Below are 72,089 nucleotides of genomic sequence, written 5' to 3' on the forward strand. Positions count from 1 at the left end.
AGTGGATCCAATCCCAAAAAATACGACTAGACAACATTGCACTAAGATATAGTAGTGAATTTAGATGGGGATCCGATCCTGAAAAATTATTACTAGATAACATTGCACTATGCAGAACTAATTATGACATATTGAACCGTTCCAACGTACACTAGTAAACCAATACTACCGCTATGGTCTCATATAGTTATCATTCTGCGTAAGATAGAGTAGTGAATTGAGAAGGGGATCCGATCCCGGGAAAGTATTACTAGATAACATTGCCTTAAGATATAATAGTGAAGGCATCCGATTCCGAAAAATTATTATTAGATAACATTGCACTAAGAAGACCTAATTATGACACAATGAACCGTTCCAACGTACACTAGTAAACCAATACTACCGCTAGGGTCTCATATAGTTATCATTCCTAGTAAGATAGAGTCGAGAATTTCGAAGGGGATCCGATGCCGAAAAATACTACAAGATAACATTGTACTAAGATATAGTAGGGAATTTAGAAGGGGAATTGATCCTGAAAAATTATTTCTAGATAACATTGCTCTAAGCAGACCTAAATATGACATAATAAACCGTTCCAACGTACACTAATATACTAATACTACCGCTAGGGTCTCATATAGTTGTTATTCTGAGTAAGAAAGAGTAATGAATTTAGAAGGGGAACCGATACCGAAAAATACAACTAGATAAGATTGCACTAAGATATAGTAGTGAATTTAGAAGTTGAATTGATCCTGAAAAATTATTACTAGATAACATTGCTCTAAGCAGACCTAAATATGACATAATGAACTGTTCCAACGTACACTAATATACTAATACTACTGCTAGGGTCTCATACAGTTGTCATTCTGAGTAAGATAGAGTAGTGAATTTTGAAGGGGATCCAATTCCCGAAAAATATTACTAGATAACTTTGCACTAAGATATAGTAGCGAATTTAGAATGGCATCCGATCCCGAAATATTATGACTAGATAACATTGCACTAAGTAGACCTAATTATGACATAATGAACTTTTCCAACGTATATAAGTAAACCAATACTACCACTAGGGCCTCATATAGTTTTCATTATGAGTAAGATAGAGTTGTGAATTTAGAAGGGGATCCGATGCCGGAAAAATATTACTAGATAACATTGCCCTAAGATATAGTATTGAAGGCGTCCGATCCCGAAAAATTATTACTAGAAAACATTGCACTAAGTAGACCTAATTATGACATAATGAACCGTTCCAACGTACACTAGTAAACCAATACTACTACTAGGGTTTCATATAGTTGTCATTCTGAGTAAGATAGAGTGATGAATTTAGAAGGGGATCCGATCCTGAAAAATACTACTAGATAACATTGCACTATGATATAGTAGTGAATTTAGAAGGGGATCCGATCCTGAAAAATTATTACTAGAAAACATTGCACTAAGCAGACCTAATTATGACATAATGAACCGTTCCAACGTACACTAGTAAACCAAGACTACCGCTAGGGTCTCATATAGTTGTCATTCTGAGTAAGATAGAGTAATGAATTTAGAAGGGGCTCCAATCCCAAAAAATACTAGTAAATAACATTGCACTAAGATATAGTAGTGAATTCAGAAGGGGATCCGATCTGGAAAAATTATTACTAGATAACATTGCACTAAGCAGAACTAATTATGACATAATGAACCATTCCAACGTACACTGGTAAACCAATACTACCTTTAGGATCTCATTTTGTCATCATTCTGAGTAAGATAGAGTAGTGAATTTTGAAGGGGATCTGATTCTGTAAAATACTACTAGAAAATATTGCACTAAGATATAGTAGTGAATTTAGAACGGGATCCGATCCTAAAAAATTATTACTAGATAACATTGTACTAGGAAGAGTTAATTATGACATAATGAACACTTCCAATGTACACTAGTAAACCAATACTACCGCTAGGGTCTCATATAGTTGTCATTCTGAGTAAGATTGAGTAGTGAATTTAGAAGGGGATCCAATCCCAAAAAATATTACTAGATAACATTGCACTAAGATATAGTTGTGAATTTAGAAGGGGATCCGATCCTGAAAAATTATTACTAGACAACATTGCACTAAGCAGATAATATTATGACATAATGAACCGTTCCAACGTACACTAGTAAACCAATACTACCGCTAGGGTCTCATATAGTGGTCATTCTGACTAAGATAGAGTGGTGAATTTAGAAGGGGATCCAATCCCAAAAAATACTACTAGAAAACATTGCACTAAGATATAGTAGTGAATTTAGATGGGGATCCGATTATGAAAAATTATTACTAGATAACATTGCACTAAGCAGAACTAATTATGACATAATGAACCGTTCCAACGTACACTAGTAAACCAATACTACCGCTAGGGTCTCATATAGTTCTCATTCTGAGCAAGATAGAGTTGTGAATTTAGAAGTGGATCCAATCCCAAAAAATACGACTAGACAACATTGCACTAAGATATAGTAGTGAATTTAGATGGGGATCCGATCCTGAAAAATTATTACTAGATAACATTGCACTATGCAGAACTAATTATGACATATTGAACCGTTCCAACGTACACTAGTAAACCAATACTACCGCTATGGTCTCATATAGTTATCATTCTGCGTAAGATAGAGTAGTGAATTGAGAAGGGGATCCGATCCCGGGAAAGTATTACTAGATAACATTGCCCTAAGATATAATAGTGAAGGCATCCGATTCCGAAAAATTATTATTAGATAACATTGCACTAAGAAGACCTAATTATGACACAATGAACCGTTCCAACGTACACTAGTAAACCAATACTACCGCTAGGGTCTCATATAGTTATCATTCCTAGTAAGATAGAGTCGAGAATTTCGAAGGGGATCCGATGCCGAAAAATACTACAAGATAACATTGTACTAAGATATAGTAGGGAATTTAGAAGGGGAATTGATCCTGAAAAATTATTTCTAGATAACATTGCTCTAAGCAGACCTAAATATGACATAATAAACCGTTCCAACGTACACTAATATACTAATACTACCGCTAGGGTCTCATATAGTTGTTATTCTGAGTAAGATAGAGTAATGAATTTAGAAGGGGAACCGATACCGAAAAATACAACTAGATAAGATTGCACTAAGATATAGTAGTGAATTTAGAAGTTGAATTGATCCTGAAAAATTATTACTAGATAACATTGCTCTAAGCAGACCTAAATATGACATAATGAACTGTTCCAACGTACACTAATATACTAATACTACTGCTAGGGTCTCATACAGTTGTCATTCTGAGTAAGATAGAGTAGTGAATTTTGAAGGGGATCCAATTCCCGAAAAATATTACTAGATAACTTTGCACTAAGATATAGTAGCGAATTTAGAATGGCATCCGATCCCGAAATATTATGACTAGATAACATTGCACTAAGTAGACCTAATTATGACATAATGAACTTTTCCAACGTATATAAGTAAACCAATACTACCACTAGGGCCTCATATAGTTTTCATTATGAGTAAGATAGAGTTGTGAATTTAGAAGGGGATCCGATGCCGGAAAAATATTACTAGATAACATTGCCCTAAGATATAGTATTGAAGGCGTCCGATCCCGAAAAATTATTACTAGAAAACATTGCACTAAGTAGACCTAATTATGACATAATGAACCGTTCCAACGTACACTAGTAAACCAATACTACTACTAGGGTTTCATATAGTTGTCATTCTGAGTAAGATAGAGTGATGAATTTAGAAGGGGATCCGATCCTGAAAAATACTACTAGATAACATTGCACTATGATATAGTAGTGAATTTAGAAGGGGATCCGATCCTGAAAAATTATTACTAGAAAACATTGCACTAAGCAGACCTAATTATGACATAATGAACCGTTCCAACGTACACTAGTAAACCAAGACTACCGCTAGGGTCTCATATAGTTGTCATTCTGAGTAAGATAGAGTAATGAATTTAGAAGGGGCTCCAATCCCAAAAAATACTAGTAAATAACATTGCACTAAGATATAGTAGTGAATTCAGAAGGGGATCCGATCTTGAAAAATTATTACTAGATAACATTGCACTAAGCAGAACTAATTATGACATAATGAACCATTCCAACGTACACTGGTAAACCAATACTACCTTTAGGATCTCATTTTGTCATCATTCTGAGTAAGATAGAGTAGTGAATTTTGAAGGGGATCTGATTCTGTAAAATACTACTAGAAAGTATTGCACTAAGATATAGTAGTGAATTTAGAACGGGATCCGATCCTAAAAAATTATTACTAGATAACATTGTACTAGGAAGAGTTAATTATGACATAATGAACACTTCCAATGTACACTAGTAAACCAATATTACCGCTAGGGTCTCATATAGTTGTCATTCTGAGTAAGATAGAGTAGTGAATTTAGAAGGGGATCCAATCCCAAAAAATATTACTTGATAACATTGCACTAAGATATAGTAGTGAATTTAGAAGGGGATCCGATCCTGAAAAATTATTACTAGACAACATTGCACTAAGCAGAGCAAATTATGACATAATGAACCGTTCCAACGTACACTAGTAAACCAATACTACCGCTAGGTTCTCATATAGTGGTCATTCTGACTAAGATAGAGTGGTGAATTTAGAAGGGGATCCAATCCCAAAAAATAAGACTAGATAACATTGCACTAAGATATTGTAGTGAATTTAGATGGGGATCCGATTATGAAAAATTATTACTAGATAACATTGCACTAAGCAGAACTAATTATGACATAATGAACCGTTCCAACGTACACTAGTAAACCAATACTACCGCTAGGGTCTCATATAGTTCTCATTCTGTGCAAGATAGAGTTGTGAATTTAGAAGTGGATCCAATCCCAAAAAATACGACTAGACAACATTGCACTAAGATATAGTAGTGAATTTAGATTGCACTATGGTCTCATATAGTTATCATTCTGCGTAAGATAGAGTAGTGAATTGAGAAGGGGATCCGATCCCGGAAAAGTATTACTAGATAACATTGCCCTAAGATATAATAGTGAAGGCATCCGATTCCGAAAAATTATTATTAGAAAACATTGCACTAAGAAGACCTAATTTTGACACAATGAACCGTTCCAACGTACACTAGTAAACCAATACTACCGCTAGGGTCTCATATAGTTATCATTCCTAGTAAGATAGAGTCGAGAATTTCGAAGGGGATCCGATGCCGAAAAATACTACAAGATAACATTGTACTAAGATATAGTAGTGAATTTAGAAGGGGAATCGATCTTGAAAAATTATTTCTAGATATCATTGCTCTAAGCAGACCTAAATATGACATAATAAACCGTTCCAACGTACACTAATATACTAATACTACCGCTAGGGTCTCATATAGTTGTCATTCTGAGTAAGATAGAGTAGTGAATTTAGAAGGGGAACCGATACCGAAAAATACTACTAGATAAGATTGCACTAAGATATATTAGTGAATTTAGAAGTTGAATTGATCCTGAAAAATTCTTCTGGATAACATTGCTCTAAGTAGACCTAAATATGACATAATGAACTGTTCCAACGTACACTAATATACTGATACTACTGCTAGGGTCTCATATAGTTGTCATTTTGAGTAAGATAGAGTAGTGAATTTAGAAGGGGATCCGATTCCGAAAAATACCACTAGATAACATTGCACTAAGATATAGTAGTGAATTTAGAAGGGGAATTGATCCTGAAAAATTATTACTAGATAAAATTTCTCTAAGCAGACCTAAATATGACATAATGAACAGTTCCAACGTACTCTAATATTCTAATACTACCGCTAGGGTCTCAAATAGTTGTCATTCTGTGTAAGATAGAGTAGTGAATTTAGAAGGGGATCCGATCATGAAAAATACGACTAGATTACATTGCACTAAGATATAGTAGTGAATTTTGAAGGGGATCCGATCCTAAAAAATTATTACTATATAACATTGCACTAAGCAGACCTAATTATGACATAATGAACTGTTCCAATGGACACTAGTATACCAATACTATCGCTATGGTCTCATATAGTTGTCATTCTGAGTAAGATAGAGTAGTGAATTTTGAAGGGGATCCTATTCCCGAAAAATATTACTAGATAACTTTGCACTAAGATATAGTAGCGAATTTAGAATGGCATCCGATCCTGAAAAATTATGACTAGATAACATTGCACTAAGCAGACCTAATTATGACATAAGGAACTGTTCCAACGTATATAAGTAAACCAATACTACCACTAGGGCCTCTTATAGTTGTCATTATGAGTAAGATAGAGTTGGGAATTTAGAAGGTGATCCGATGCCGGAAAAATATTACTAGATAACATTGCCCTAAGATATAGTAGTGAAGGCGTCCGATCCCGAAAAATTATTACAAGAAAACAATGCACTAAGTAGACCTAATTATGACATAATGAACCGTTCCAACGTACACTAGTAAACCAATACTACTACTAGGGTTTCATATAGTTGTCATTCTGAGTAAGATAGAGTGATGAATTTAGAAGGGGATCCGATCCTGAAAAATACTACTAGATAACATTGCACTAAGATATAGTAGTGAATTTAGAAGGGGATCTGATCCTGAAAAATTATTACTAGAAAACATTGCACTAAGCGGACCTAATTATGACATAATGAACCGTTCCAACGTACACTAGTAAACCAATACTACCGCTAGGGTCTCATATAGTTGTCATTCAGAGTAAGATAGAGTAGTGAATTTAGAAGGGGGCTGCAATCCCAAAAAATACTAGTAAATAGCATTGCACTAAGATATAGTAGTGAATTTAGAAGGGGATCCGACCTTGAAAAATTATTACTAGATATCATTGCACTAAGCAGAACTAATTACGACTTAATGAACCATTCCAACGTACACTAGTAAACCAATACTACCTTTAGGATCTCATATTGTCATCATTCTGAGTAAGATAGAGTAGTTAATTTTGAAGGGGATCCGATTCTGAAAAATGCTACTAGAAAACATTGCACTAAGACATAGTAGTGAATTTAGAACGGGATCCAATCCTAAAAAATTATTACTAGACAACATTTCACTAAGAAGACCTAATTATGACATAATGAACTGTTGCAATGTACTCTAGTAAACCAATACTACCGCTAGGGTCTCAAATAGTTGTCATTCTGAGTAAGATAGAGTAGTGAATTTAGAAGGGCATCCAATCCCAAAATATACTACTAGATAACATTGCACTAAGATATAGTAGTGAATTTAGAAGGGGATCCGATCCTGAAATATTATTACTAGACAACATTGCACTAAGCAGAGCAAATTATGACATAATGATTTGTTCCAACGTACCCTAGTAAACCAATACTACCGCTAGGGTCTCATATAGTTGTCATTCTGAGTAAGATAGATTTGTGAATTTTGAAGGGGATCCAATCCCAAAAAATACGACTAGATAACATTGCACTATGATATAGTAGTGAATTTAGATGGGGATCTGATCATGAAAAATTATTACTAGATAACATTACACTAAGCAGAACTAATTATGACATAATGAACCGTTCGAACGTACACTAGTAAACCAAAACTTCCTCTAGGGTCTCAAATAGTTATCATTCTGAGTTAGATAGAGTAGAGAATTTATAAGGAGATCCGATTCTGAAATATACTAGTAGATAACATTGCACTAAGATATAGTAGTGAATTTAGAAGGGGATCCGATTATGAAAAATTATTACTAGATAACATTGCACTAAGCAGAACTAATTATGACATAATGAACCGTTCCAACGTACACTAGTAAACCAATACTACCGCTAGGGTCTCATATAGTTCTCATTCTGAGCAAGATAGAGTTGTGAATTTAGAAGTGGATCCAATCCCAAAAAATACGACTAGACAACATTGCACTAAGATATAGTAGTGAATTTAGATGGGGATCCGATCCTGAAAAATTATTACTAGATAACATTGCACTATGCAGAACTAATTATGACATATTGAACCGTTCCAACGTACACTAGTAAACCAATACTACCGCTATGGTCTCATATAGTTATCATTCTGCGTAAGATAGAGTAGTGAATTGAGAAGGGGATCCGATCCCGGGAAAGTATTACTAGATAACATTGCCTTAAGATATAATAGTGAAGGCATCCGATTCCGAAAAATTATTATTAGATAACATTGCACTAAGAAGACCTAATTATGACACAATGAACCGTTCCAACGTACACTAGTAAACCAATACTACCGCTAGGGTCTCATATAGTTATCATTCCTAGTAAGATAGAGTCGAGAATTTCGAAGGGGATCCGATGCCGAAAAATACTACAAGATAACATTGTACTAAGATATAGTAGGGAATTTAGAAGGGGAATTGATCCTGAAAAATTATTTCTAGATAACATTGCTCTAAGCAGACCTAAATATGACATAATAAACCGTTCCAACGTACACTAATATACTAATACTACCGCTAGGGTCTCATATAGTTGTTATTCTGAGTAAGAAAGAGTAATGAATTTAGAAGGGGAACCGATACCGAAAAATACAACTAGATAAGATTGCACTAAGATATAGTAGTGAATTTAGAAGTTGAATTGATCCTGAAAAATTATTACTAGATAACATTGCTCTAAGCAGACCTAAATATGACATAATGAACTGTTCCAACGTACACTAATATACTAATACTACTGCTAGGGTCTCATACAGTTGTCATTCTGAGTAAGATAGAGTAGTGAATTTTGAAGGGGATCCAATTCCCGAAAAATATTACTAGATAACTTTGCACTAAGATATAGTAGCGAATTTAGAATGGCATCCGATCCCGAAATATTATGACTAGATAACATTGCACTAAGTAGACCTAATTATGACATAATGAACTTTTCCAACGTATATAAGTAAACCAATACTACCACTAGGGCCTCATATAGTTTTCATTATGAGTAAGATAGAGTTGTGAATTTAGAAGGGGATCCGATGCCGGAAAAATATTACTAGATAACATTGCCCTAAGATATAGTATTGAAGGCGTCCGATCCCGAAAAATTATTACTAGAAAACATTGCACTAAGTAGACCTAATTATGACATAATGAACCGTTCCAACGTACACTAGTAAACCAATACTACTACTAGGGTTTCATATAGTTGTCATTCTGAGTAAGATAGAGTGATGAATTTAGAAGGGGATCCGATCCTGAAAAATACTACTAGATAACATTGCACTATGATATAGTAGTGAATTTAGAAGGGGATCCGATCCTGAAAAATTATTACTAGAAAACATTGCACTAAGCAGACCTAATTATGACATAATGAACCGTTCCAACGTACACTAGTAAACCAAGACTACCGCTAGGGTCTCATATAGTTGTCATTCTGAGTAAGATAGAGTAATGAATTTAGAAGGGGCTCCAATCCCAAAAAATACTAGTAAATAACATTGCACTAAGATATAGTAGTGAATTCAGAAGGGGATCCGATCTTGAAAAATTATTACTAGATAACATTGCACTAAGCAGAACTAATTATGACATAATGAACCATTCCAACGTACACTGGTAAACCAATACTACCTTTAGGATCTCATTTTGTCATCATTCTGAGTAAGATAGAGTAGTGAATTTTGAAGGGGATCTGATTCTGTAAAATACTACTAGAAAGTATTGCACTAAGATATAGTAGTGAATTTAGAACGGGATCCGATCCTAAAAAATTATTACTAGATAACATTGTACTAGGAAGAGTTAATTATGACATAATGAACACTTCCAATGTACACTAGTAAACCAATATTACCGCTAGGGTCTCATATAGTTGTCATTCTGAGTAAGATAGAGTAGTGAATTTAGAAGGGGATCCAATCCCAAAAAATATTACTTGATAACATTGCACTAAGATATAGTAGTGAATTTAGAAGGGGATCCGATCCTGAAAAATTATTACTAGACAACATTGCACTAAGCAGAGCAAATTATGACATAATGAACCGTTCCAACGTACACTAGTAAACCAATACTACCGCTAGGTTCTCATATAGTGGTCATTCTGACTAAGATAGAGTGGTGAATTTAGAAGGGGATCCAATCCCAAAAAATAAGACTAGATAACATTGCACTAAGATATTGTAGTGAATTTAGATGGGGATCCGATTATGAAAAATTATTACTAGATAACATTGCACTAAGCAGAACTAATTATGACATAATGAACCGTTCCAACGTACACTAGTAAACCAATACTACCGCTAGGGTCTCATATAGTTCTCATTCTGTGCAAGATAGAGTTGTGAATTTAGAAGTGGATCCAATCCCAAAAAATACGACTAGACAACATTGCACTAAGATATAGTAGTGAATTTAGATTGCACTATGGTCTCATATAGTTATCATTCTGCGTAAGATAGAGTAGTGAATTGAGAAGGGGATCCGATCCCGGAAAAGTATTACTAGATAACATTGCCCTAAGATATAATAGTGAAGGCATCCGATTCCGAAAAATTATTATTAGAAAACATTGCACTAAGAAGACCTAATTTTGACACAATGAACCGTTCCAACGTACACTAGTAAACCAATACTACCGCTAGGGTCTCATATAGTTATCATTCCTAGTAAGATAGAGTCGAGAATTTCGAAGGGGATCCGATGCCGAAAAATACTACAAGATAACATTGTACTAAGATATAGTAGTGAATTTAGAAGGGGAATCGATCTTGAAAAATTATTTCTAGATATCATTGCTCTAAGCAGACCTAAATATGACATAATAAACCGTTCCAACGTACACTAATATACTAATACTACCGCTAGGGTCTCATATAGTTGTCATTCTGAGTAAGATAGAGTAGTGAATTTAGAAGGGGAACCGATACCGAAAAATACTACTAGATAAGATTGCACTAAGATATATTAGTGAATTTAGAAGTTGAATTGATCCTGAAAAATTCTTCTGGATAACATTGCTCTAAGTAGACCTAAATATGACATAATGAACTGTTCCAACGTACACTAATATACTGATACTACTGCTAGGGTCTCATATAGTTGTCATTTTGAGTAAGATAGAGTAGTGAATTTAGAAGGGGATCCGATTCCGAAAAATACCACTAGATAACATTGCACTAAGATATAGTAGTGAATTTAGAAGGGGAATTGATCCTGAAAAATTATTACTAGATAAAATTTCTCTAAGCAGACCTAAATATGACATAATGAACAGTTCCAACGTACTCTAATATTCTAATACTACCGCTAGGGTCTCAAATAGTTGTCATTCTGTGTAAGATAGAGTAGTGAATTTAGAAGGGGATCCGATCATGAAAAATACGACTAGATTACATTGCACTAAGATATAGTAGTGAATTTTGAAGGGGATCCGATCCTAAAAAATTATTACTATATAACATTGCACTAAGCAGACCTAATTATGACATAATGAACTGTTCCAATGGACACTAGTATACCAATACTATCGCTATGGTCTCATATAGTTGTCATTCTGAGTAAGATAGAGTAGTGAATTTTGAAGGGGATCCTATTCCCGAAAAATATTACTAGATAACTTTGCACTAAGATATAGTAGCGAATTTAGAATGGCATCCGATCCTGAAAAATTATGACTAGATAACATTGCACTAAGCAGACCTAATTATGACATAAGGAACTGTTCCAACGTATATAAGTAAACCAATACTACCACTAGGGCCTCTTATAGTTGTCATTATGAGTAAGATAGAGTTGGGAATTTAGAAGGTGATCCGATGCCGGAAAAATATTACTAGATAACATTGCCCTAAGATATAGTAGTGAAGGCGTCCGATCCCGAAAAATTATTACAAGAAAACAATGCACTAAGTAGACCTAATTATGACATAATGAACCGTTCCAACGTACACTAGTAAACCAATACTACTACTAGGGTTTCATATAGTTGTCATTCTGAGTAAGATAGAGTGATGAATTTAGAAGGGGATCCGATCCTGAAAAATACTACTAGATAACATTGCACTAAGATATAGTAGTGAATTTAGAAGGGGATCTGATCCTGAAAAATTATTACTAGAAAACATTGCACTAAGCAGACCTAATTATGACATAATGAACCGTTCCAACGTACACTAGTAAACCAATACTACCGCTAGGGTCTCATATAGTTGTCATTCAGAGTAAGATAGAGTAGTGAATTTAGAAGGGGGCTGCAATCCCAAAAAATACTAGTAAATAGCATTGCACTAAGATATAGTAGTGAATTTAGAAGGGGATCCGATCTTGAAAAATTATTACTAGATATCATTGCACTAAGCAGAACTAATTATGACTTAATGAACCATTCCAACGTACACTAGTAAACCAATACTACCTTTAGGATCTCATATTGTCATCATTCTGAGTAAGATAGAGTAGTTAATTTTGAAGGGGATCCGATTCTGAAAAATGCTACTTGAAAACATTGCACTAAGATATAGTAGTGAATTTAGAACGGGATCCAATCCTAAAAAATTATTACTAGACAACATTTCACTAAGAAGACCTAATTATGACATAATGAACTGTTGCAATGTACTCTAGTAAACCAATACTACCGCTAGGGTCTCAAATAGTTGTCATTCTGAGTAAGATAGAGTAGTGAATTTAGAAGGGCATCCAATCCCAAAATATATTACTAGATAACATTGCACTAAGATATAGTAGTGAATTTAGAAGGGGATCCGATCCTGAAATATTATTACTAGACAACATTGCACTAAGCAGAGCAAATTATGACATAATGATTTGTTCCAACGTACCCTAGTAAACCAATACTACCGCTAGGGTCTCATATAGTTGTCATTCTGAGTAAGATAGATTTGTGAATTTTGAAGGGGATCCAATCCCAAAAAATACGACTAGATAACATTGCACTATGATATAGTAGTGAATTTAGATGGGGATCTGATCATGAAAAATTATTACTAGATAACATTACACTAAGCAGAACTAATTATGACATAATGAACCGTTCGAACGTACACTAGTAAACCAAAACTTCCTCTAGGGTCTCAAATAGTTATCATTCTGAGTTAGATAGAGTAGAGAATTTATAAGGAGATCCGATTCTGAAATATACTAGTAGATAACATTGCACTAAGATATAGTAGTGAATTTAGAAGGGGATCCGATCCTGAAAAATTATTACTATATAACATTGCACTAAGCAGAACTAATTATGACATATTGAACCGTTCCAACGTACACTAGTAAACCAATACTACCTCTAGGGTCTCATATAGTTATCATTCTGAGTAATATAGAGTAGTGAATTTAGAAGGGGATCCGATCCCGGAAAAATATTACTTGATAACATTGTACTAAGATATAGTAGTGATTTTACAATGGCATCCGATCCCGAAATATTATGACTAGATAACATTGCACTAAGCAGACTTAATTATGACATAATGAACCATTCCAACGTACACTTGTAAACCAATACTACCACTATGGTCTCATATAGTTGTCATTCTGAGTAAGATAGAGTAGTGAATTTAGAATGGGTTCCGATTCTGAAAAATACTACTAGATAACATTGAACTAAGATATAGTAGTGTATTTAGAAGGCGATCCGATCGTTAAAAATTATTACTAGATAACATTGCACTAAGAAGACCTAATTATGATATAATGAACTGTTCCAATGTACACTAGTAAACCAATACTACCGCTAAGGTCTCTTATAGTTGTCATTCTGAGTAAGATAGAGTAGTGAATTTAGAAGGGGATCCAATCCCAAAATATATTACTAGATAACATTGCACTAAGATATAGTAGTGAATTTATAGGGGGATCCTATCCTGAAAAATTGTTACTAGACAACATTGCACTAAGCAGAACAAATTATGACATAATGAACCGTTCCAACGTACACTAGTAAACAAATACTACCGCTAGGGTCTCGTATAGTTGTCATTCTGAGTAAGATAGAATAGTGAATTTAGAAGGGGATCCAATCCCAAAAAATATGATTAGATAACATTGCTCTAAGATATAGTAGTGAATTTAAATGGGGATCCGATCCTGTAAAATTATTACTAGATAACATTGCACTAAGCAGAACTAATTATGACATAATGAACCGTTCCAACGTACTCTATGTTATCCAAAAAATTAGCATTGATGACATGGCAAGTTGTCCCTGGACACGTGGCTGACACCTGGGAAAGTTCTGCTAGAGTATCGACCAGAAGACGCGTTCGGAGCAGTAAGCAGCCTAGTCTTACCTGCGACCAGTCTGGTCGATAGTTCCGCGTACAACGCAACATTAATGAGAAGATCTTTGTAAATCCCGAATTTAGCTCACACAATCTCTTGAGTATCCGATTATTCCGGGGAGAATATCTGTATCGATGTTATGTAATCCCCCTTGAGCCTATAAATAGCAAAAGATAGCTCAAGGAAGGGACTTTTGGCTTTTGAATCATTAGAGATTATAGTAATTCTCCTAGTAATATTGTATTGTTCTTGAGAGGTTGGTGAAACTCATTGAACCCTCGTTCTTTGATCACTCCTTTGGTTCTCATATCAATAACAGTCTAAGTGGACGTAGGTTTTTACCAGATCCTGGGGCCGAACCACTATAAAAATATTGTGTTGCTATTGCTTTTTGTCATTACATTCTTCTTTTCATATTCATTCATATCAAGCATATTCTGACTCCGTGTCAGTTGGCCAAATCTTGGGTCAACATTTTGGTGCTTTCATTGAGAGCTTGATTAATCCCCGCTGAGAAAACTAATGGTGAAAGCTGGAAGGAAAGATGGACAGGCGGCCGTTGCTGCACCGTCAAATCCACCTCCTCCTCCCCCTGCAAGCGTGGTGTAGGATGAGCCACATCTGGACTTTGAGGAAGAAGAAATGGATGATGCAACCCTGAAGAGTACCCTAGGCGCGTTGCAGGAAGAGCTGGCTAATCTGAGAGCCAGTCAGGAGACTGCTGCCGGAGTTGTGGCACGGCAGCAGCATAAGATTGAACGGCAGCGCACGGAACTAAGCGAAAGGCAGGCGGAGATGGACCGCCGCCAGAGCGAAGCCATGGCAGCCTTCGAGGCGGCTTTGCAGCTGGCAAGAAATCAGGCCGCACCTGTTTCGCAACCTGACCAACCTGGCAATGGGCCACCCCAGAGGGGTCCTAATCCAAGCCCACCGATCCAGCCTTCAAGTCCACAGAGGCCCGAGCAGCCTCAAGCGCCCCATGACGACGTCCCGCTGGACCCTGAGGCGCGGCCACCATCCCAGGCTGGTCGCGGCAATCCCCCGCAACAAAGGCAGAATAGGGCCGAGCATCAGCCTCGCAGTCCTAGACGCTGTAGGGGTGATGAGAAAAACCTATCGAACAGAGGTCAATATCCCCCTGGTAACAGGAGGGACTCAGAGTTAGGCTCTGCGGTCCGAGGTCCCCCACGGCACGATGATGCACGGGGATACCACGACCAGCGCAGGCCACCCTCTAACGCTCGGGACGTTTCAGCCAGGAATGGAAATCGAGGGAACAGTCGATCCCACCATAGCCAGTCGAGGTTCAGAGATGGCCATGGATACAATGAGGCTGACTCAGGCAAGGGGAACGCTGGCCGAAGGAATGAAGAAAGAGGTAAAGTTAGGAGCCAGGTACCTCAAGATGACCAACCCAATAGATGGGATGCCAGGGGGCAGCCCAAACAAAATAATGTCTTCAACAGGCTCGGGGGAAGCGAGCAGCGGAGAAGAGATGAAGATTTCCGTGACGTACTCAACGATCGCCGCGAGCGGCATGGCGAGAACATCCCCCCGGCAACAGAGGCCACAGCGATTCCTGCCGCTGTACAGGCCCAGATAGACGCCCTCAACTAGGCAGTGCAACAGCTGGTCGGGGGAAGGACGTCTTACATCGACCACGATAGGAGGAAAGGCACTCATTTCGTACAGAGGATAGCTAATGCCGAAACTCCAAGCAAGTTCATAATGCCTACACTCCCAAACTTTGATGGGTATGGAGACCCAGTGTCCCATGTCAATAAGTTTGAAATTCAAATGGACATTCAGAAAGTGTCCGAAGACGCTCGGTGCAGGATCTTCCCTGCAACACTTTCTGAAGCTGCGCAGGAATGGTTTTTTAAGTTCCCTCCTGCAAGCATAGTTTCCTGGGAAATGTTCGTAAGGGAGTTTTATGGACAGTTCTATGCTGGTCGTGTGCATCCAACCGAAGCAAACCAGCTGGTCGAAATTCGCCAGCAGGATGGGGAGTCAGTAAAGGACTACATCCAACGCTTTATGCGAGCGGTGACTGGAGCAAAAACGGTGGGGGACGAAGGCAAAATGATGGCCATTACCGCAGGGGTAAAACGTCGTTCTCCCCTCTGGAAAAGTCTCCGAAAGGAAGGAGTGAGAACTACCCAAGAATTTTTAGACCGAGCTGATCGCTACATCAAGCTCGAAGAAGCCATAGCTGATGATGGAAAGCCCTCAAGCAAGGATAAGAAGGCTTCCGAACCCACCAAAGCCGCCAATGGTTCCAAACCTAATGGCAACGACAAAAGCAACGGGAACGGCAATGGTAATGGCAAGAATGGTGGGAAACGGCCGTATAACGAGCCTTCCACCTCCGACAACAAACGACCCAAGGGTAATCGTTCTGAGCCTCGGTTTACTAACTACACTGCCCTCGTTGAGTCTCGGGGAGAGGTTTATCAGGCCACAAGTTCTAGTGTGCCTTACAAAAAACCTGGCCCCATTCGGAAGAACATTTCGAAGAGAGACACTACCAAGTTCTGTCGTTATCACAACGACTACGGACATGACACCAATGAATGCAACCAGTTGAAAGACGAAATCGATTTCCTTATTAGACAAGGACACTTGAGAAGATACATACGGGCCTCGGGAAATTCCCAACGAGAAGCTCCGGGTGGCAACGAGGAAGCGTCCACGTGCCAACGCTCGCCACCCTTACAGCCTACCCCGTGACTGGAACACTCTTAACCATCTGTGGCGGCCCGCACCTCGCGGGAAATAGCGGGAAGGCCAGGGAACGATATGCTCGGACTCTACGCCACGACCAGGACATCGAGATGATGACTGTGGAGGACCGTGCACCAAAAAAGGCTCAATCAGAGGAAGGTGAGATAACCTTCTCTGATGTCGATGCCCAACATGTCAAGTTCCCACATTCCGATCCGCTGGTCGTGGACATCCAGATGGCCAACATGATGGTGAAAAGAGTACTGGTCGATATAGGAAGTTCAGTGAATATCCTGTATAAATCAACACTGGAACGCATGAAATTGTCCGTTAAGGACTTGGAGCCCTGCAACCAAACGATATACGACTTCTCTGGAGAAGGACTCGCCCCCGCCGGATTGATCAAGCTCCCAGTAACGACGGGTACAGCGCCTGCAACAAGGACATTACTCGCCACTTTTGTAGTGGTCGATTGTCCCTCGGCGTACAATGCCGTTATTGGAAGGCCCATAATGGTTGATTTGCGGGCCGTCATCTCTATGTGGCACTTGGCCATGAAGTTCCCAACAGACGCGGGGGTAGGACGCGTGTTGGGAAACCAGAGGGAAGCCAGGGAGTGCTACAACGCCTCAATCACAAAGGCGAAGAGTGGAACATCGAAGAGCGCTACCTCAGATAGGTTGTAGATGGCAGTTGATACACAAGCCCAATCCGGTGATGGAGTCACCAAATAGGGTGTTGCCCAAAGTGAGGACAGAGATTTGGATCCTCGCTTTGGGGATTTTGAAGAGAATGTTGGACCCGTCGAGGACCTGGAGGAGGTCCAACTCGACAAAGAAGACCCGACCAGAGTCGTAAAGGTTGGGAAAAACTTAGAGCCTACCACGAAGAATGCACTGGTGGAATTTTTGCGAAAGAACCAGGAGGTTTTCGCCTGGTCACATAAAGACATGGCTGGGATAGATCCCGCAATTATCAGCCATGTCCTGAATATAGACAAGACCTTTCCACCCGTGCAACAAAAGAGAAGGCTACTCGATAAAGATAGATCAAGAGCCTTAAAAGAAGAAGTCGAGAGACTAAAGGAGAATGGGTTCATCAGGGTGGCATTTTATCCATCGTGGGTCTCAAATCCAGTGCTGGTTCCCAAGCCTAATGGAAAATGGCGGACCTGCGTGGATTTTACAGACCTCAATAAAGCCTGCCCAAAAGACTGCTTCCCACTCCCAAGAATCGACCAGCTGGTCGATGCAACTGCAGGGCACGAGATCCTCTCATTCATGGATGCATATTCAGGCTACAACTAGATTAGCATGCATCCCCCTGACGAGGATCACACCAGCTTTCGGACCGATACGGGCTTGTACTGTTACAAAGTAATGCCCTTCGGACTGAAAAACGTAGGTGCGACTTACCAACGGCTAGTCAAACACATGTTTAAGGAGCAAATCGGTGTAAACATGGAAGTATATGTGGATGACATGTTGGTAAAGTCTAAGAAAGCAGAAGGGCATGTGAGGGATTTACAAGAGTGCTTTAGTGTGTTGAACAAGTACCAAATGAGGTTAAATCCCCTCAAATGTTCCTTCGGAGTTGGATCAGGGAAGTTTTTGGGGTTTATAGTGAATTCAAGAGGAATTGAGGCCAACCCCGACAAGATAAAAGCCCTGATCGACATGAAGTCGCCAGAAAGGATCAAAGATGTACAAAGTTTAACTGGAAGAATCGCAGCCCTAAGTAGATTCATTTCAAAATCCACAGACAAGTGTGTCCCTTTTTTCAATCTACTTAGGGGAAATAAGAAGTTTGAATGGACAGGAGACTGCGAGCAAGCATTTCAGGCCTTAAAAGCCCACATGGCATAGCCTCCCATCTTATCAAAGCCAATTGAAGGAGAAACTTTGTTTATTTACCTGGTGATTACTGAAGTTGCTGCTAGCGCGGTACTAGTGCGAGAGGAGGAAGGTATACAAAAAGCAGTTTACTATGTCAGCAAGAGACTGATCGGGGCAGAATTGAGATATCCACCAATTGAGAGGTTAGCATACTGCTTGATCCTGACCTCTAGGAAGCTACGCCCCTATTTTCAAGCCCATCCTATCATAGTTCTAACTGACCAGCCCCTTCGGCAAGTCCTCCAAAAACCAGAAGCGGCAGAACGATTATTAAAATGGGCGGTCGAACTGGGGCAGTTCGATATAACTTATTCACCGCGAGCAGCAGTTAAGGGACAATTCTTGGCCGACCTTATTGCAGAGTTCACCGAACTCCCAGACAGCGAGCAGTGCAAACAGCCTGAAGCGCCCGAGCCTCAAGACAAAGCTCCTTCGTGGAAGTTATTCACGGATGGTTCATCCAACGATTCCCACGTTGGAGCGGGAGTGATATTGATAACACCGGAAGGGCATCGATTTCACTACACCATCAGGTTCGACTTTATTGCGTCAAATAATGAAGGGAAATATGAAGCACTCCTCGCTGGTTTGAGAATGGCAAAGGACATGAGCATAAAGACGCTTGATATCTACAGTGATTCACAGCTGGTGGTGAATCAGATCCTGGGAGAATATCAAGTGCGAGGCTTGAAAATGATGGCCTACTTAGATAAAACAAAAGACCTGCTAGCCCAGTTCACAAAGTACACCCTCCAATAAATCCCGCGAGATCAGAATTCGAACGCAGATGCCTTAGCCAAACTCGCGAGCGCGAAGGATGCTGACACTTTGAACATCGTGCCAGTAGAGAGACTAAGTGAGCCAATCATTCAAACAATCGAATCTAATATGGAGATACAGATGGAAGATACATGGATGGCACCTTACTCAGAGTATCTGACAAATGGTACGCTACCAACAGATAGGAATAAAGCCAGAACTCTACAAAGGCGAGCCGCTAGGTACATACTGGTCGATGGTGTTATGTACCGAAGAGGATATTCAATGCCACTACTCAGGTGCGTTACACCAGAAAAAGCTAAGGAACTCATGAAAGAGGTGCATGAAGGCTTCTGCGGGGATCACGCTGGGGGGCAGAGTTTGGCAAAAAAGATCCTAAGGCAAGGCTACTTCTGGCCAACTATGAACGAGGATTCGATGGAGTTTGTATGAAGATGTGATAAATGTCAAAGATTCTCCAAGATTCCACGAGCAGCCCCAAACGAATTGAAACAGATGCAAAGTCCGTGGCCTTTTGCAGTATGGGGAATAGATTTGATTGGATCCCTACCTACAGGGAAAGGCGGAGTAAAGTACGCAGTAGTAGCAGTCGATTACTTCACCAAATGGGCTGAAGCTGAACCGCTCGCTACCATCACGACCAAGAAAGTCCTTGACTTTGTTATCAAAAACATTGTCTGTCGGTATGGTTTGCCTAGAAAGATAGTTTCAGACAACGGGACTCAATTCGATAGTGACTTATTCACCGATTTCTGCGAAAGACATGGAGTCATTAAAAGCTTTTCTTCAGTTGCACACCCCCAGGTGAATGGGCAGGTCGAAGCCGTGAATAAAACTCTTAAAGACACCCTGAAGAAGAGGCTCGAAGAAGCTAAGGGAGCGTGGCCAGAGAAATTGCCTGAAGTCCTCTGGTCGTATAGAACGTCTCACCAAACAGCGACAGGACATACCCCATTTTCCTTGGCCTACGGATATGAGGCGATGTTGCCTGTCGAATTAGATCCCCCCTCACATCGACGTCTAACATACGATCAGGATCAGAACAGCCAACTGATGATGGAATCCCTAGACTCAATTGACGAAATACAGGAGAAGGCCCAACTCCGAGTTGTTGCATACCAACAAAAAGTCGCCCGGTACTTTAACTCCAAAGTGAAAGAAAGAAAATTCAACGTCGGAGACTTGGTGTTACGACGAGTTTTCTTAAATACCCGCGACCCTACTGCTGGAGTGCTCGGACCTAATTGGGAAGGGCCTTACCAAGTTGAAGAAGTCCTTCATCCGGGCACCTACAAACTTGCACGCTTAAACGGAGATCTCGTACCACGCTATTGGAATGGAGAACACCTGCGCAAGTATTATCAGTAAATAGTCCTTTTTAAAGGACTGGCTTGTATTAATTTTTCTTTTTACAAGTTTAGCAAAGAGGGTTAACCACGCTATATGGCTAATCGTTCGTATATGTAAGATTCTATTTCAGAATCACTCGTAAAGACATGTTTAGTCCATTTTTTAATACGAGATTATAAGGGACTGTGCGCAGCCAGTCATTCTTGCCAACCTTTGTGAATTTATATTTACAAGTATTTGTTCATTACGTGTGTTGTTTTGCTGTATTACAAGCATTATTTTATGCACGAACAGGAATGTTCGAACAGGTCATGGTCAAGGCAAGTGACCAAGGACCTAAAGCTCCTCGATCACTTGGGGGGCATATAAGGCACATCGATAGCAAAGCATACCATGAGGTATGTAAACACATGAACAAAATAAGTGAAAGCATGCTAAGGTACTTAGAGTAGTTTTCAAATTTTATATTTTGTTAAATCAAGCCAAAGTACTATGCTAAGTTCGGTCATACGGACAAATGTTATAATAAATGAAAATATTATAGCATCATGCAACCTTTCAAGTAAAAGAAAAAGATTTACTGCCCGTGCAGCAAAGTTTAAAATAAAAATATTGTCTTTACATCACGACCCGTGGGTCGTGTAATCAAAAAGAAAGAAAAAATAATGGAAAAGCTCAAGAGGCATTTGGGGTCGGAGGGTCATTGGCGGCATTCTGATTGACATCATCCTCAACAGCCCCTCCTTCTTCTTCAGCACCAGCCAAACTTGGGGAAGCAGGGATCCTCGCTCTTGCCTCTTCTTCAGCCAGTTGGGCAGCGCAGCGAGCCAGCTCGGCAGCCCTTATATCCTCTGAAAGATAGCTGAAGTCGGCTCCCTGATTGTGTTTCCAAAAGTTGTAGAAACATCGGAGCGTCGTCCTCTTGTACCTTTCCAGATTTTTGGAGTTGTCGAGCTCCAATTGCTTTACTTTGCCCTCGAGAGTGGCGATTGCCTCGCCCTTGGGCTTGAGCACCTCTTTCAACCTTCTGATTTTGCGAAGGTGAGTGCGGCTGGCATCTTGATAATCCTGCCTCTACTTTATCGCAGCTTCCTTCACAGCTTCAGCCTCCGACAACTTTGTCACCGCAGCGTCCCTCTGTTGGACCATCGCCTCCAACTCCTTGGCGTGCCTGGCCTCCGCAGCCGAAAGCTCCTCGGCTGCCTTCACTTGGTACCCCTCAATGGCCTTTGCCCTAGCCTGCGCGATGGTGGCCTGGGTACGGGTACGAGCAGTGGTGGCAGACAGCAAAGCCTGAAGACAAAGGATAAAAGTTAGAACCTGTGGCAAAGACTAAAAGACTAAGGCCAAAAGGATTAAAGAAGTACTTACGCTGGCTATCTCGTTCAGGGTCCTGTTCAGGATCAGGTCGACCGTCATGTTTTCTGCCTCAACCATGGCATCCTTGACACGGTCATTTTTCCCGATGTACGCGATGCGGTCTTTTGCTACTCGTACAGCACGGCTCGAGAGTTTGGCCCCAAGGGTCTCTTCCCGCCTATCTTGTTCCCTGCTGGGTGCAGCTGGAGGAGGGTTCTTTGGAGCCGGGGGAGGGATCTTTGGAGCGGGAGGAGTCTCTTTCTCGGCAGGAGCCGAAGGATGAATAGCAGTTTGCCCAGCTGGCACGTCCCTGGGAGGGTCCTTTGTTCGACCTTTCTTGGCCGGTCTCTGGCTTGTTTCGCCAGTTTGTCTCCGCGACGACTTCCTTCGGAGCTGAGGAACTTCTTCTTCCTCCTCAGCGTTGTATAGATCGAAGACGTTGGGAGTGGCCATATCTGCACACAAGAAAAAACATGCAAAGGGTAAAGATAAAAGCAGACAGAGACTGTCGATCAAAACGAAGAAGAAGGTCACAAAGTTAATACCCGAGCTACAACTACTGGTCGGTATACTATTGACTCTATTAGTCATACACTCATTATCTGGCATGAAGAACTCTGGCCCTAAATTTGGAGTATATGTAAAGTTGCTCTCCCCGTCAAACAAATGACAGGGAATTGGCAAGCTACTTAAAAGCAAAATAACTTTACCATTTTCATCAGAGGATTCCCCCAGGTCCACAACTGGCTCTTTAGCCTTTTGTTTCCCCTTGCCTTGGGGAGCAGAAGGCCTTTCTGCGGAAGGATTGCCCGTGGGCTCCCTGATTGTAACCCCCGTTGGCCTCCTTCGGGGAGGGGACGCGAGAGGTTGCTGCTCGGGAACCCCCTCGGCAGTGGCATCGTCTACCACGAACCCTCTTGTTTCATGGCGAGGAGCCGAAGGCCAGACAGCCTCAAGTTTTCATCGGTGACCAGGGACTTGACGCTCTTTTCCGCGTCTGTCATCCTGGCCAGTCTGTTGGACCTCAACACCATGTCTGGTGTTGGGGTCGGACGTAACCATGGGCCTGAAAGACAAAGTGCAATTTGAGAAAAATGAAAGGAAACTCTTTGATCAAAGGTATCGACCAGTCAAAGACAAGAAATTACCTCCTCGAGCGAAGGCCAGGTTGTTGCTGGTTATGTCCGGTGTAAGGAAGTACTCCTTACTGTACTGCCCCACGTTCGATATATGCGTGGTGTCGCTCAGGAACGTCCGGTTGGTCTCCTGGTGACAGAAGTGGAAGAAACCCATTCCATATTGTTGCGGGTTGGATTTAAGGTCAAAAAGATAGTTGACCTCGTGAGGGGTAGGTTCTGGCCATTTCTTGAGTTTGTACAGGATATAGAGTGCGGCCAGCATTCTATATCCGTTTGGAGTAATTTGGAAGGGGGCGACACCGAAATAATTGGCCACCCCCTCGTAAAAAGGATGTAAAGGGAGATAAGCCCCCGCCTCTGAGTGATACCGAGACCAGGCGCTGTTTATGCCCCCAGGGAGGTTAGCCCTTTGGTCTGCGGCAGGAATTATAATGGAAACCCCTGTAAGAGGGTATTTCCTGAAGTAGTTAGCAACCATCCGCACAGTCACTGAGCTAGTCGGAGAAGTATACCACTCGACATCAGGCAGATTCTGATGGCGAAGGCGGGCCCTGGTTTGGATATTAGGGTCAGGAATAGGATTTTCTCGACCACTGGTCGAGGGAGCCCTAGCCTGCGAATCAGGCTGGGGAGGAAGGTTTGGACTGTTTTCAGACTCAGGTCTTTTCTTGCCTACGGATTTGGAACGGGCCATTTGAGGAGGAGAAGGACGTGGTCTAGTAGAAGATCGTGAGAAGGGAATCTCGTGAACTCGGTCGGCCGGTTGTTCTTCGCCCTCAAGCAGCTGGGTGAGAAGGTCGTCGTCGATGGGCCGTTCACCTCCCCACAAAGTTGGCATCAATGTTTGCAAACAGAAGAATGGGGAGGTGAGGATAGAGAATTTTTAAAAGCTTTTTAGAATAACGCTGGTCGAGTGTAAAAGCCAAGCTTTTATACAACAGCATTCTAACAAAAAGCTAAGTGTTCCATACGAATAGTTTGTAAGATGGATCAAAGGGTGAAAGTAAGAAGTTTTTTGAAAAAGCTTTTTCAACTCCCCTTAGGGCGGGAAAAACCTATTTTCCAACTAGCTTAAAGATCGAATTTTTACTTCGATCTTACGTCCTAAAAGTATGATCCTGACTATAAAACTAACTCGTAACCCTTTTTTGCCTACAAAACATTCTACTCACAAGCATCTCGAACCAGAAACAGATAAACTCATACAGTCAACATACAGAAGCATGCACCACGAAAATTTGAAGCATAAGAATTCGAAAACTTACCAAGAAAATGATCGTGGAGATGGAAAAAGAGCCTTCGGAGATCAAGGAACTCTCGGTCCAAGCCTTGGAAGTACAGAAGAAACGGTCTCCGGTGACGATTAAAGCTCTGGCTTTTAGGGTTTCTTGTAAAGACAATGGCGTGCGTAAAAAGAAAAGGAAGATTTCGAAGGTATTATATAAGTTTGTCTGTGGCATTAAAAAGGTGTAATCATCGATTTCCCTTTTTCGAAATATGGGGAAGCGGGATGGCCGCCGAATTATCTCTGGGGAGTCGAAAAGACGTGATTAGACAGAAGTAGGTTACTTTTTCCAAGAACGCACGAAGGGTTCTGACACGTAAGGCGGGGTTATCGAAGAGTCATTCGTCCAAAAGTTTATTTATTGCTCGTGATAAATAAACTTGGGGGGCAAATGTTATCCAAAAAATTAGCATTGATGACATGGCAAGTGGTCCCTGGACACGTGGCTGACACCTGGGAAAGTTCTGCTAGAGTATCGACCAGAAGACGCGTTCGGAGCAGTAAGCAGCCTAGTCTTACCTGCGACCAGTCTGGTCGATAGTTCCGCCTACAAAGCAACATTAATGAGAAGATCTTTGTAAATCCCTAATTTAGCTCACACAATCTCCTGAGTATCCGATTATTCAGGAGAGAATATCTGTATCGATTTTATGTAATCCCCCTTGAGCCTATAAATAGCAAAAGATAGCTCAAAGAAGGGACTTTTGGCTTTTGAATCATTAGAGATTATAGTAATTCTCCTAGTAATATAGTACTGTTCTTGAGAGGTTGGTGAAACTCATTGAACCCTCGTTCTTTAATCACTCCTTTGGTTCTCATATCAATAACAATCTAAGTGGACGTAGGTTTTTACCAAATCCTGGGGCCGAACCACTATAAAAATATCGTGTTGTTATTGCTTTTTGTCATTACGTTCTTCTCTACATATTCATTCATATCAAGCATATTCTGACTCCGTGTCAGTTGGCCAAATCTTGGGTCAACACACTAGTAAACCAATACTACCTCTAGGGTCTCATATAATTATCATTCTGAGTAAGATAGAGTAGTGAATTTAGAAGGGGATCCGATTCTGAAATATACTACTAGATAACATTGCACTAAGATATAGTAGTGAATTTAGAAGGGGATCCGATCCTGAAAAATTATTACTAGACAGCATTGCACTAAGCAGAGCAAATTATGAAATAATGAACCGTTCCAACGTACACTAGTGAACCAATACTACCGCTAGGGTCTCATATAGTGGTCATTATGAGTAAGATAGAGTAGTGAATTTAGAAGGGGATCCGATCCCGGAAAAATATTACTAGATAACATTGCACTCAGATATAGGAGTGATTTTACAATGGCATCCGATCCCGAAATATTATGACTAGATAACATTGCACAAAGCTGACTTAATTATGACATAATGAATCGTTCCAACGTAAACTTGTAAACCAATACTACCACTAGGGTCTCATATAGTTGTCATTCTGAGTACGATAGAGCAGTGAATTTAGAAGGGGATCCAATCCCGAAAAATACGACTAGAAAACATTGCACTAAGATATAGTAGTGAAATTATAAGGGGATTCGATCCAAAAAAATTATTACTACATAACATTGCACTAAGCAGACCTAATTATGACATAATGAACTGTTCCAATGGACACTAGTAAACCAATACTCTCGCTATGGTCTCATATAGTTGTCATTCTGAGTACGATAGAGTAGTGAATTTTGAAGGGGATCCGATTCCGGAAAAATATTACTATATAACTTTGCACTAAGATATAGTAGCGAATTTAGAATGGCATCCGATCCCGAAAAATTATGACTAGATAACATTGCACTAAGCAGAATTAATTATGACAAAATGAACCGTTCCAACGTATACAAGTAAACCAATACTACCACTAGGGCCTCATATAGTAGTCATTCTGAGTAAGAGAAAGTTGTGAATTTAGCAGGGGGTCCAATGCCGGAAAAATATTACTAGATAACATTGCCCTAAGATATAGTAGTGAAGGCATCCGATCCCGAAAAATTATTACTAGAAAACATTGCACTAAGAAGACCTAATTATGACATAATGAACCGTTCCAACGTACACTAGTAAACCAATACTACCGCTAGGGTTTCATATAGTTGTCATTCTGAGTAAGATAGAGTGATGAATTTAGAAGGGGATCCGATCCCGAAAAATACTACTAGATAAGAATGCACTAAGATATAGTAGTGAATTTAGAAGGGGATCCGATCCTGAAAAATTATTACAAGAAAACATTGCACTAAGCAGACCTAGTTATGACATAATGAACCGTTCCAACGTACACTAGTAAACTAATACTACCGCTAGGGTCTCATATAGTTGTCATTTAGAGTAAGATAGAGTAGTGAATTTAGAAGGGGATCAAATCCCAAAAAATACTAGTAGATAACATTGCACTAAGATATAGTAGTGAATTTAGAAGGGGATCCGATCCTGAAAAATTATTACTAGATAACATTGCACTAAGCAGAACTAATTATAACATAATGAACCGTTCCAACGTACACTAGTAAACCAATACTACCTTTAGGGTCTCATATTGTCAACATTTTGAGTAAGATAGAGTAGTGAATTTTGAAGGGGATCCGATTCTGAAAAATACTTCTAGAAAACATTGCACTAAGATATAGTAGTGAATTTAGAAGGGGATCCGATCCTAAAAAATTATTACTAGATAACATTGCACTAAGAAGACCTAATTATGACATAATGAACTGTTGTAATGTACACTAGTAAACCAATACTACTGCTAGGGTCTCATATAGTTGTCATTATGAGTAAGATAGAGTAGTGAATTTAGAAGGGGATCTCATCCCGGAAAAATATTACTTGATAACATTGTACTAAGATATAGTAGTGATTTTACAATGGCATCCGATCCCGAAATATTATGACTAGATAACATTGCACTAAGCAGACTTAATTATGACATAATGAACCATTCCAACGTACACTTGTAAACCAATACTACCACTAGGGTCTCATATAGTTGTCATTCTGAGTAAGATAGAGTAGTGAATTTAGAAGGGGATCCAATCCCAAAAAATACGACAAGATAACATTGCACTAAGATATAGTAGTGAATTTAGATGGGGATCCGATCCTAAAAAATTATTACTAGATAACATTGCACTAAGCAGAACTAATTATGACATAATGAACCGTTCCAACGTACACTAGTAAACAAATACTACCGCTAGGGTCTCTTATATTTGTCATTCTGAGTAAGATTGAGTAGTGAATTTAGAAGGGGATCCAATCCCAAAAAATACGACTAGATAACATTGCACTAAGATATAGTAGTGAATTTAGATGGGGATCCAATCCTGAAAAATTATTACTAGATAACATTGCACTAAGCAGAACTAATTATGACATAATGAATCGTTCCAACGTACACTAGTAAACCAATACTACCACTAGGGTCTCATATAGTTGTCATTCTGAGTAAGATAGAGTTGTGAATTTAGAAGGGGATTCGATCCCGGAAAAATATTACTAGATAACATTGTCCTAAGATAAAGTAGTGATGGCATCCGATCCCGAAAAATTATTACTAGATAACATTTTACTAAGCAGACCTAATTATGACTTAATGAACCGTTCAAACGTACACTAGTAAACCAATACTACCGCTAGGGTTTCATATAGTTGGCATTCTGAGTAAGATAGAGTAATGAATTTAGAAGGGGATCCGATCCCGAAAAATACTACTAGATAACATTGCACTAAGATATAGTAGTGAATTTAGAAGGGGATCCGATCCTTAAAAATTATTACTAGATAACATTGCACTAAGCAGAACTAATTATGACATAATGAACCGTTCCAACGTACACTTGTAAACCAATACTACCGCTAGGGTTTCATATAGTTGGCATTCTGAGTAAGATAGAGTAATGAATTTAGAAGGGGATCCGATCCCGAAAAATACTACTAGATAACATTGCACTAAGATATAGTAGTGAATTTATAATGGCATCCGATCCCGAAAAATTATTACTAGATAACATTGCACTAAGCAGACCTAATTATGACTTAATGAACCGTTCAAACGTACACTAGTAAACCAATACTACCGCTAGGGTTTCATATAGTTGGCATTCTGAGTAAGATAGAGTAATGAATTTAGAAGGGGATCCGATCCCGAAAAATACTACTAGATAACATTGCACTAAGATATAGTAGTGAATTTAGAATGGCATCCGATCCCGAAAAATTATGACTAGATAAAATTGCACTAAGCAGACTTAACTATGACATAATGAACCGTTCCAATGTATACAAGTAAACCAATTCTACCACTAGGGTCTCATATAGTTGTCATTCTGAGTAAGATAGAGTTGTGAATTTAGAAGGGGATCCGATGCCGGAAAAATATTACTAGAAAACATTGTCCTAAGATAAGGTAGTGAAGGCATCCGATCCCGAAAAATTATTACTAGATAACATTGCACTAAGCAGACCTAATTATGACTTAATGAACCGTTCAAACGTACGCTAGTAAACCAATACTACCTCTAGGGTTTCATATAGTTGGCATTCTGAGTAAGATAGAGTAATGAATTTAGAAGGGGATCCGATCCCGAAAAATACTACTAGATAACATTGCACTAAGATATAGTAGTGAATTTAGAAGGGGATCCAATCCTGAAAAATTATTACTAGATAACATTGCACTAAGCAGAACTAATTATGACATAATGAACCGTTCCAACGTACACTAGTAAACCAATACTACCTTTAGGGTCTCATATTGTTATCATTCTGAGTAAGATAGAGTAGTGTATTTTGAAAGGGATCCGATTATGAAAAATACTATTAGATAACATTGCACTAAGATATAGTAGTGAATTTAGAAGGGGATCCGATCCTGAAAAATTATTACTAAATAACATTGCACTTAGCAGACCTAATTATGACATAATGAACTGTTCCAATGTACACTGGTAAACCAATACTACCGCTAGGGTCTCATATAGTTGTCATTCTGAGTAAGATAGAGTAGTGAATTTAGAAGGGGATTCAATCCCAATAAATATTACTAGATAACATTGCACTAAGATATAGTAGTGAATTTAGAAGGGGATCCGATCCTAAAAAGTTATTACTGGACAACATTGCACTAAGCAGAGAAAATTATGACATAATGAACCGTTCCAACATACACTAGTAAACCAATACTACCGGTAGGGTCTCATATAGTTGTCATTCTGAGTAAGATAGAGTAGTGCATTTAGAAGGGGATCCAATCCCAAAAAATACTACTAGACAACATTGTACTAAGATATAGTAGTGAATTTAGATGGGGTTCCGATCCTGAAAAATTATTACTAGATAACATTGCACTAAGTAGAACTAATTATTACATAATGAACCGTTCCAACGTACACTAGTAAACCTATACTACCTCTAGGGTCTCTTATAGTTATTATTTTGAGTAAGATAGAGTAGTGAATTTAGAAGGGGATCCGATTCTGAAAAATACTACTAGATAACATTGCACTAAGATATAGTAGTGAATTTATAAGGGGATCCGATCCTGAAAAATTATTATTAGATAACATTGTACTAAGCAGAACTAATTATGACATAATGAAACGTTCCAACGTACACTAGTAAACCAATACTATCTCTAGGGTCTCATATAGTTATCATTCTGAGTAAGATAGAGTAGTGAATTTTGAAGGGGATCCGATCCCGGAAAAATATTACTAGATAATATTGCACTAAGATATAGTAGTGAAATTAGAATGGCTTCCGATCCCGAATTATTATGACTAGATAACATTGCACTAAGCTGACTTAATTATGACATAATGAACCATTGCAACGTACACTTGTAAACCAATACTACCACTAGGGTCTCATATAGTTGTCATTCTGAGTAAGATAGAGTTGTGAATTTAGATGGGGATTCGATCTCGGAAAAGTATTACTAGATAACATTGCCCTAAGATATAATAGTGAATGCATCCGATCCCGAAAAATTATTATTAGATAACATTGCACTAAGAAGACCTAATTATGACATAATGAACCGTTCCAACGTACACTAGTAAACCCATACTACCGCTAGGGTATCATATAGTTATCATTCCGAGTAAGATAGAGTAGTGAATTTCGAAGGGGATCCGATCCCGAAAAATACTACTAGATAACATTGCACTAAGATATAGTAGTGAATTTAGATGGGGGAACCGATCCTGAAAAATTATTACTAGATAACATTGCACTAAGTAGACCTAATTATGACATAATGAACCGTTCCAACGTACACTAGTAAACCAATACTATTGCTAGGGTCTCATATTGTTGTCATGCTGAGTAAGATAGAGTAGTGAATTTAGAAGGGGATCCGATGCCGAAAAATACTACTAGAAAACATTGCACTAAGATATAATAGTGAATTTAGAAGGGGATTCGATCCTGAAAAATTATTACTAGATAACGTTGCACTAAGTAGTCCTAATTATGACATAATGAACCTTTCCAACGTACACCAGTCACCGAGATAACCTATACTATATGTAATAATATACAGTGCATTATATTTTTTTCAACTAGTGCTTACATTTTTCTAATTTTTTTATTTTTCATATTTTAAACAATACTTATAAATTATAATTTTTTAAAAATATTTAAATAAATACAATTAAAAAATATATATATAAAAAAACTTTTTAAAATAAGAGGCTTTTTCATAAAAAAAGACATTATTTTTTAAAAATAATGATGAAAATAATATAAAATAAGCTTTTTGAAATTAACAAAAAAAAAAGAAATTAAATAATGTCAATAATTTTTTTTGAGAAAAATTGTTAGAAATAAATATAAAATTAATTTTTTGTTTAATTAATGGAGTGTCTTTATATATTATTGGAGTGCAAATATAATGTCCCTAATATACAAATATATATTTTATATTTTGAAACAACAAACAAATTTTTATTTTAATAATTTCAATTAATGTTTTTTTAATTTTAATTTCGTTTTGTATTATTAAAATAATTCTCATTATTAATAAAATCAAATCAATACTATAATTTAATGATTTATTAAATTCTCGATTTTTTTTTTATTTTAGGATAAGAATTAATTAAATTTGTAAATATTTACCAATAATAAAATTATACAGTTTCACCTTATCAAATTTTTATTTAATTTCATTTTTTTTAAATTCATTAAATAAAAAAATTGTGGTAGTTGTATTAAGTGTCTTAAATTATTATTGCTATTTTATATTTATTTTTTTAATGCATTTAATTGGTCAAATTTGTAATTAAAATTATAGTGTCTGAAATTAATGGGTGATTTTTATTAAAAATTTAATATTAAATTATAAAAATTGGTAGTAGCCGAAATTAATTGATAAATGATTCAAAAAGACAATATTAAATTAAATGTTGCTACATGATTGCTAATTACATTTGGGAAGTAACAACATATTAATTATTTATTCATTAAATTAAGAAAGTGTGGTTCTTGTATTAAATGACATAGTTTAATATTGTTATTATTTTTTCGGTTTTTGATTTTTTTTTGTTAAATGCATTTAATTTGTGAAATTGCTTATTAAAATATAGGTGGCCGAAATTAATGGGTGTCTTTTATAAAATAGAAATAATATTTAATTAATGTGAATGCATGATTAGTGTTTACATTGGGAAGTTACCACGTATTAATTATTTATTCTTTCAATAATATTTTATTATTTATTTTAAAGAAATCCAAAATATTTTATTAATAATGTGAAAGGTTGCATTGTTTCTTCATAACACACACTATAAATATATTCCCATATAACCCAAACCGATTGTCCTATTTTTTTTTTAAAAAAAAATCAAGTTTTACAAACATTCAACTACCATGTCTATCATCAACATATCAGATTCAACCTATTCAAAGAATGAAGATAACTCTTCACCCTTTGATTCTAAAGATGATGAAGTAAATTCTCCACTGAAGAAGATCAATGTTGAGAAGTTTGACAATGATGCAAAGTCTCAATTGAAGAATATCAAGACTGAGAAATTTAGCGGTGGTGAGAAAGATGAGAATCCACTTGATGCTCAACTAGAGTACAATCCAAATGTAATATATTTCGATATTATGTTCCAAAAATTTAATGAAAATATCAGTCGTCTACTTGAATTGAAGAACAACATGGATGAATTTGTTCGAGAGATGACAATATGCACTTTTGCAATGCAAACTCTGCATGAATCAGTGGCCAACTATTTTGATGCAGAGAGGAAAAAGAACAAGGTGTGGGAGAAATATTTGAAGGAGAAGGAGAAGGAGAAGGAGAAGAAGATGACAAAGAAGAATGGCAATTTCTAAAATGCTTCAAGTGTTTTTTTTGTTTTGTTTTAAATTTATTGTTTCTATGTGTTTCCTTAGGTCTTACTATAATATTTTTATTCTATTATGTTTTAATTTTTTTTATGGACATTTTCTTATGAGGATTTGTTATGAAAAGAAACTTTTATTTCTTTTTGGGTTTTCAGATAAAATCTTATTATTATTTATTTATTAATAATGTTAATAATTTTGTTGGAGTGAAATTGTCCAATTTTTTTTTAAAAATTAATGCCGAAATTCTATATTAATTTTCGGTTTTCAATGCAAAATTTTAATTAAAAATTAACAATTTACCATTAAGCAATCTCTAAATTAATGGATTTTATAAATTACCTAACTAATTATATTAAATGAATAAGATTCCTTATTGGGAAATATAGGACTAATGAATAAATATCTAATTTCAAAACAATATAATTTGATTTTCCCAAGAGAATACAAAGAGATGCTTCTTTTAAAAAATCAAAATAGTTTTTTAATGCTAGCCGATTTTTTTTTAATTAACACATGTCGAAAATAATGATTAAAAAAAGTTTCAATTAAAAAATATATTTTCAAGGTAAAGAATATCAATAGTTATTGGTTATGATGTAATCTTATCAATAAATGCTCATTTACTGATAATAGAAAATTTGAAAAGTTGTATTGTTTTGTAGTTTATGGAAAAAATAAAATTAATTAAGTTAACATTTTTTGGAAAAAAATGAAGAGTTGTATTGATTCATTTTGCCTATAATCAAAGTAGTTTGGCATAAATAAAAGTTGTTTTTTCTTTTTAAATTTGTATTTTATACTGTAATATGGAAATATTTATTTCTTATTTTTGTTTTGATGTTCTATTATTGTTAGAAAAACCAATAGTCATCCATTATTTTAGGGTACATAAAAAATCATTAATTAGTTGTGATTTCCAATATAAGATTTAAATAATAAAATTTCAAATTTGAAATAATAATTTCGAAATTAAAATTTAATACATTAAAGAAATTAAAAAAATATATTTCAATTAGTTCATTGGAAATTACATATACTTGCACCAAATAATATTTAAAATGCTACATTGGAAATTAAACAAACTTATTTCGATCAACAATATAAAAATACAAAAGTAAACCAAATTACTACTCCACATCTCCCTATTTATTGATTACATTGCTACTATCAATGATATATTGATTATGGTCTTCAGATATTTGAGATGATTCACATAGTTGTTGTACAAAACAATAAATAAATAAATAAAATTAGATAAATATATACCAACCAGATAATGTTTCATACTGTAAAATTATAAAATTAATTAAGATATACCAACCAGACAACGACGAAGTTGATGGATAATATTATTTGAACCATTTAACCTATCTCTAAATTCAAGGATCTTTGTAACCAAAATATTTTGCAAACCAACAACTATTGTGAGCAAAGCATTTACTTTTGCCACCCCAACCTGTAAAAAATAAACTAATATAAAATTTCAAAAATAATTAAAATAATAATAATAATAAAAAATAATACACACACATTTTACATGGTCTGAAATTTGAAGGTTCCCTTTGTTTACATCTGATGGTATATTAATGGTCATTGCATCACCGTCTTCATCAGGTATGACAAAACTCCATGGTGGGATAGGAACATCACGGTCTACCTCATCTACACATACATGGTTTTCGTATTCCTAATTTTTAAATAGAAAAAATATTTTAGAAAAATATAATCCAAGTGTTCTAACATAAACATAAAATGAGATCTCAATCATAGACACACATATATGGATATGAAGATATTACTTTACAAAAAGAACAATAAGACTCACTATGAAGACAACGTCGAGTTCTACTTTTGAACATTGAAGATGACGACTCCAAACTTTTCATAGGAGATCTATACCGACGAGTGCAATCTAAAAGCAATTTTGACATGATTCGATTAGGAGACAATGAGTTATCATAAAAATTTTGTCTCTTCTTTCCAACCCTTCCTTCTAAATCCTTAGATCTACTTATTTTATTCTTCATCCCCTTCCCCTCTACTCCCATGTGTTTTCTCTCTCCCCCTCTATTTTTTACCCACACGTTTTTTTTTATTCTTTCTCTCCTTCACATGCTCACGAAATCATGGTGCAATTCTGATTTTTTCTATGTTTATTTTTTTTACTTTGAATGAAGAAGAAGAAGAATAGAGAGTTTAAGAAATGAGTGTGCATTTATTATGAAATCCTAATTTTTAAAATTTTAAATTAATTCAAAACTTGAAAAGAGAGCTTACCTCTTATTGGTTGGAATCACCATTCCTAATGACAAAAAAAAAAGCCAATTTCGAAATTAATGCAAAAAAAAAAAAAAGAATCTATGCAAAAAAAAAAAATCTTTACTTGTTGGTAACTTGATTTACCAAGGCACCTACATGCCATGTCAACATATTTGCACATTTATCTAAGTACCCATGTGTGGGTAATACCCATCGAGAACTTTTCCTTTTACATATTTAGTTATTTTAGCAGCATTCTTAATTCTTGAGCTATCTTATGGATGATAATGACTGAGAAGGACAGATCACATAAAAAAAACAAAGAGACACTTTATATAGATCTACATTTATATTGTTATTATTTTAATATAGATTTCCTTTTCTTTAATTTTTATTATGAGGGGCTACTAGTCGTCGTTATTAATAGAATAATAAAAAAAGTAAAACATATATAAAAGTTGGTTAGTTGTCGTTAGAGGTACGAAGGCAGAAACTTTTTAAAAAAAAAAAAAATAGAGAGGTTTCTCTCCCCACAACGACTCTCGTTCCTCCGCCTCAGAGCCCTCGATCCGCAATCGGACGTATTGTCGTTTAAGCTTTATTGTCGTTTGAATTGGAAATGGATTATCATAACTCCGACAGCAGTGGTACTGGTCAGTTTGAATGCATAACTTATTTTCCTTTATTCTCTTTTCTCTTTCTATTACAGGCAGTGCTGCAATTGGAACCTTCGTCCTTTATCGGTTAAGTTTATTTATTTAATTTTTTCTTGGGGGGGCTTGATTTGGGTCACTGGGTTCATTATGTTGTATGGAGTGGTGTGTTTTAATGGTCTATAGAGTTTATTTGGTGAGAATTAGGGTTTTGTTGCTAATTTGAATTTAACTCCTTTGGTTTTATTTGGATGGATTAGGGTTTCGGGGGATAACTCGAATTTTTAGGGTTTTGCCTAAAAATTTGGGGTTCTTCTTGGGTTATTTTTGATGTCTGGTTCAATAGCAAAAAGAAAGTTGATTACTTTTCGCTTTTGCTTAGATAAGGTGCAAAAGACTAGAGACGAGTTCAAGAAATTTTACATTTTAGCTTTCTGTAGGCCATAACGTGATTGAGTTTTCTTTTATTCAACATAACTGCGAGTGGTTTAGGAACTCTGATATTAAAACTATTGATTTGTAATTCGGCAATTCGAATTTAAGACCAGTTGCATAATAGAGAGTGGAGGCAGGTATTGCACAACTTTGTTCATGTTATCCGTACATTACCGAGTAGGTTATCATCATTCAGTGATGCTGGCCACCCAGCTTTGTTGGTCATGTAACCAAATTTTAACAGGATATAGTTATTTTTTTTAATATTCTAATTGAAATGTTGATAAATGTTATGAGAGATTATCTGCAGTTGAACTGTTTTGCAGGACCATAATATGCTTTGGGAAATTTTTTTGTAGGCTATGTTTGGTGGGAAGGAAGGAGAGATACATAACTTAGGGAAGGAGAGTGGGAGAGTAAGCAGATTAATCTTCTTTGTTGTGCTTAGAATGAGAGGAAGAAGAGAATTTATCCAAATATAGAGTGATTTGGAATATCCAAAATAAGGTTTTAAATCCATTGCCCAATCCCTTTTCTCCTTATATCTTTCCCACAAAATAAGCACCGTGCTTTCCATCTGTCCCCTAATCCCTTACCCCTCCTACGAAACACATTCTTGCCCACTTTATGAAATTATGTCAAGTTTAGTTTATTAGTATATTACATATAGTTTTATAATGTTAATATCATTTCAGTGCACATTTATTTTCATATGTATAGCTATTACAAGCTGTAACGTAGCCTGCAGAGTTTCTTCATTTTAGTTACATACATGATTTACCAATCTCAATAATTTTTTTCTTGTTTATAGACTTAGTTCCTTGCACGGTTTCCTTTTTCATTGTTTCCATTCATGAATTTGTTATATTATTCTTTCTTCCGTACTGAAAGGGATCATATTTAAATGAAATAATGAAATGAATAACTGTGCATACACGTGAAATAAAGAGGGAGAAAGTATCAAAAAGGTTAGCACGAATCTCATTGATTAGTGCTTTCTCCTTGCTATTGTAGGAAACACTTGTTTCTTGTGATCAAGTATTTCTTGATATCAAATAACTGCAGGTACTGATGATGATCTTCCTCCATCTCATCAAAACAGAGTTCCAAGAAATAGAGTTGCGGGGAATGGAAGATCTGCTGTAGGTTCTGTCTCATACCCTAGGATGTATGCTGACATGGAGACACAAATTCATCATCTTGAGCAGGAAGCGTATTGTGCAGTCCTACGTGCTTTCAAAGCTCAGTCTGATGCCCTTACTTGGGTATTATGTCGTCTTTCTTTCAACATTAATGTATATGTGCCTTGTTATTTTCTGAGTCAACTTTAAATTCTTGATTGCATTCCTGTTCTTCAGGAGAAAGAAGGTTTGATAACAGAACTTAGGAAAGAGTTGAGAGTATCAGATGATGAGCACAGGGAATTACTTACGAGGGTTAATGCAGATGACATCATCAGTAAAATAAGGTAAGTAGTGCCTCTCTTGATACAATTGCATTAGTAGGAGATGATGTTTAATTTGCAGAATTTATTGTCTCTATTGTTTTACTTAACACGTTTGATCCTTGACATCAGAGAGTGGAGAAAGTCGGGGGGAAATCAATCAGTGAGACTCAACCCATCACAGACTGTTTATGATGTTTTACCTAGTCCTACTATTTTGACATCCCGCAAGAAACAGAAAATATCCCAAACGGTAAACATCCATAGTGCAATTCTGGAGTCAATTTTTTTTAATCAGTTCATTTATAATCACAAGAGTAGAATTAAGAAAGATTGTTGACTCATATTGATGTTATCTCTTTCCGTAAGCAGGGTCTCCAATTCCCCGGTCTATCCTCGATGAAATCCATCCATTCCCCTTCTACGGGACTTGTTGTGAATAGGTCATTCCTGAGTCGCAGTTCTTCTGGTGTCCGTGCCACAAATGAGACTGCTGAAGCTGCTAATTTTGATTCATTTATTGGGAGGAAAGTATGGACTAGGTGGCCTGAAGACAATAGCTTCTATGAGGCTGTCATAACTGATTATAATGATGTGGAGGTTTGCTTATGAGATTCTGTTTCAATATCTTCCTCTAAAGCACCGTAAATTGTAAAACAAGTTTTATAGTCTGTTAATGTTTCCTTAGCTTCGCCTTGGCACCCACTTCTCACTTTGGCTTTTTTACCCTCTTGTTTGTATTTGTATCTTTGAGAATTTAACAGAAAAGGCTCTATTTGCAGTGCCTTGAAATTTAAAGCTTGGTTGATTGGACTAAATAGCCATATTTGACAAAGATTAGCTATGTTTAGTGGCAAATTCTTAGCCACTCTTCTGTCTTATTATTTACAGGGCCGGCATGCTTTGGTCTATGATATAAATACAGCACATGAGACTTGGGAGTGGGTTGACCTTAAGGAGGTAACATTTGTGTTTTAAAATCTTGGTTCCTAAACAATTATGTTTTTTGAAGATCAAGTATGATGATATGGCTTCAAACTTGGTTGTGTTATATATGATTTGTTTCAAAACATAACAGGAGAACTAAACCAATTTAGGGGTCAATGATTTGGCTTCTGATACCTGGAAGTGCTGTTTCCCAAACTGTCTCGGTATCGTACAACTGTCTCCAAAATAAAGATGATTGGGGGATGGACAGTTTCTGTAAATGTTATGGCATAATTTTGTTGTTAGTCCGTGAATAATTGGCAATTTTGTGGTGATAAGATGGTAAGAATCAACCTGTCAATTTCAAATAACACAGCAACAAGAAGCTAGGAAACCAGAAAAAAAAATGCACAGCCAAACAGAAACAGAAAATAGTCAGGATTCTCCTTCCATAAACTCTAGGATTCGAGAGCCTAGTCTCTCCAATTACTGTTTACAAATTCCACACCTCATTTTGACTTTTTGGGCCCCTTATATACTTAGGTACCCACTGAATAAACCTACACCCCCCTTACATAATACTTGCCGTTATAACTACTTTCTCAGTTCCCAAACTACCCCTTCTCAGCTCTACTCTAACGTCTTCTAGCATAGACAAAGGTCAATGGTGGCCTATCAATACCGCCCGCTAGGAGTTTCACCTTGTCCTCAAGGTGAAATGTCGGAAATTGGTCCTGAATCACGCCAAAGTCGTCCCATGTTGCTTCAAAATCTGGTAAGTGACGCCACTTAATCAACGCCTGGGGAGCTTCCTTTTGTGAACCTGGCCGAACTTCCAGAACTGATTCGGGCTCCAACATCCATTCTAAATCAGTCGTGAGACCTGCTGGAAGAACTGTTGCTTGCTGGTTTGGACCCAAGGCCTTTCGAAGGAGAGAGACGTGGAAAACGGGATGAATGGCAGCGGTGCTTGGTAAGTCCAAGCGGTAAGCAGCAGCCCCAATTCGTGCACACTTTAAAAGGCCCAAAATACCGAGGCGCCAACTTCTCATTAACGCGTTTAGCTACTGTGCGCTGCCTATATGGTCTCAACTTCACATACACCATCTCCCCCACGTCATAATGAACATCCCGCCGTTTCTTATCCGCTTGTTGCTTCATTTTCTGTTGTGCCCGCTGTAAATTCTGTTTTAACAGTTCCAAAACAGCATCTCTTTCCTTCAAATTCTGCTCCACTTCCGCGACTTTAGTGCTGTTATACTCAAATCTAATCAATGGTGGAGGGTCCCGATGGTAGACAGCTCTAAAAGGAGTCATTCCCGCTGCCGAATGAAAGGAAGTATTGTACCAATACTCAGCCCAAGGTAGCCACTTCACCCATTGGCTGGGTTTAGAGCTCACAAAACAGCGGAGGTATGTTTCCACACAATGATTCACCACTTCCGTTTGGCCATCGGATTGTGGGTGATAAGTGGTGCTTTGCTTGAGTGCTGTCCCTTGGAGTTTAAACAACTCTTTCCAAAATAAACTCAAGAAGATTTTATCTCTATCGGAGACAATGGACTGCGGAATGCCATGAAGTTTCACCACCTCGCGCACAAAGACAGCCGCTATCGATGCTGCTGAATAAGGATGTCGCAACTGAATAAAATGTCCATACTTGCTCAAACGGTCGACTACCACCAATATAGAATCAAACCCATTTGATGTGGGCATCCCCTCAATGAAATCCATGGAAATATCTTCCCAAACTTGTTCCGGAATGGGCAAAGGTTGCAACAACCCAGCAGGAGATTGAGCCAAATATTTGCTTTGTTGACAGACCGAACATTCCATAACAAATTTCTGCACATCCTTCCTCATTCCTTTCCAATACAAGTCAGCGGCTAGTCTTTGAAATGTCTTAAAAACTCCCGAATGACCCCCCACTTTGCTGCTATGGTACTCTTGCAATAGCAATGATATAAATGGTGAAGAGGATGGCAAAACCAGCCGCCCCTTAAACTTGAGACAGCCTTGAAATAAAGAAAATCCCCCACTCGGCTTGCCCATGGATAACTCCTTTATGACTCCAGCCAACGTTGGGTCGGTTGCAACATGTGCTTGTAAGTCCGGAATAGAAATGAGGTTTGGAACCGAAATGGCAGCGAGGATGGGCTCCCCATGGAGTCGTGATAACGCGTCGGCAGCCTTGTTTTCTAACCTGGGTCGGTATTGGATATCAAAATCATATCCAAGTAACTTTGTGAGCCACTTTTGATGTTCTAACGCCACCAGCCGTTGTTCCAACATAAATTTCAAACTTTTTTGGTCAGTCCGCACCAAAAATTTCTTTCCAAGTAAATATGGGCGCCATTTAAGCACCGCCAACACTATGACCATCGATTCCCTTTCATACACCGATTTAAGCTTATCTCTGGCTGATAATACCTTGCTGAAATACGCTATTGGCTGTCCTTGTTGCATTTAAACAGCCCCCAATCCCAAGCCTGAAGCATCCGCCTCCACCACAAAAGGTTCCGCAAAATTGGGCAGCGCCAAAACAGGGGCAGAACTCATGGCTTCCTTAAGCTGATTAAAAGCATCTTGGGCTTCCGTTGACCACCCAAACGCGTCTTTTCTCAGCTGGTCTGTCAAAGGCCTTGCAATACCTCCATACCCACGCACAAACTTACGGTAATAGCCAGTCAAACCCAAAAATCCTCTAAGTTCGCGAACTGATTGTGGGGTTGGGCACTCTTTCATTGCTGAAATCTTGCTTGGGTCGGCTGAAACACCCTTGGCTGAAATTATATGACCCAAATATTCCACCCTCTCTTGTGCGAACAAACATTTCTTGTGATTGGCATACAATTGGTGAGTTAATAAGCGGTCCAAAACCAAGCGGAGATGGTGCATGTGCTCCTCCAATGATCTGCTATACACCAAAATATCATAAAAAAAAACCAGAACAAACTTGCGTAAATAGTTGCGAAAAACCTCATTCATAAGGGCTTGCAATGTGGCTGGGGCATTGGTCAACCCAAATGGCATGACTAGAAATTCATAGTGTCCGTCATGGGTGCGAAAAGCAGTCTTCTCCACATCCTTGGCAGCCACTCTAATTTGGTGATAACTCGACTTTAAATCCAGCTTTGAAAACACTTGGGCTCCATAGAGTTCGTCTAACAACTCATCAATCACGGGGGTGGGAAATTTATCAGCCACCGTCTCCCTATTCAACGCCCTATAATCCACGTAAAAACGCCAACTCCCATCTTTCTTTTTCACTAGAAGGACCGGGCTCGAAAACGGACTTGTACTTGGGCGAATAATACCCGCTTGTAGCATCTCTAAGATCAGCCGTTCAATCTCATGTTTTTGCACCTGAGCATAGCGATACGGCCTCACCGAAACAGGCTGCGACCTGGGCTTAAGTGTGATGACATGCTCCCTAGCTCGGCTAGGAGGGAGACCCGACGGTGACTGAAATACTTGTTGGAATTTCTGTAAAACAGAGTTAATGGCTGCTGGAATTTCAGGAATGGCTGTCTCTTCCTCTGTCATTAACGCCCCAAAGTGAACCCAAAACCCTTGGGCTTCCCGTTCTACCGAACAAATCATGGCTTTCAATGTAATGGGCGACTTACACAAACGTGGGTCTCCTTGTAATGTTATCCAAGTTCCTGCCATTTCAAACTTCATGATCATTGTACGCCAATTCACTTGCATATTGCCCAGCGTTTCCAGCCATTTAATCCCCAAAATTACATTAGCTCCTCCCAATTCCAGCGAAAGAAAGTCCGTCACCACCCGCAAAGCTCCCAAATCCAGCTCAACTTGTGCACATATTCCTTCTGTCCGCACTTTCCCACCGGTGCCTAACAACACCCCATAACATGTAGTTGCTGTAATTGGTATCCCTGTAGCCGATACAACGTCCATAGAAATAAAATTATGGGTCGCGCCGCTGTCGATGAGTACCGTTATTGGTTGTTGTCCAATATGGCCAGCCAACTTCATTGTATGGGCGGAGGAAATGCCCACCAAGGAATTGAGAGACAAGGTTGCCAAAGTTTCTTCGCCGGCTGTAAGTTCCTCTGAATCTGGCGAAGGTGGCGGGGAGTCATCTGTGTTCGCATTGTCCTCTTCATCTGACAATAAAAGGACCTGTAATGCTCGCTGTTCGCACTCATGACCGTGAAAAAATTTCTTATCGCACTTGAAGCAAATACCCTGCGCGCACGTGTCTTGGTATTCGGCTTCTGTAAGCTGTCGGAACTGCTGCGTTTTGGGTGGTTGACCGGCGACGGAACTGGGAACGGTCGTGCGTATAGGCGGTGACGAGGGCGGCGCACTTGAGGCTGGGTGTCCGTACGCGTGCGGCTGAGGCACACGGTAAGCAGACTGGTTTAGGGCTTGTTTCGAATGGGCTGGAAATGACTAAGCTGATTTAGTCGAACTGGGCCGAAACCCTAGGCCCAAATGCAGCAACTGGTTTCCTTCTTCAACCCTCTGTGCTGTATCCATGATTTGGGCTAACCCAAAGGGTTGCAGAATATGCAGAGCAGCTTTTATCTCATCCTTCAGACCTCTCATGAAGCTGCCTTCCAGAATATGCTCAGGGATATCTGGAACACGTGAAGCAAGGACCTCCCAACGCACCCGATAATCCTTGACTGTTGACGTTTGGATGATCGACAAAAGCTCCTCAGACAATGACCCAAACGGTGCCGCACGGAATCGCAGTAAAATCAGCCGTTTCAGCGTTGCCCAAGAAGTGATCAGCCTTCTCTGATTTTCCCATTGGAACCACGTTAAGGCATCTCCATCGAGTCCGATGATTGCTGTCTCCAACATTTGTGGCTCCGTCAAATGCATCAATAAGAAATATCTCTCTGTTCTGTAAACCCAACTGTCGGGGTTATCCCCGGAAAACAGCAGAAGCTCCATTCGAGGTGGCCGATAATCATGGCCGAAGGTCTGGCCCGCAAACAGCGGCTCCGATGATGGCTGTTGCTGATCGTGAGGCTGGCTGGAAGGTTCCCCAATGATCGGAGGTGCTGGGGAAAAATTCTGGCCGCTTGGTGAATGCTCCTCCTCCATCGTGTGTCGCTGCCTGTCGGATTCCATGGTCATAGAGCCCCCCGTCGGCTTCCCCGATGCCTGTAACAGCTGAGCCAAATGAGCCACCAAGAAATCCATCTTCTTCTCCATAGCCGGCAGCCTAAGAACCTCTGTCTTCATCGATTCCAGCTCTTTGGGAAGGTGCTGAAATTCAATTCTGAAGCCATCTAATTCCTTCCTAACTTCCGACTGCAACAACTCCATTCTCTCCTCCAATACTTCCGTTTGCAGATCTTTTTTCGGCCCCATGAGATCGAATGCTCTGATACCAATTTGGTAAGAATCAACCTGTCAATTTCAAATAACACAGCAACAACAAGCCAGGAAACCAGAAAAAAAATGCACAGCCAAACAGAAACAGAAAATAGTCAGGATTCTCCTTCCATAAACTCTAGGATTCGAGAGCCTAGTCTCTCCAATTACTGTTTACAAATTCCACACCTCATTCTGACTTTTTGGGCCCCTTATATACTTAGGTACCCACTGAATAAACCTACACCCCCCTTACATAATACTTGCCGTTATAACTACTTTCTCAGTCCCCAAACTACCCCTTCTCAGCTCTACTCTAACGTCTTCTAGCATAGACAATGGTCAATGGTGGCCTATCATAAGAATTCTTGATAAGGTTGTTGAGTAGTAAACCGATATAAAACTTATTTTACTGTGATCTTTACTCTGTTGAATAATAATAATAAAGAAAATTCATTTGCTCGCCATGTTTAAAATTAAAAATAAATACAAATTCTGGCAAGCATTTTTTTAAAATTTTTTTATTTTTTAAATTGAGGGTTTTCTGCGGGCCATGCAAACTTCAATGCAGCCTTGTACACTTATATGTTGTCCTTTGTAGAAGGTACAGTTCCTACCTATTTATTTATTAGGCAAGATTATTGATTAGTAGTAACTGCAGATCCCTCCAGAGGATATCCAATGGGAAGGCGCTGATCTGGTTATCTCTCATGGAGGAAACCATGACGGCCATGGGCGTGGTCACAAGAAACCCTCGAATCGTGGTGGTGCCGTTCCAGGTTCTGGAAGAGGGAGAGGACCCATTAAGGTGCAGCCAAAGAAAGATTTCCTCCCGGCACCAAATGGGATTGCAAAAAAAGTATCAGATGATATTGAACTACTTAACACTGATGCATTGGTCAAGGAGGTATGTATGATAGATAGTTCTTAGCCAAATTTGTTAATATGTTGTTTGCTATTTACTTAGTTACACCCTTTTACTTTTTTTTTATTTTTTATTTTTCCAGGTGGAGACTGTTTTCAGTGCAAATCATCCTGATCCTTTTGAGCTTGAAAAGGCGAAGAAAATGCTGAAAGTAAGATAAATCTGCAACATACCTGGAGCTTTTATCTTTGTACAGATTTACAGATTTCTATGTTATTTCTGTTGCAGGAACACGAACAAGCATTGATTGATGCCATTGCGAAGCTTGCATATTCATCTGATGGTGAAAGTGGTAATATATGTGTAGATTATTTTTCCATTTATTGTTAACTGCAGTCATATTTTCTTCATTGTTACCTTAAGTCATACCACTCAAGTACATGGAATAAAGCTTTTTATTTTAGTACGTTTAGAGATCATAATAATTTTGTGTTAGTGACGTCCTGGATTGCAGTGGAGTAAATTGTTTTGAGCTGAAATGTTCAGGAATAGGAAATAATCCATGAATTGAAGAAATATTTTGTTAGCTCGTGATTGAGATTTACCATTTGAAAAGAATTTAAGGTCTTATAGTATAAGCCCTTTTTTCCCTTCCCCTTGTTCTTCGTTACTGGTCTTACTTTTTAAGCTTCTTCCGAGCATATATAATTTCTTAATTTTTGTTAAAACATTATAACACAGCAAAAATTGCTTCACTGTTCGACAATAATAATGGTTTTCTTGCTTAAAACAGATGGAGGGCATCCATTTCTATATGGTCAATCGATGGACAGAGAATGATGAAAGGAAATTCTAGTGTTGAAAAAGTAGTTTCGACCCGAGACTGAAATCAGGGAAAGGAAGAGTAGCATTGAAGTTGGTTTTGGGAAATTGGCTGGGAATAGAAAAGAAATTGTTTATATGCACCATTTGACTGAAGTATTGATGAATTGATGATGTTGCTATTGATATGTCCATTTTGTTCTTTTTAAGTTTGTAGATATCCATCTCTGGTGTAATTCGGTGAAACCCCAATTTTCCTATTGAGGGCTAAAGATTTAGGAGTCAGTAGGGACCTTTTTTTCAAAAAAATAAAATAAAAATCTCTCTATCAATAGCGTCTACTTTAAGCATTGTCATGGCTTATTTTGACAAATTGTTGCGGATCCCACTTTACTGGACCAAAAGTTTAGGAAGTATGAAAAAGAAGAAAAAGAAAAACAGAATTAGCAAATCAGTCATCCTCGGGGACTATATTTCCTGAAGTTTAGATTTCTTTCTTTTATTTGTATTATATATTTTCAATCTACATTATGGAGTTAGTACTTATGAATAAAAGAATTATTTTGAAGATCCATCTTCTAATATTAAAATGGGCAGTAGTTTATTTTGAGGAATGAATTCCTCATGATTTTGAAACTGGGGATTGCTGTAAAAGTAACACCATGTGTGGGAGGGTTCAAGCTTGGATACTTCTCATTTGTGGGGAATCAATTATAAGAAAATCTAATGGCTATTAGTAGAGCTGTAAATACGGGCCAGACTTTTGAGCACGGCACGAGCACGACATGGCACGAAAAAATATGGGCTTGGGCCAGGCACGGCACGACACGAAAGCACGAACAAACTAGCCCGAAAGCACGACACGATAAAAAACCCGATATTTTGACATTAATAATCATAATAAATTTTTATATGTTAATAATTAATAAATTAAAATGATAATATATGTTTTATTTTTCTCTATGTTTATATTTTTATAATTATATTAATTTATTTTAAGATTTGTTAGTTAAATTTTTAGCATTTATTAGTAGGTATTAAAATTATAATAATTATCTTTGATATAATTTTGTGTAAAATATTGTTAAAAAGTATATAAAAATATCTAAAATTATAATTTAAACAAAGAAATGTATTTGGTTTGGTGGTAAGTCCATTAATGGTTAAAGAGGAGGTGGAGGGTTCAATTCTCCATCCTCACATTTTTTAGCAAAAAAAAAGTGGGCCGGCCCGATATGGGCCGGGCCAATGGGCCGTGCTGTGCCTACTCTTTCAAAAATGGGCCGGCCCAGCCCGGCACGAATTGAATATGGGCTGGGCTCGGCCCAACCCGAATTTATCGGAGGCACGAAAATGTGGGTCGGGCCGGCCCACATTTACAACTCTAGCTATTAGTTTGGAGTAATAATATTTATGCTTATTTGCAGTGAAAAACCTTTACCTACTTTACTTTTTGTAAGTCCTCAATCTCCATACTAGTGAATTAAATCTTCATCCTCTACAAATAGTAGCATTTGTTAATCCTTCAGTATCTGCTGTTAAATAAGAAAAGCACATGATTTTTTTAAAATGAAATATTGTATGAAAATAAGAATATCAAATGAGGAAGTTATCAAATTAACAATCTCGCCACCCAAACATCATTCAACATCATTCATCTTCTTATTCAAGCATCTCGTCACCCAAACATCATTCATCTTCTCATTCAAGCATTTCATCTTTTGTTGTTGCAAATACAAAGTCAGTAATTTTTTATTTTGAGCTTGCTTGGTCTCATTCTATGGTGCTAACACACCAGTATTGTCTTTTATTCACACTATAACAAGCATATAAACGATGAAGGGTTTGCCTCTCCTTGAGTACAACTTTTGCAATAGTTTCAATATCATACTCTCAAAATAAATATTTAAGATACCTACGATCAAGTACAACAGCAACAAACAACATAAGATTGATGTTTTCAACATCCCCTCCCCTCATATTTGTTACACTATCTTTTCATACTAGCAGCCATAACAAATAATAAACATTCTTCACTTGAAATCAAATCGACAATTGAGAGTCATTTTCACAAATTTCGTGATAAAAGATGTTGGGTGTAACATGCAAAGTACCACATTTAGTGTGATTTCATAAAAAGTGCATAGAAACTCACTCTCCCAATCAGTAAAAGTAGGTAGTCCAACTATCTTCTTCCACTTTCATTTTCATTGATGTAACTCAAGAATCTATCATCTTCTTCTTCCTTATACTTTGCAAAGGCTTTTTCAAACTTAATAGTCATATCTAACATCATAAAAGTGGAATTTCTACCTTGTAGGCACATCTAAAACCAAACACCCCTTATAATCAATTTTTTCTCTCTCAACATGAGTTTTGAGTTTCCCAAATCTTGCAAGAGATGACCAAATGTACCCCACAACATTACAAATGACAGCAATTCACAAATAACCCAGCCAACCAACTAATTTTGATACATATTTCTTTTTTAAATAATTTTTTTTTATAAATATGTTCAAATCTAAGAAAGAACTAAATGCAAAAATATTTACTAAAATTAGTGGAAATGTGCCATTTTGAACTAATTTACCATATGCAAGGTATTAGAATAATATTAATTAAATATAAGGGTACTAACTTACCTCACTATTTAAATCTTACTTAAAAAAATCGAAATCGAAAAACTCATTCTTTTTTAAAGTAAAAAAGAAAAAAAAAATTATTTACTCTAAGATAAAATAACTTGACCATTTTTTTTAACTCAACTCACTCTTTTATAATAGTTATTAAAAAAAAATTAAAATATATTCTCCACTTCGAGACAATATAATTTGATCAAATTTGCTATTTAACTCATTCTTTATAATTATATCTTAGCCAAAGAAAAGAAGAAGAAGAAACTCACTCTTTTTTTTTTAAAATAAAAAAAATATATGTTATTCACTACAAGATAAAATAACTCGTTATTTTATCATAGTTATTGTGTGGTCGCATGTGCTTCACACATGCATGATATTATATATAGTATAATTTAGAAATATATATTATTTTAGGGATAGGTATTTATGGTTATAACAAGCTGTTGACTGGCTTTTTCGCTATCAACCTGAAGATGAGAGATTAAAGAAATGAACAGACAAGAACACAATAGTTTTTACGTGGTTCAGGCTATAAAAGAGCCAAAGTCCACGAGTCTCTGGTATGAAGGAGATTGGAAGCTTGTTAGGGCATGCTCCAATGAAGTTTTCTCTGGCAGCGTTTATATTGCTCTGAGTACAAGGTTCTCTTTCTCTAAAAATTCCAAACCCTTTACAATGAGACTCTCAACCCTATTTATAGAGGCTGGGGACATTAATGCCAATTATCTATAATTAATACACATTCTCTCCATTATTGGAGTTTTAATACCACTTTAGTGCATTGGGCTACATTAACAAGAGACCACGACCTAGGCGAGATATGCGTGGCCCACCCCATAAAGTTACCTACTTTATGGGGAACATCCCCTGGCACTGTTAGGGCACACATATCTCCATGTCAGACGTCGTAGTGGGAGTGCGGATTGTCAAGTCGTACAATTGACAACACTGTGGACGGATCGCCAAAAAGGTTGTCAAACGATCCTCTGACGCTGCAAACCTACATTGGCTGACACCTGGGTAGCCTTCTAGGTCCCGAGGATGAAGTCCCTGACTTGGAAGACAACTTGTAACGACCCAAAAATGCTAAAAGGTTTAGAGCCTTGATTAGCGTGCCAGGAGGGCATAATTGGATATGTATGTGGTTATGTGATTTAAATTCGTGACTATGTGGCATGCATATATATGATGATGTGAATATATTATATGCATGTTTATGAGTATAAGATATGCATGTGGACCTTTTATTGTTTGTAAGGGCATATCTGTAATTTTGGCCCGTTAGGGCATAAATGCGATTATATGTGATAAATGGTTGAGACTACATTGTTATGTGGATATATTTGCAGTACACGGCTCGAGGCGATCCTAGTGAGCGGATTAGCGAAATAGTCACAACGGGGTTTAATACCCGGCTAGGGGGAGCCAGAAGTCACTAAGGAACCTTACAAAATACTTTTTCTCCCTTTCACCCACGTCCTCTCTCTCTCTCTCCCCCTCTTCTTGTGTCTTGAAGCTAAGGAAAACAGAAGGAAAATTCAAGGATTTTGGTTGGTTTAAGCTGGGGAAAATCAAAGCTAGGATTAGCCAAAGAACTCTGAGGATCAAGCTATAATTGAGGTAATAATTCTGTTCTATCTACTGGGATTTAGGTTTGTAAGGCTGAATTCAACTGAATTGTCATTTGAGTTTAGAGTGTGCATGATAGTGGATTTCAAGATGATGTTGGGTGTTTGATAAGTGTAAGAATTGGTTTACAGGTTGGTTGTGATGTTTAGGCTATAGGGATAAGATTCTAAGCTTAGTTCTGAGTTTGGTTGTTGATTGGGGTTGAATTTTAAGTTTTAGACTCGAGAAAAAACGCTAGAAAAGTGGAATTTCTGGGTTTGGAGCCTCGAGTCGTGACCCTGTTCTTCAGACGCTGCGGCCTGTGTGCTTGAAGAGGTTGGTGTAATGCCCTATGCCACTATGACTACTTCCTGGAATGACGACTGGCCCTACAAACCAACACGAGTCTTTCCAGCATGCTTTGTCCTCACTCGCACGCTTCCTAGGACAACTTCCCAGGAGGTCACCCATCATAAGATTGCTCCAGGTCAAGCATGCTTAACTTTGGAGTTCTCAAGTGACGGGCCACTGAAAAGAAGATGCATCTTGTTGGCATAGGTAGTACCCATCAATCCATTTAAGCCATCTTCAACTGTGTAGTCCCATACCTACACAGTTTTAGAATCACCACACTTGACCTTCCCCAGGAGATGTGGGATTGCACATCTTTTTACTCGGTCTTTCCCTCTGCGGATCACGGGATTTGTCACAATCACCCACCCTTAGGGGTTCTACGTCCTCGTCGGCCACACTTCTGGCTGGGTCAAGGCTCTGATACCATTTGTAATGCCCCACATCACTATGGCTGCTTCCTGGAATGACGATTGACCCTACAAACCAACACAAGTCTTTCCAGCATGCTTTGTCCTCACTCGCACGCTTCCTGGGAAAACTTCCTAGGAGGTCACCCATCATGAGATTGCTCCAGGTCAAGCACGCTTAACTTTGGAGTTCTCAAGTGATGGGCCACCGAAAAGAAGATGCATCTTGTCGGCATAGGTAGTGCCCATCAATCCATTTAAGCCCTCTTCAACTGTGTAGTCCCATACCTACACAGTCTTAGAATCACCACACTTGACCTTCCCCAGGCGATATGGGATTGCACAGCTTTTTACTCGGTCTTTCCCTTTGCGGATCATGGGATTTTGACTGTCATAGCTGGGATGCCTCTGTTTCGCCAGGTGTGCCGCGACCCAAGGGGGTGCAACTCGCAGCTCGTGTTGTCCAGCAGGGTGGCCCTGGCCTCTGTCTAAGGGGTGGGCCACAACCCTTAAGGGAAACTTGTGACACTAAATAGAAAATAAAGGGCAGCCAAGGTTTTTAGGCTCGAGGATTCAAACCTAAGCACTTGGGACGAATTCTACTACCTGGTTTAGTAGAATTAGAGGTCCCGAAGGATAGTATTTGTTTCCAAAACATTTAATTGAGATAGAAATTGATGGTTATCCATTGTTATTTGTGACTAGGTTTACCATTAAGGCTCAGGACTGAGGATCGTGCTTGGAACCATTCTTTATCCATCGCTCGAAATTCGAGGTAAAAAAACTGCACCCATGTGGTTGTGTTGGGACTAAGGTTCCATGTAATTGAATATATGTATTGTGTAATTGTATGGTTTTTTTTATGCAATATGAAAGTATGACCTAATGGTGTCGGGGCTGATAATAAGTGTACTAAATGCAGCTCGGCCTAAGCGAGCCGGGATCAACTAATTAACCTGTAACGCCCTACTTCCTTAGAGCCGTTACCATGTGATTTATAAATGTGCCATTAGCTCGCTAATCAAGTTTTTAGGTTAAAAAGTGTGATTGAATAAAGATAAAGACTCATTTAATAAACATTAAGTACAAAAAGTTGGCCTTTCATTGAAATTCATAAAAATGTTACATTGGGATCCCAAAATACTATTTTGAAATACATTTACAATCTGAAGGTACAATACAATTGACCTAAGTGACAAAACCAAACGTTTACCACGAGTTCCTTAAAATAACCCCAGCCGTGGTGGCCAGGTAGGCCAAACATGTACACATCGCTCCACGCCCTCCAACTCATGGTTGTTCGACCCAATTCCTTGCTCTCACCTGCACCGCAGAGCACCAGTGAGCCGAGGCCCAGCAAGAGAACTTCAAGCACAACATACAATAATAATATACCTCAACAAAACATACTTAATTAGGGCAACAAAAAGCTACCAGATCCTATTAGAATGCACAACGATACAATGTAGAACAGCTCAAAAGTACAATGACATAACAACCTATTAGTACAACAATATAATAACACAGCAGTGCCATAACACGACAATACAATAACCCAATACAGTAAGATAGCACGACAACATAATAATACAACAGTATAATAAAAAAACAACTCAATACTACAACAACACCCTTCATCGATTGGGGTGCGTTACTAGGCACCAAGTCTGCGGTCCCAGCCGAATGGGTGTGTATAACACCCTTGAGGGTCTCTCCCTGGTGGCCAGAATTCAGCATGCTTAACGCCGATCTCGGCCCCTTGTGGCTCTCAGCTTCGCGGTCCTAGCCGAATGGGTGTTTACAACACCCATGAGGGTCTCGTCCTAGCGGCCTGCATTCAGCATGCTTAACGCCGATCTCGGCCCCTTGTGGCTCTCGACTTCGCGGTCCTAGCCGAACGGGTGTTTACAACACCCATGAGGGTCTCGTCCTGGCAGCCTGCATTCAGCATGCTTAACGCCGATCTCGGCCCCTTGCCAATCAGTCATGATCCCATGTATGACATAATAGCTATAGAAAATAAATACATTACAACACACCACATAGCTCTACGTGTACAAACAGTTCTCTTACCTGGTGTCTCGAGCTGACAACCCAAAGCGATCCCGACCACGACCCTAATCCTGAGCCTGAGCGGTAAGACCAAGTCACAACGTATTAATAAATATCCATCATGATCTAAATCAATTAAAAGCCTTTGGAATAACATACTAGCCTCCGGGACCTTGGATTCTATCAAACCGGGTAGGAAAATCCTTCCTGAGCTTTAACTTTTGAGTTCCCGAACTTAAAACACTCAAATGGCCAACATCTCACATTTGAGCCACGGCCTAGCCCTTTAAGAGCCGCGGCGTGCCCAAGTCAGAGGAAAAATTCCTCTCTGCTGAGGGACAAGGGCCGTGACGTGCTACACCTTGCGCCGCGGTGCGCCTGGGAAAACAGAGGCTTCCCAGCCTCTTCGAACACACGGGCTGCGACGCCTGAAGAATAAGGTTGCGACGTGAGCCTTAAAACCTAGAAACTCCCCCATTTTCACTGCGTTTTCCTCAACTCAAATCACCAAGAATCCACCCTAGACATAAACTAAAGCCATATCAAGTCTCTCAAGCATTCCCAAATACCATAGACAACACAACCTCACTAATAACTAAACCAAAACTCCATCACAGCCCAAAATTCAAACCTTGAGTTTGAAACTCAAGAACATCAATATCAAACTCACAATTCAATAGAGAAGCATAGGAATTCACTTACCCCTTTTGCAAATGATGACCCTGAATTAATCCTCAATTGATCCTAGCTTGATTCCTCAATCTCCAAGCTTCCAAACCTTCAACTTTTGCATCAATTCTCCAAGAACCCCCACTAGCTTCTATGCACACCAAAAGAAAGAAGAGAATTGTGTAGGGAGAGTGAGAGAGAGTTCTTTCTAATTCTGGTGGGTTCTATTATCTAAGGCCATCCAAGTCTACCCCCTAAGTGAAAAGTCCAAAATTCCCTTTAGACATAACCCTATCCTTTGACAGCCCTAAGGGCAAAATCGTCATTTGCCACATGTTGCTAATTCATCGAGTGTTCCTAATAAATTTCCATTTAATCCCAATATACCCAAATGATTACTAATAACTATCCGTTACCCGATAAACCCCAGGCACATGCCAAGTTCTCAAAATACCCTTAGGCTCACCCTGAGCTGCGTATTTGACCCGGTTGTGACTATTATGCTAATCTGCTCCCTAGGATCGTCTTGGAACACACATCTAAAATATATCCCCGTAACATTGGGGTCTTGCTCATAGCACATACATATTTACATTTATGCCCTCAATGGGCCAAAACTACAAACACGCCCTATTCACAGAAATGGGCCCACATGCATATTTAATACACACAATCATGCATGTCTAATCACATTACCACATAATTCATTTATAATACATCATCACACAAATAATCCAAATTAGGCCCTCCAGGCACAGTAGTCAAGGCACTCAGCCTTAATTATCAAATTCAGGACGTTACATAACCAGAGGGCTCGGCCTAAGGGCGCCGATTCCTAATTGCTTGTTTTACTGATCGAAATATATGTTGAAAGTATATGTTTATCGTTGTCTAGAGTTATACCTGTATTCTGCTGATTAGTTGTGCTGATTGGATTAAAGTTGATTAAATGCTATTGTTGCTATCTATGCTTGTCGTTTATGGTTTTCTTGCTTGGCCTTGGCTCATGGGTGCTATGTGGTACAGGTAAAGGAAAAGGGAGAATGGACCAACCATGAGTTGGAGAGCTATGGGGGCGGAGTGTACATTGTCAGCTGCTCGACCACCACGACGAAGGAAATTTTACAGGAATTAGAGCTCTAAACTGTATTTTGCCGTTAGACTAGTTTATGTGGTATCAGATTTTGAGAGTTGTTTTCCACCATGTAAATACTATTTTTTTGTAATCCCATGTATCAAACATTTGTTTAAATGAAAATTAACTGTTTATGATCAAAATATTTTAACCCTAACTTGCTAGTTGACTTTAGATTCACATTTATGTTCAAACAACTTGATTAACAAGTCTTGCACTATTTTAAACACACAGTGTAACGGTCTTTGTTATCTAGGGCATTACACAACTGCTGGTAAAGAGTTCGAGGACTAATAACTAGTCCTCGGGGCATGGCCTTAGTGAGAGAGACGTCCATGCCCTACCTTTATCCGAGGGACGTGGCCTTAAATCGAGATATCCTCCCTCCGAGGATTGACCCTCGGACCATGGCCTAACTTGAGGAGGCCAGCGTCTTTGCCACATGCCCTACCCTCAAAAATTTCGGATTGTCACGTGTCCATTGGTGAAAACACAGAAAACATTTTCCCCTCAAGTCTCTATTCGTCCTCAGACAGTGGAGACTTAAAACTGGGGAGAAATCGAATAGTCCTCAGATGGAAACGTTTGGACTTCTTGTGAAGTCACTACGAGATTTCCTGCCACATATCGAGCCTTTATTGTTGGGCTCATCAATCCGTGCAATTAATGAGGGGTCATGTCCACAGCCCAAAACGTCTTTTCCGTACCCTATGTGTCCTTTTAGCCTGTACTCGAGGTTTTCCTTTTCTAATGCTAATGATCACGATCCACACCTTTTGGATCCTGGCCCTTGGATCGCTCTCGAGTACCTATGTCTTATGTAATTCGACGGTTGGGAACCAACTTTCCAATGTTACCTTTGCTCATTTCAAATTTTTGCATTTTCTACTCTTCAACCTCTTTCAGCTCCCCAAACCATTCTCCTTCCCAGCATCCCCCAGCTCTGCATCCTCTTTGACTTCTCTATCACTCTGGATGATTCGCATGAATCTTCTTATTTCTGGGTAAACGACAAGCAATTCTTCAGAGTTCACACTCGACTCAGCACCATCTTAGGCTTCATCTCAAGTAAGTACCTCTAAACTATGGCTTTATGTTTTTGTGTATGTTTGAGGACTTAGGATGCATGCTTAGGAGTTGTTTTTGAGCTTTTTAGAGGTATTTTTGACCTTATTCGTCATCGAAAATGGTCTAAATGGCCTATTTAGACGTTCTGAGGTGTTTTTTGTCATTCTGAACCTCCAACCGAAATTTTGAAAATTTCCAGATCCAGGTGATGTTCATCATCTTCGATGGTGTTCATCTTTTCTAGAGGTGTCCTTTGGCACCATGTTTCTGGCTCCGAGGACACTCCAATGTCCTCAGTTTGTCTTTCCTTCCCTTCTCCCCGACCAGTGGTCTTAGGGGTTCTCGTTTTGGCCTAGCTTTCTTCAGGTCAAGGCGCTAAATGCTTGGTGTTTGTTTCATATGTCAGAGGAGCTTTATCAGCTCCATCAACAAGGTTTCTACCCATTTGACTCTGAGTTGCTGGCGATGGCGCGAGAGAATGAACAACACACCGAGAAGAGAAAACAAGTGGTCGACGAGAGTCAAGCGCTTGCGGTGCGAGAGGAAACACCATTAGCCACCAAACCTCTTCGAGTTAGGCTCACAGAGGAGCAAGTCAACTTGGGCCCTGTGCCTTCGGGCACTCCTTATATTGCCGAGGAGTTCGAAGTGGTAGTTATCCCCAGCAAGCTCAGGCACTGAGGAACGTTGGATAAAATTACAACTAACTATGGGGTGGACCCCAAAAATATGATGGTGTGCCTTGCTTGGGACGAAGAGAAGGATCACAAGAGTGTACCGTCTCAGGGCCTGGAGCACTTCTCATCTTCAAGCTGGTGCAGCACTGCCTTCACACTAGAACTATGTCGACTTCTTGAAGTTCGTTGGCATAGTCCCCTTCCAGCTCATCCCGAACAGATATCGGGTGTTGGCGAGACTATAAGTTCTGTACAAGATGCAAAACTTTCCCGTGCCATCCCCCGCGAAGATATTGTTGTTGGGGTTTTATGCCGTAATTAAAACCCCATTTCTTTGTAATCTCATTTATCATAAAAAAAAGAATAGAAATCATTTTTTTTGACTTGGTCAATCACTTTGCTCACATGTTTTATTTTGATGATTATTTGTTTAATCCCGAGCATATAGCTAATCCTATTGATAGTGACATAATCATAGTGGAATATAAATATGATTATATGTTCAAAATAAGTTAGTCCTAAGATTAATCAGTGCACAGGATTTACACTGACTTTCCAATCTACGATATGATCTACCTACACATTGTGGTGTTATGTTCTTTCCAAAACATTAGCAAAGTAGATAAGATGGGATGTATTTGTTACATTGGACACGATCGATATTGACAGCTGATAAGATAAGTAAACATACCATTATTATCTATTCTAGTCATACCATATAGTTGACCATAGGTCAATTCAATCTTAATTCTGAGTGGTTAGTGTAATGTCCTGAAATCCTTAATGATGTTTAATGGTTGGATTAGTAGGCCGGGAGGGCCATAATTGATTTTTTATGCCATTAAATGACTATATGCATGTTTATGTGAATTATATTATAATATGATTTTAAATGCATGCATGTGGGTCCACATTTTATTACAGGGGAATTTTTGTAATTTGGCCCGTTGAGGGCGTAATTGTGTATTTTTATGCATGTTGATGAACTATTGTTGAGGCCACATCATAATGTGGATTTTTTCGAGCCATTTGGCATGAGACGATCTTTGAATTCAAATTATCGGTTTGATCATAACAGGTTTAAGTTTAGGGCTCAGGGTGAGTCTCGGGGTGATTTGATGACTACAGCATTACCGGGAATTAAAGGGTAATGGGATATTATTTTATTAGTATTTGAGAATAGCGGGGATTGGAGGGCGTTAATTATGATTAACGAGATAGGTGGAAATGGACGGTTTTGCCCTTGGGGGTTGTTAAGAAGTGATTTAAGCATGGAGGGTATTTTGGTCATTTGACCTAGGCTATATAAAGGTTGAAGGCTGTAGAAACAAAACAAAAAACGGAGCCTTGTTACCTTCTTAACGATCATAATCTTTCCCTTCCTTTAAATTTTAAAGCAAGTTTTGGGATTCAAACTTAGAGATTGAAGCTTGAGGTCTTAGGCTAGTGTTCAGCCATTGAAGAGGATTCAACCTAAGCTTAAGGTAAGGTTTTAGTTCCATTTCATAGTTCCTTGCCCTATTTTTGTGTTGGTTTTAAGGTTTGAAGTTCGATCATGGAAATGGAAATTTGGTGAAGTTTCGATTGGTGTAAGGCTTGGGTTTTGATGCTTATATGGTAGATAAGTTGTGGTAACAATTGGTGGTTTTGCTTGGTGATATTGGGAGAGATTTTATGGGGTTTTGAAATGAGTTCGAAGGGAAAAAATAGGGGTTTTTGGCTAAGTTTCAGGTGGGGCCGCTGCTCTGTTCTAGAGTGCCGTGGCCCAATCTTGAGGAGGAGGAAGGGAGAAGTTGCTGGGCCGTTGGGCTGCAGCATGGAGAAGGAGGGCCGTGACCCGTGTTGGGGAAATGAAAGGGGGCCGCTTCTGGTTGAGGAGGCGGGCCGCGGCATGGTGAGGGAGGGCCGCGGCCCTTAGTGGCATTTTGGCCAAAAGTATGTTCTTGGCTTGGGGATTCAAACCTTAGGCCTCAGGATCGTTCCTACTACCCGGTTTAGTAGGATTCGATGTCCCGGAGGCTAGGTTTTGGTCCGGGAACCTTCATTATTCATTTTATTGATGGAATCCCGTAATTGGTTATGACCAGGTGACTGTTAAGGAACTAAAAGGTTGATCATTCTCAAGGGTCGTTCTTCTATTAATTCTCGCTCGAACCAGAGGTAAGAAAACTGCACCTCAGTATGTGACATGCATGGTTATTCTTGAGGCATGTTGAATGTTTAAATGTGGACATTGATTGCATATCCAATGCTTAGAAAATCTTGCTCACTTGTGCATGGCACTGACTAAATAGTCAGAATTGGCAATGGTGTCAGTATTAACTATGAAGCTGTGACTCATTAGTCAAGTTCGGCAGTAGTACTGAGCACCGGTCACATGGTATTGACTAATAAGTCAAGAACAGTCTTAGCGTGTTTAACGCAAGCCGATAAAGATTAGATCTAATCAACATCTGCATTGAATGACTCAAATGAGCATTAATGTCAGACCGATCTCAAGTTTGATGAATACTAAAAGCGCATGTCTAGCCTATAGCTAGTCACTTAGAGCCATGGCCAGAGAGCCCAGGTGACTGCTTCGTCACATGGCTGTGGGTGCCGAGCCCATAGTGACTACCCATCAGTCACTCATTTGATTGGAGCCAGGGCCAGAAGGTCTAGTGACTATTTAGTCACATGGCTATGGGGAGCCCCATAGTGACTTGCTCGCCAGTCACTCATTATTGTTTACCAGAACCTCAAGTGTTAAATCACTCATCTGATTAGAGCTATACGCTCCTTCATGGTAATGTAACCACAAAGTGATATTCACTCATCTGTTCAGGGCTATAAGCTCTATATGATGATAATGATCATCATTTGATAATGTTTATATGCAACATTGAGTTTTCTTGCTGGGCTTTGGCTCATGGGTGCTATGTGGTGCAGGTAAAGGGAAAGAAAAGCTCACCTAGCCTTGAGTGGAGAGCTTAGGTGGTGATCGCCAAAATGGTTGTCAAACAATCCTCTAACGCTACAAACCTGCATTGGCTGACACCTGGCTAGCCATCTAGGTCTCGAGGACAAGGTCCCTGACCTAGAAGACAACTGCTTGTAAAGAGTTCGAGGACTACTAACTAGTCCTCAGGGCATGGCCTTAGAGAGAGAGACGTCTGTGCCCTAACCTTATCTGAGGGATGTGGCCTTTAGTCAAGATATCCACCCTCTTAGGACTGACCCTCAGGGCATGGCCTCACATGAAGAGGCATGTGTCTTTGCCACGTGCCCTACCCGCACCGATTTCGAATTGCCACTTGTCATTTGGTGAATATGTATTCATTACAAATAATTAGCTCAAGGATGAGATCGATAATATGTATTAATTACAGATAATTAGCATTAATATGTATTAATTACAGATAATTAGCATTAATGACCCCACCCTCTGTAATTAGGGTTGGGAGTCTCATTGTAAAGGGTTTGCTTTTTTAGAGAGAAAAAGCTTTATTCTCAGAGCAATCTAAACGCTGCCTAAGAATACTCCATTGGAGCTTGCCCTAACAGGCTTCTAATATTTTTTATACCAGAGACTCATGGACTATGACTCTTTTATAGTATGAACCACGTAAAAAATGTTGTGTTCTTATTGTTTATTTCTTTAATCTCTCATCTTTAAGTTGATAGCGAAAAAGACAGTCAACATATATATATATATATATAAAAGAAGTATCCATTAAATATAGAGATTGACATTAGATGATTATATTTGATCATTAACTTGCATTTAACTTACATCCACACCACCTTTTAACTAACAAAGTATAACGTAATTTTTGTAATATTGTTTAAACTAAATAATTTGTATATATATATTTTGTCTTATTGCTATAATAGTTTTTTTCCTTATATTTTGTTAGCAAATAAAGACAAACAAATAAGACGTTTAATTAAACTTACTAAGAATTACAAAAAGTGATTTTAAGAGGTGATATCAAATACATATTGCACATGATCCACTTGCATGTTTATTTCATCATCTTGAAGTAAAGTTAGATTTAAAATCTATACAGAAGATCATTTATAGTCATGGACAAAACTAAGAAATCAATTTAGGGGTGTTATTAATAAAAAAACACGAGTGCTTAAATGCTTATTTAAATATTGTAATATTAATTTTTATTCTATAAATTAAGAAGTAATTTTTTTTTAAAAAGGCCATGTATAATTATTCGGGTTGGTTCTTGTATTATGATTGGTTAAAAATAAGGTCAAGTGTTTTACACAAAGTGATGTAAAACACTTAACAATTTCACATAATGGTGATATAAAATTTGACTTTTTGTTGTATACATTTAAAATTATCCTTTTGAGTCTAAAATGATATAATGAGGAATCTAAGCATCCCAAAAAAATTGGGAACATTTGGATCAATTTAAGGTTGATTTTGAGCAATTTGAGCTTTTATTGCGATATTTCGCACGACACTTGTCGCCTATTGTTGAAAAAAAGACAGGCAACAAGTTGCCTGATGATAGGCGACATATCTCTTGTGTGGCAACGTGTCACTTGTACATGTGCGGAATCTCCATTTTTTGGCTCCAAAATGTGTTTTAAAATGGTTTAATTCTATTGATTAGACCTAATGGCAGTGCCTAATCTATTTAAAGGATTTTTTTTTGATTTTTTGGGACTTGATCAGTCCTACAAACTCTCTCTAGCTCTTCAAGATTATCCATTTTCTCCAAGAAATGATGATTACTTGACTTGAGAATTTCATAGGTTTGTTGTATCCTACTCCTTATTCCAATTCTGTAGAAATCTCAAGCAACTCTTATAGTGGTTTGGAATAAAAGTTTTGGACAAAGTTTCTCAACTTGTGCAAGCCTTTGTATTATTGTTTCCCTTTGTTCTTGTGTTTTGTTCTAAGTGTGAATATGAAATAATTTCCCTTAAAGCATCCATCGATGAAGGTGCAAGACCTATTGGAACAAGGGCCTCTCATAGAGGGGCACTAGCCACCTATGCGTGCATAATTGCGCGACCTCCCTCGGACAAGGGCCTCACATAGCGAGGCTCAACCTTCATGCACATGCACATAAGTGCGCCATCTCCCTCGGATAGGGGCCAACCTTTGTGTACAGGTGCATAAATGCCCCATCTCCCTCAGACAAGGGCCTTGTATAGCGAGGCCCAACCTTCATGCACATGCACATAAGTGCGCCATCTCCCTCGGAAAAGGGCCTCGCATAACGAGGCCCAACCTTCATGCACAGGCATATAAGTGCGCCATCTTCCTTGGACAAGAACCTTGCATAGCGAGGCCCCACCTTCATGCACATGCACATAAGTGCACCACCTCCCTCGGATAAGGGCCTCGCATAGTGAGGTCCAACCTTCCTACGCCCACACATATACATTGCCTTCCTCGAGAGCGAGGCCTGACCTAACTACTGGTGTGAGCGAATGACCTCCCTTGAATGAGGGCCTTGCTATGCGAGGCTCGATGTGCCCTGATGTCGAGGGTCGTCGAGGAGGCCTGCTGAAGTAGGCACCACCAGCGAAGCACCCTCACATCTTGACCTCTCACAACATGCTTTCCCACACTTAGCAAATTACAAAGAAGCTTGGAGAAAGATGTATCTTGGAAATGTTAGACACACCATCTGGTACAAAGCACGCGTACGAGTACAAGATGTACGACCTTGAGGAAGATGAAGGCATGAATCTAACATCTGTATCTGACAATTAGTGGTGGTATGAGTTAGTACAAAGAGTGGAGGCACTACCTGAGCACCCCTGACCACGCACCAGGGTTGACACCACGACCTTTGCACCACTACCCTGACAGTGTACCAATGTACTATTTTGTCCCAGGGACCATCGTGTATTAGGGGCCATTAGAGCCCAACTATAAATAGATCTTCACCCCTCCAGCAAAGGGGTTGAAAAATTCATAGTATACACAGGAAGTTAAGCAATATACGTGTTTTCCTCCATTGTTACTGTTCTACACTCTTCTTTTTCAAGCTTTTCATAAATTCTATCTACCTAGTTTCTATAATATGCTTGAGTTTTTTGACCTTATATCGTTGACGAGTTCTCACCGTCAACGCTGAGTTTTTGTAGAAATTCATTGTTGTGCTAACCACTACCCCCAATATTCAAAACCTTTGTTGTCTTGATCTTGTGATTTCTCACATCTCCAACAATGGAAGAAAACTCTACATATATGGTGGCTATCAAATTCATGCACCAAGACTCGGTGAGGCTAGATCACTTTGATGGCATGAATTTTTTTAGGTGGCAAGAGAAGATTCAGTTTCTACTCACTACCTTCAAAGTCTCCTATATTTTGGATCTGGATTTGAAGGCTCTCCCCACTCCTTAAGAAGATGACACCGCCGAAGTTATCTCCAAAAGGAAGAAAAAGGAAGAGGAACTCATTTGTAGGGGGTTACATTCTCAATGCGTTACAGGATAGGCTCTATGATCTCTACACCAACATGGATGGTGCAAATGAAATTTGGGAGACACTTGAAAACAAGTATAAAGTGGAACAAGAATGTATTAAAAAGTTCCTTATTACTCAATACATGGAGTTTAAATTTTATGATGATAAACCATTGCTTCCACAAATCCATGAGTTGCAAGTTATTATTAACAAATTGAGTACTCTAAACATTGTTCGACCCAAGAAATTCTTTTTTAGTGCCATTAGAGCCAAGTTACCTCAAATTTGGAGGGGCTATAGAATAAAAATTCTGCATAAGAATGAGGAGATCTCTTTAGAAGAGGTTCTCAAACACTTGAGAATTGAAGAAGAATCTCGCTCAAGAGACAAGTGTGAGAATGATTCTAATGGTGGGACTTCAAAGGAAAATGTGGTGGACACTCCCAACTTATCTCAACCCTCTCATCCAAGGGAAAGGGTAATAAGAAGCCTAATAAAAAATGTGACAACCATCAAGCCTCTAAGAAGGCCAATGGACAATTCAAGGGTAACAAAGACCTTTGTTTTGTATGTGGCAAAGGTGGCCACTATGCTACAAAACCCAAAATGAGTGTAAGGTGAATGCCACAAATGATGAGAATGTTGCCATCCTAAGTGAGGTGAATTCCATCCAAGGCAAGGTTTCAGGATGGTAGTATGATACATATATTACCATTCATGTTTCCTATAATAAGACCCTTTTCAAAACTCTTGATGTGGTCAAAGAGGGCCATGGGATACAAATGAGAAATGAAAAAGAGGTCTAAGGTGGAGGGCAAGGGCACTGTTGATTAGATTTTTATTTATGGAAAGAAAGTAGTGCTCACAAATATTCTCTGTGTACTCGAGATGAATAGGAACCTTTGTTAGCCCAAGAATGACTCCCAAGAAGGGGGCGAATTGGAGTTTAAAAACTTTTGAGGAAAGTTAATGCTCAACTACCTATTTCTAGTAACTTATGAAACTTTATGCAATAAATATATAAACAAAAATTTAATAGCAAGATAAACACAATGTAAAAGAGTTTAGGAATTAGAAGGTTCATTACAACTAATGCCACCTCCGTCCTTGGTCTTCAAAGCACCATGCTTTGAGTTCCACTATATAGCCAAGTTATGAACTTGGCTAATTCTTTTATAACTGGCGTAGTTTTCACCAAGGTGTTACCCAAACCAATTACATGGATTCTTCTTCAGTGCCAATCTCATCAATGCTGGATTGTTATAGTGCCAATCTCACTCTAACCGGGTTGTTGATAAACTGGTCCCAACCTTACCAATGTCGTATTATTGAAGTGCCAATCTCGCTCTTACAAAGATAGATGAAGTTTAAGTACAATAATGCATTCTCTCCAAAGATGATAAATACAAGGTAAAATCCTAGAGAGAGATGCAGACACATACAAATGAATAAACACAAATTTGGTTCAAGTGTATGAAAATTGTTTAGATGCAATTTAAACTATGTAAGAACTTAAAATACTTTGGATAGCTTAATACTATGGTATAAAACTGATGTAAAGCCTGTATAAAGCTTAAAATAAGTCTATTTATAGGAAAACTCTAAATATAGCCATTTATAGTTGTTCAGGGCACATTCCCGAAAGTCCGACTTGCTTTCTGTTGCCAACCAGACATACGGTTGGTAATTACAAAAATGCCATTGACACGGTTTTGAAAAATATTTGTGAAAATGCCACCGATATTGTTCTGTGGATATTATTCGTATTAGAGCTCCTTTTTGAAATTCCATTTTTGTGTTAGCTCAATGTATATATACTTTAAATATATGACAAATTTGATCATTAAATTATATTAAAAATAATTTATTTATATTTGAAAATCAATTTTTGATGTAACTTGTAAAAGAAGTTAGTGATTCAATTAAGTGATTAATTCAAAGTATAAGCTCCCTCTCAAATTATGCACACAAATATATTTTTATCTCTTTTACTATCCTTAATAATATAAACATATACTATTCTCTTTAAAGCAATTTGATTAGGAATGTGCAAATAATCTATACATTTTCTCCCGCTTTGATATTATAAAAAAGCTTTAGGGAGGTTATCAAGCTTGGAAGTACTATTTAATCATTTGCATATAAATTGTATGAGCAAAATAGTACATTATGTCAAATAGTGCATCAAATCCAAGTGATCAAAACAAGTCAAAGTAATTCATGAAAAAGTTGATTTTGAGTTGGGCATGTAATGGATTAAAATATTTTAGGATTGATTTGAGTGTACAAATGCATGAGAAAATGAATAAAGGTGAAATTTTGCATTGAAATGCAGAAAAAAAATCAGCATACTATAGAGGAATGAAAATATTTTACAAAATTAGCTCGTTTGCAAATTAATTTCAAATATCAGGGGGGGGGGTTGAATTGGAAATTTAAAACTAATTGCAGAGTTTTAAACTTAACCATCTATTACTTTGAATTTCATGCAATAAATAGATAGAACCAATGTAAAAAATAAAATAAGCATAAATGTAAAGGAGTTTAAGGTTATAGGGATGTAAACTCTCTATTTTATAAGGTTTGGTGAAACCAAAGTCACCTATGTCCTTGGTCTTCAAAGGTAGCATGAGCTTTGCGTTCTAATACCGGATCAAGTTATGAACTTGATCAATCCTTTATACATTCTGGGAATTTTCATCAAGGTCTTACCCAAACCCCCTACAATAGTTTCCCACAAGGACTATGAACCTCACTCAGATTGTTGAAGTGTCGATCTCACCTATACTGGGTTGTTTACAATACCAGTGCCAACCTCACCTACATATAATGAAAGGCTTTTGAAAGTGTAAGAACAAAGCACAACTCTCTCTTAGATAATGAAATACAATGTAAGAACCTAGAAAGAGATTCAAAACTGTTATTCCCAAAATGTGAATACGATGATGTGGCAATCAAAAGTGACAAGTGGCAATGCATGGTCAGTAAATGACACATTAATAGTCAATAAATGTGTTGACTAAAGAAGTGCAAAGGTTGGAAGTTGACTTGCATAGTTGTGATATAACTGGTCAAGAAATAGATTTACCTGGTCAGGAAGTGACTTGCCTGACCAGGTAAGGTTTCTGACTAACCAGTAATGTGTCTTGCCCGACCAGGTAAGGTTTTTGACTGACCAGTAATGTGTCTTGGCCGACCAGTAATGTGTTTTGGCCGACCAGTAATGTATTTTGGCAGACCAGTCACTTCAGTAATGTGATATAGTCGACCAGTCATATCATAGATGGGTTTCATCCGACCAGTCATCTTAGAAATGAGTTTCACCTGACCAGCTATGTCAAATTGAAGAAGTAGCCGACCGGATGTGTTAGAATCTCAGGAGTTAACTTCCCAGTGACTTCTTTACAGAATCTCAGTAATCCGAATCACTCATAACTACCGCGCGAATCTCTCAGATATCCCGAAGTAATAGCTATAATTTTGTAATTTGGATTTATTTATTATTTTATTAATTAAAGTTGGTTGAAACAACCAAGGACCTCGTCAAAACGAGATATTTTTCATGTACGATCCATGAGCCTATAAATAAAGAGCTCATGGCATCATTTTAAGGGGCGGATCTTTTGGAAACTTTTAGTCTTTCTAATTTGAGATTTTGGGACTTTTACTTGGGGATTCTTGGGGCATTTTTTGAGAGAGCTTAGAGAGAGAAAGCTTGTATTCTCTAGAGAGAGAAACTCTATATTTTTCTACTTACACTTGAGAAACTCAGTTAGCTCAGCTCCATCTGATCTTAAGTGTAGGCTTCATATATCACAACTCCAAGTGAATTTAGCTATTACCAAAAAATTGGGGCTGAACCACTATAAAATTATTGGTGTCGTATTTTCAATTCAAGGCTTACTGTAGTTTTGACGTCTATTCGTCGTTGGCCAAAATCGTGGTCAACATTTTTGGTGCTTTCATTGAGAGCCCGAAGAGAAGAAACAAACTACCGTCATATCATTATGGCGCCCAAGAATACCAATGTGGCATCCAAGAAGTCAGGCACGTCAAAAGGGCTTGCTAGATCAAAAGGTTCTGGACCTTAGAACCCTGAGACTGAGCCCAGGGTCTTGCTCGAGGAGACGACTCCAGAGGTTGAACAACTCTAGGAAGCCATAGGGGCCTTCCAAGAGGAGATGATGCAATTCAATGCTTGGCAGGAGTCATTTGTTGAAGAGATGGCCAGGTAGAAGGCTGCATTTGAGCATGAAAGATGGGAGATGGATGCCAGAAGCGAAGAGATCAGGTGACGGCAAGAGGAAGCCGATCGGCAACACTGCGAGGCTGCACTTGCTCTGGAAGTGGCTACGGAGTTGACCCAAGCCAATGCCCAAACCGCAGCATGAGGAGCAGCCACCTAGGGAGTAAGGAATAATGATGCTGGTCGAAGAACTGCTAGTAGAGCTGATTCTCAGGGCCCAGACAGAAGTAGGAGTAATCCCCTGGTCGGGAGAAGGATGGGATCCATTCCAGAACTTCCTCGACGCAAAGAGATAACTCTAGGACCCCTTCTAGGAGCCACCAATCAGAAACTTCTAGATTAGGGAGTCACCGGTCAGGTGATAAGGGGACTCCACCCAGGCATAATCAGACCAGAACTCCTCGGGATAAGGGAACTTCACATTTCAAATATGGACATGGTCGTGATAAGGCTGATAGTGATCACACTGACCGGTCAAAGGAAAAAGAGGGCAACGACCAACAAGGAGGAAAGGACTGCCCGGGACGTACCGAAAAGCCTCCACAACATCCCGGCTAGCAGCGTAGTGGGAGAGAGCAAGTCTCGCGCAATAAGCCTTCTAAAAAAACTCGGAGCACAGTGTTTGATCGGTTAGGAGGACGCACTTCCCGGAAGGATCTAATGGACGTTATCAGTGACAAGAGGAGGACCGTCCCAGTCGAAGGGCAAAATCTGAACCACCCTACTGGCCAAGTAGAAATACTTGACGATAGTGCACCAGATGGACATGCTCGACCAGGCGGTCACGGCCTTGGAACCTCATTAGTTGCACCAGCCATCCAAGCCCAACTTGATGCGCTAGCAGCCGCGGTGCAAGGTTTGTCAAAACGTTCGTCCGGAATGGATGTTGTAGACCACAGAAGTGGCAGTCCATTTTGTGCTAGGATTAGAGCAGCCCAGCCACCAGCAAAGTATAAAGCACCAGTGCCGCCAGTATATACAGAAAAGGCAGATCCCATTAGACATGTTGGGAAATTTGAGGACCAAATGGATCTGCTTGGTGTAAGTGACGATTACCGGTGTAGAGTCTTTCCGACTACATTATCCGATACTACCCAAGAATGGTATTGGAAATTCAAGCCAAATTCCATTACCTCTTGGGAAAATTTTAGGAAGGAATTTTGTAGGCATTTCAGTGCTGCTCGGACCCTTCCAATTTATGCCAACCACTTGGCTGATATCAAACAAGGAAAGGATGAATCTCTAAAGAATTATATACAGAGATTCATGAGAGAGGCCAACCGAGCAACTGCTGTTGGAGACGAGGGGAAGATGGTTGCCATATCCTTTGGGATAACTTATCAGAGCCCCTTGTGGGATAGTATACTTCGCAATCAAATTTAAACACTCCAAAAATTTCTTGACCGAGTGGACAAGTATACGAAATTGGATGATGCGATTGAGAAAGAGGAGAAAGGCATAAACAATCCGGGTGGATCAACTAATCCTCCTAAGAATGGAGGAAATGGTCAAAGTGGCGAAAATAAACGTGGGAATAACAAGTCTGACCGCCATGAAGAAAAGAAGGCTAAGTCGGGTCCGAACGATAAACTGACCAAGTATGAGCCCCGATTCACTAATTACACCACTCTCTCAGCCAGCCGGGAGGAAATATATCTTGCAAGTCATCAAGAGGTTCCCTACCAGAAACATCCACCCATCAGAAATGAGATGTCTAAGAGGGACATGAAAAAATTTTGTCGGTTCCATGGAGATTATGGCCATGACACAAATGAATGCAATCACCTCAAAGATGAGATAGAATTTATTCTCCGGTTGGGCAAGTTTAAAATGTATCAGGAAGAGACACCCCAAGAAGGAGGAGGCAGCATCAATCCTGGGTTCAAACGACAGAGATCTCCACCCTTGCAACCCGGGCTTGTGGACTTTATCTTAGACACTATATGTGGAGGTCCACACTTGGTTGAGGATAGTAACAAAGCAAGGGAGAGGTATGCTCAGACACTTCAGCATGAGCGGGAGTGCTAGGATCAGATTTGGTGGACGGAGGCTGATCAGGAACCACTAAAATGGCGAGCATCTGAGTATATATTATCACTAAAATATCGCTTTCAAAGTGGTAGCTTAATTTCGAGTTGCTTAACTTGTTATTTGAGTTTGGTTTATGAGCTGATTATTTGCTTACTAGTCATTTATTTATTTTTGAACAATTTTTGTTGTTTAAGATTCGTTATTAGACACATTTTGTCCTTTTTTAAGGTACGAGTATTAAAAGAGAATACGCATAGTGTGGTCGATTCTTGCTACAAATATGCATGTGTGTTAATTTTTCGAACAGTGTTCAACTGGTCGGTAAAATCGGACAGTGTTCAACTAGTCGGTACGTTCAAGCAGTGTTCAACTGCTCGAATATTTTCCATATGTTCTATGAGTTTCACGAGTAATTAACTGCTCGAACAGATTCGGTCAAGTAGCAAGTGACCAAGGATCTTTCAACCCTCGATCACTTGGGGGGCACATGGAGTATACTGGTATATAATTTAACATAGGCAATAAGTGCACGAGTTAAGATATTTGTTTTTAGGCTGACTTGTAAATTTTTGAAGTAAAAAAAGGCCATTAAGCTAACTTGTTTGACAAAGCTTAAGTAACTTGGAAATTTTCAAACTTTCAAGTTAGAAGCAGATATTCGTGTGACAATAAACATTATGCTCATAAAATGATAGAGCAATAAGAGTGTGAGAAAGTATACTTAGTAGGGACTTATGAAATGTCTTGAATTTCTAAGTTGGAAAACTAAGTACTCATGCAGAAATATAAGGCATACATCAGAGTGACTTTACTATTCATAAAAAACTTATGATGTTTTAAGTCTAAAAAGGCTTAGAATGTTTCAAGTTAGCAAAGAAAAGTAAAGTATAAATGCCAATAGCTTGGTCGTACGAGAAAAATATCAAGGCTGCTAAGCAGCAATTGTCTTCACAAAAGTGCGTGAAAAAGAAGTAAACTACTGGCTGGGAATAAAGTTTTCACTATTCTAGTTGAGCATGGCCTCTGGTCGGCCCAAAATGCTCATTATTCGGGTAGACTATTTTCGGGTTGGTCAACACTGTCGTCATCAGGGACCTCCTCGGGTTGGAAAGATAGAGCAGGAGAGGCAAGCACATTGCTAGCTGGAAGAGCTACCTCCTCGGCAGCCTTGGCTTAACATTTAGCGAGCTCCTCAACCTTTGCTTCTTCAGAGAGAAAGTCAAGGTTGAGAGGTTTGTTTAACTTCCAAATCTGGTAGAAGCAGTTGGAGCAGATTTCTTCATAACGAGCCAGATCAGTTTCCTTGTACTGTCTCAACTCTTCAATCTCTTGAACATTTTTCTCTTGCTGATCGGTTAATTTCTTGATGGTTTGGATGAGCTTGTTGTTCTCATCAGTCAACTCCTTCAAAGTTCTATCTCGGTCAGTGACTATTTTCTCTACCTGCTCAGTTTTTTCTTAAAGATCTTTCTCAGACTTGGTCAGGTGTTCAATCTTCGCTTGGGATTCCACCAATTGATCATTCAAGACTTTGACCAATTCCTTATAGTCTACTGCTCGGTGTTGAGCATGAATGATAGTGATAAGTGCCTGAAATGGATAATAGATAGCTACTTAGAGTAAAAACAATTAATAACAAAGTGTGAGGTCTTGATGATAAGATACTTACACTCATCATTTCAGCAGGACAACTTCAACACTAAGCCGGGGTAAAGACTCAAAGGTTTGAGTTGTTGTAGCATGGTGAAGAGTGTGGTCTAGTAATTCCTTTCCAATATCACCAGCAATGCGAAGGGCTCACTTAAATTAGCCGGTCAGGTAGTTGTTAAGCTGGCAGAAGGAGGAATTGATGAAGGAGTCAACTGTGGGATAGTGATAGGCTGGTCAGATAATCTCCCCTGGTTGGTCAGTATAGTTTTCGCGACCTTGCTTGGAGGGTTTGAGCTACTACCTTCCCCATATTTCCTCTTGTGGGCAGAGGAAATGTTAAATTGTTTAAACATATTTGGATCTGCAAAAAAAAGTGAAGCACAAACCTCGTTAGTAAAAATGATAGATAATATATAAGTAAATGAAAATTTTACTATGACCACATAACTTTACAGATTTCACACAATTATTCTAAAAAAAAGTTATCTATAACAAAGCACCAAACTATGCTTACTATTAGTAGAAAACCTGAGTTTAGAATTTCATCGAGAATGTCATCTTCATCTTCAGATGATGAGCTGACTTCTCTAAGGAGCTCAACGTTTTTTCCTTTCCCAGGCCTGGTAGGAACAACACGCCTACGATGGTCTTCTGGAAGAGGTTCCCTAATAATAAGGTCACTTGGTCGGCGTGAGTATGGAGATGGTTCAGGAGAGAACTGATCCATCACTACTTTAGTATTAGCATTTGATTGGTTGGTTGTGTTCTCTTCTTCAGTAGTATTACCTTCTATGATGTTTTGATTGCTTGGTAACAACCCCACCAGTTGAAGATTTTCCACGTTGACCAACTCCTTGACATTTTTCTCTTCAGTAGACATGTTAGCAAGTTCTTCTGCTTGGGAATGCATTTCCCTAGTTGGTAGAGGTTGATGGAAAGAGCCCGCATGCATGAAAGCCAAGTTGTTGGCCTTAATGTCTAGAGTGAGAAAATATTCTGTGTAATATTTTCCAGGATTCGATTTATGTGCGAAACCATGGAGGTATTTAATCCCTTTTTTCCTATGGAAGAGGTGGAAGAAACCTGTATTCTTATGGCTTGGGTTGGTCCTAAAGTAAAAAAGGTAATGCATTTCATGAGGAGTAGGTGGACTC

The 72,089-nt window shown here is 38.8% G+C and overlaps 1 protein-coding gene across 17 annotated transcripts; it reads left to right on the plus strand.

The window, feature by feature from the left end:
- Positions 1 to 35,946: 35,946 nt before the first annotated feature.
- On the plus strand, positions 35,947 to 46,407 carry LOC133823462 (protein EMSY-LIKE 1-like). Of its 17 annotated transcripts, none has more exons than XM_062256248.1 (12): positions 35,952 to 36,118; positions 36,913 to 36,969; positions 37,502 to 37,521; positions 37,656 to 37,818; positions 37,912 to 38,021; positions 38,130 to 38,250; positions 38,370 to 38,597; positions 38,889 to 38,957; positions 44,944 to 45,189; positions 45,290 to 45,358; positions 45,436 to 45,499; positions 45,941 to 46,407. In XM_062256248.1, the coding sequence occupies exons 2-12, from the start codon at positions 36,916 to 36,918 to the stop codon at positions 45,985 to 45,987; spliced, it is 1,191 nt and encodes a 396-aa protein (XP_062112232.1). In that variant the 5' UTR covers positions 35,952 to 36,118; positions 36,913 to 36,915; the 3' UTR covers positions 45,988 to 46,407. The 17 variants fall into 17 exon arrangements, with proteins under 17 accessions (XP_062112234.1, XP_062112235.1, XP_062112232.1 ...); XM_062256249.1 differs by having other exon boundaries at positions 35,952 to 36,112; XM_062256253.1 differs by having other exon boundaries at positions 35,954 to 36,118; positions 36,913 to 37,521; positions 37,619 to 37,818.
- The last annotated feature ends 25,682 nt before the right edge of the window (positions 46,408 to 72,089 follow it).

Source organism: Humulus lupulus, chromosome 3 (assembly GCF_963169125.1).
Source record: "Humulus lupulus chromosome 3, drHumLupu1.1, whole genome shotgun sequence".
Taxonomy (NCBI): domain Eukaryota; kingdom Viridiplantae; phylum Streptophyta; class Magnoliopsida; order Rosales; family Cannabaceae; genus Humulus; species Humulus lupulus.

Bases quoted from the DNA above. Each gene is read 5' to 3' on its own strand.
- LOC133823462 (XM_062256247.1), top strand. From the start codon at position 36,129: ATGCATAACTTATTTTCCTTTATTCTCTTTTCTCTTTCTATTACAGGC. The intron at 37,819-37,911 runs GTATTATGTCGT...CCTGTTCTTCAG, and splicing joins AGTCTGATGCCCTTACTTGG to GAGAAAGAAGGTTTGATAAC. The intron at 45,359-45,435 runs GTAAGATAAATC...TTTCTGTTGCAG, and splicing joins AGGCGAAGAAAATGCTGAAA to GAACACGAACAAGCATTGAT.